This window comes from Sorghum bicolor, chromosome 2 (genome assembly GCF_000003195.3).
Source record: "Sorghum bicolor cultivar BTx623 chromosome 2, Sorghum_bicolor_NCBIv3, whole genome shotgun sequence".
NCBI lineage: Eukaryota > Viridiplantae > Streptophyta > Magnoliopsida > Poales > Poaceae > Sorghum > Sorghum bicolor.
This window is the reverse complement of record NC_012871.2, coordinates 18,896,880-18,968,968: the sequence shown is the minus strand read 5'-3', so window position 1 is coordinate 18,968,968 and position 72,089 is coordinate 18,896,880. Positions and strand designations below refer to the sequence as shown.

The 72,089-nt window shown below is 43.1% G+C and overlaps 1 protein-coding gene and 1 long non-coding RNA gene across 2 annotated transcripts; one reads left to right on the top strand and one right to left on the bottom strand.

The window, feature by feature from the left end:
• Nucleotides 21,184-48,528, top strand: LOC8061681 (nuclear pore complex protein GP210). Its single transcript, XM_021452659.1, has 36 exons — nt 21,184-21,497; nt 22,381-22,646; nt 23,539-23,708; nt 23,803-24,019; nt 24,389-24,732; nt 25,498-25,677; nt 25,789-25,927; nt 26,023-26,171; nt 26,848-26,959; nt 27,415-28,013; nt 28,124-28,247; nt 28,374-28,654; nt 29,115-29,219; nt 29,301-29,363; nt 29,458-29,649; nt 29,976-30,035; nt 30,100-30,168; nt 30,687-30,812; nt 30,883-31,002; nt 31,191-31,310; nt 31,401-31,556; nt 31,631-31,693; nt 31,758-31,885; nt 32,465-32,849; nt 44,223-44,325; nt 44,402-44,532; nt 44,677-44,748; nt 45,151-45,232; nt 45,747-45,854; nt 45,957-46,098; nt 46,601-46,684; nt 46,767-46,977; nt 47,065-47,119; nt 47,213-47,307; nt 47,402-47,462; nt 47,647-48,528. Exons 1-36 carry the CDS (start codon nt 21,319-21,321, stop codon nt 48,015-48,017), a joined length of 5,862 nt encoding a protein of 1,953 aa, XP_021308334.1. The 5' UTR covers nt 21,184-21,318; the 3' UTR covers nt 48,018-48,528.
• LOC110433166 lies at nt 53,054-55,861 on the bottom strand. Its single transcript, XR_002450571.1, has 3 exons — nt 55,659-55,861; nt 55,460-55,583; nt 53,054-54,428 (listed from the first exon to the last, which is right to left on the bottom strand). It is a non-coding gene; the product is annotated as an uncharacterized LOC110433166 (long non-coding RNA).

The window sequence follows — 72,089 nt, the reverse complement described above, 5'->3', positions numbered from 1 at the left end:
TGCATTATGCCACTTGCAATACTTCATCTTCTTTAATTCTTCAGCCGATGGAATCACATAATTGGGTGATAACTTGATTTGCCCTTCCTGAAGTAGAAAGTCAAATATCCTATCGGCTTTGGTGATATCAAATACAAATTTCTCTGGCTCTTTATGCCCAAAAGGGCAAGACATCGGCTTCTTATTTTTTACCCACTCTGCCAAGCCGATGACTGGTTCTTCATCAGAGTCTGAGCTTGCTGCCTCATCGACAAATGACACCTTTTTATTCCATGCTCTCTTGGGTTCAAAAGGTTTAATGCCTTGGTCGGAAATCTTCTGCACCAAATGGCTCAGACTCTCGAACTCTTGAGAAGCATACTTGTCTCTGATATGTGGCAACAGTCCCTGAAAAGCCAAATCAGCTAGCTGCTGATCATCTAGAACCAAACTATAGCATTTATTTTTTACCTCTTGCAGCCTCTGCACAAAACTTTCAACTAATTCATCATTGCGTTGTTTTAGCCTAACTAAATCAGTGATCTTCTTCTCATGAACTCCAGAAAAGAAGTATTTATGGAATTGTTTTTCTAGATCGGCCCAGGTGATCACTGAGTTGGGAGGTAACGAAATAAACCAAGAAAAAGCCAATCCAGACAAAGACGATGAGAACAGACGAACCCTCAATTCATCTCTGTTAGCAGCTTCTCCACACTCGATGATGAACCTATTGACATGCTCCATAGTTGATGTATCATCCTGCCCAGAAAACTTAGTGAAATCCGGTACCTTGTACCGATTTGGAAGAGGAATCAGGTCGTACGCAGGAGGATACGGCGTCCGATAAGAGTAAGTGTTGACTTTGGGTTTTATCCCAAATTGGTCTCTCATTACTTCAGCTATCTTATCGGCCCAATAAGCATCAGCATCTTGCCGATGAGGTGGCTGTGGATTTGGCACCTGCTGATATGCTTCCACGTGTCTCTGTGGTGCACGATCTCCATGGAACATCGGATTAACCATCTGACCACCAACTTGCTGACCAAGATTCATCGGCTGGTTGATCAATCCTTGATTCTGGAGCCCATGTTGGATTGGTCCTTGTTGAAACCCCACAGCCTGATGATTCTGCTGAGGAATCTGTGGAAAGACAAACTGTCTTGTCCATCCAGTGTTAGCATTCATCAGCATAGGCCCTGCCGATGACTGGAAGTTAGGCATCATCATTGAATTGACATACCCTAGCTATGTCATAAACCTTTGCTGCGTCGGCATTGGATCTGCCGATGCATTAGGCATCTGGAACGTTGGAGCTTGAGAATTCCCAGTGTAAGGTCTTGCTGTAGTAGTTGTAGTGTACTGGGGACTCTGATTCATCAGCGGATTTGGAGGCGCCGATGCCATAGGAGCCTTGCCTGTCACGTCAGCCACTTGAGACGTTCTAGGAGTTTTTACCATCATCGCTGGGGGCATACCATAACCCCACCAGTTAGGAGGGACAGATCCTGACATTGCTGATGCCAATAGATCTGTGGCAAGCTTGATTTGCCCGTCTGATGTTGATGGATTGGTCGTCATCGGTGTAGATTGCGCATTAGTAATCCCTAATGTGCTTGGAGGAGAAGTAGCTTCCGTACCCGCAACGGCTGTAGTAGCCGATGGAGCCGTAACCAATGATGACCCTGGCTGATGATAGGCCGGACCCACATAATTTCGTGGCAATTGTCCTTCCTTGAAAGTTCTAGCCACTGCATTGAAAACTGTATTGGACAGCACACCAGCTTGATTGATCAAAGCACGATTAATAGCACTTTCAACCATGTCTTGAAGTTTACCAAGATTGGATTCGAAAGTGATTTGCCGAGGCATCGGCAATGCTTCCTTCTGGATCACCTCTCCACTCCTGTTGATACTGAAAGATTTCAAGCATAACTGCTTGTAGTCCTCCATGGCTTTTGCCATAGCTTGCTTCTGCTCATCACTGAGATTGGCTTCCGTCATGGGGATAACGTTCTCCAAGTCAAAATCGGTGTTCGACATGTTGATCTTGATCTTGAATAGGTCCCACTGGGCATGCCAAAAGATATGTTGATGCAAAAGCTGATCTGCAAACACAAAGGGCTAATACCCGATTCAAACGTTAAGGCGTGCCAGCCGATTTGACCTTGTCCCGACAACAGCGATGCGCCCGGATGTCACGGCCAAGAGGTGCTCACGCGGAACTCGAGAACACGCCGAGTTTGACTTGACGAATTCCTAAGAACTCGTAGTAAAAAGAAAATATGACGAAGTCGTCGAAAAAGTAGAAGCTAGAATATGTGTAAAAACTTTGTGTTTGATTAATTGATAGATGTCTCATTAAATTGCCCTAGGGTCTACATTTATACCCTGTCCGAAGAATTACAACCAGACATGATTAGGACTCGAATTCCAATTTGAACAAAATTCGTATACAAAACGAACTCTAATAACTAAGGAAACATTAAACTATCTTTAACAGCCAATCGGTGTACCGCCATGAGTCAATCGGTGACCCCCGTGCTTTTCTTCAGAGTCATCGGTAGACTGCCTGTTATAGCCATCGGCAAACAGTGGCACTGGTCATCGGCATGAGCACACCACCACCTCCGGACTTAGTCATATCAAATTGTTTTCCCCATCGGCACCATCTCTCATCGGTAGCTCCCCTGTAGACTAGTCACCATCACCCAATCTGCCGATCTATGCCTTATTAACTCCAGATGCGTATCCAAAGATACGTGTCCAAAAACGGTGTCAACAGTGACTAATTGGTTTGTGTAACCTTGTTAGTCACATTGCTTAGTCTGTATAACTAAGTAATTTGTGCTCTCTAATTTGGCATTGGTTGCCTTGTTATTGAGCATTGCTAGTGAGCTTAGGAGCTTTGTGCTTTTGCTTACTAGTTGTGTAGGAGCTCTTCGGTTTGCAAAGTACTAGTGACATAGGTTTGTGTGACCTTGCTTCAGAATTAGTTAGGTGAGCTCTTGCTAAGGTAGCACCTTGTTTGATTGTTTAGGATCTTTTACAATGTGCTAGAGAACTTAGATAGAGGGGTGTAGTCTTGGCTAGACCGATAGTTTTAATTCCACACTTATTTCGGTTAGCCGGAGCGTTTAGAAAGGACTATTCACCCCCCTCTAGTCTGCCATCTCGACCCTTCAAGTGGTATTAGAGCTAGGTCTCTCATTTGTGGTCTTTACCGACCCGAGAGGATGGCGACTTATGGGCTAGATGTTGAGTGTCCACACATTTTTGATGGCACACACTTTGCACAGTGGAGAAATTGGATGCAATGTAATTTTAAGTTTATTTCTCCTCAAATGTGGTGGATTGTAGATGTGGGCTTTTCTTGTGCAATTGATAAAAAGGTTGCAACTCAAGAGCAAAAGAAATGCCTACATCTCGATTGCCAAGCTACTAACATCTTCTATTCATCCATGAAAGATAATATATTTGGTGAGATCTTGGACATGAAGTTCACCCATGAGATTTGGGTATTTCTCAATGAGAAATATGGGGTGATCTCCAAAGAAGATGTTGTGCCAAATGTGGAGGCACATGAGGATGTTGAGCATGACCATAACATGGTGGTTGTGGAAGATTGCTCCACCTCATGGTCAAGTGATGGTGTTGATGATGCTACCACAAGATCACTTGACAAGGACAATGATGATGCCACAAGTGATGCAACCGATGATGCTACTCCATGCACACTTGATGGTGAAGATGATGGCTATGAGAGTAATGCTTCTACAAGCTCATCCATTTTATCACATTCCTCCATGTCTCACGGTGATGGCAAGGTATCTATTGGAGGTGTGATTGTTGATCGTGATGATCCAAATTTTGAGCTTGTATGTAGACTCTCAAAAGCCCTAAGAAATGAGTTAGCAAAAACAAGTAAATTGAAAAATGAAAACTCATTTCTAAAAACTACATGTGAACAACAAAAGCATCTACTCTATGTTACTACTTGTTCACAAGAGGAGCTAAAATTGGCTCATGAGGAACTTAGTGTTGCTCATGATAACTTGGTACAAGATCATACTTTACTCTCTAGGAAGCTTTCTAATGAAGAAACTAAAACTAGTGAGAGCTCATCATTTGGGTCAAATGATCAATCATGTGATATTACTAACCCTTGTTATGTAGGCAAGAAGCATGTATCCACCTCTTGTGATGATTTACTATCTATGCCATATTCTTCACATATAGATGCTTGTTCTACTTCTATGTCTTGTGAGACTAACATTTTGAAGGAGAACAATGAGCTCAAAAATGAAGTGAAGAATTTGAGCAACAAGCTAGAGAGGTGCTACTACTCAAAAGTCACCTTTGAGCACATATTGAAGACTCAAAGAAACTATGGTGACAAGTGTGGCCTTGGCTTCAAGAAGAAGATGACAAAGGGCAAAAGAAAGCAAGAAAATAGGAAGCTTTCTCATTTCATGTGCTATCAGTGCAATGAAGTGGGACATCTTGCTAATGGTTGCCCAAATAAAGAGAAGCTCAAGAAGATGAAAGAAGAAGAGAGGCTCAAGCATGTCAAGTGCTTCAAGTGCCGCACTTGGGGCCATCTCACCTCAATGTGCCCAACCAAGCAATTGGTGAAACAACAAGAAGAGCCTCAACCAAAGCCACATGTTGAGCAAGAAAAGAAACCCCAAGCTTAAGTCAAGATCAACCATCACGGTGATAACTTGATGATGAAGAAGAAGAAAACAAGAAGGGGTGGAAGAGCAAGGCATCCAATGCAAATCCAAGATGCCAAGATGATGAGCAAGGATGATGGACACTTTGCCTCGAGGTGTCCTACCAAGCTTGAGAAGAAGGCTCAATCAACTCTCAAGAGGCAAGGCAATGAGAAGCAACACATGAGCAAGAAAGAAAAGGCTCAATCCAAAAGAAGTTGCTACTTATGCCGCGAAAGGGTGGCTCATTCATGTCCCCTATGTAATACTTCTAAGCCTATTTCAATTAATAATACTAATGTGCTTAGAAAGGATAGTGATGGTACCTCTATGGTTGCTATTGCAAAACATCCCGCCACTTATACTAAGGCATCGTCTAAGTATGTTGCTCCTAACTTGAGAGGACCCAAACTAGTTTGGGTACCATCAAAAAGTGGATGATTGTTTGTAGGTATCATCGGCATTGGAGGCTTGATTCAATTGATCCTATAATTATTCATCATATGATTGAGTCAAGTATTTAGGCTTTGTGCTTATCTTATCCCAATGCCAAGTCAAATAAGTGAAGTCCAAGTGCTATAACATACAAGTGCAAATATTCAAGTTGTGGTGATTTATTGGATTATTTGATAGCTTGCAAATACATGAGTTGAAGCTTGCAAATTAGATGATCATGAGCTAATCAAGGTATATCTTTGTTGATCACATTCATTTGGGTGCATATGAGTTGATTGAATTGGATATATATGCAATGGTTGCTTGCTATAAGATGATTGAATGGATTAAATGCTTAGTAATCAAGTTTGGATTGATTTGGGTTGGATAAGTTCATAAGATGACATTTAGTAAGTGAATTGAATGGATTTATGTCTTGTGAATGTACTCAATGAAGTTGATTTCAAGTTTGATTCAATTTGAAGAAGTATAGCTCAATTGCTTGCACTACCAAATTTGATCCCTAATGCCACGCTTTTTTGCCGCAACGACACGATTTGGTTGCAAGAAGGGGTGTTAACGCAACCATTTCAAGTTATCGTTGCGATAGATTGGTGTTTTGCCACACAATTTGTTTCGTGGTCATAATTACGGAGGTCGTTGCAAAAAGTACTTGATTTTGCAACCAATTGTAGAATGGTTGCAACAATTGGTCACTCTTGCCACGACTTGTTTTCCATTGCGAGTACTTTTATTGGCGTTGCAAAATTTAGATGATATTGCAACTAATTACTTGATGGTTGCAACAACCTCTTCATTTTGCAACGATAAAATTTCGTTGTATGGAAGTTGTTGCTAGCGTGGCAACAAAAATAAACATATTGCCACTACTATTTTTATCGTTGCAATATTAATATGATATTGCAACTACTTAGCTGATGGTTGCGATAGGCAATTGTTTTTGCAACGATTAAATTTCGTGGTATTTACTTAGTTGCAATACCCATAGTTCAGGATAAAAATATTTAAAAAATTATTGCAAAACATGCGCTATGTGTGTTTCGATCTTTAGACCTCATGGTTTAAATGCTAGGAACATACCACTAGACCACTCTTACCTTTTTGTTTCAATTGAGAGCCCGAATACTATATATTAATTAATTATTCCTGAAATTGAACTAGATCTACTAGAGTCGTGTACGTATACGTGAGACCGATGTTTTTCCTATCTATGCCGCCGCGGTTTCGTTCTAGGACGTCGCCCTTCTGTTGTTCGGTCTTGCATCGCGCTTCGTTCCGCTTCGCCGGCCCTTTGCCCTAGCGCACGCTTTGCATCAGCGGCCGGCCACCGGAGGCACGACGTCGACGGCGTCCATCTTCCCCTGCACTCGATCTAGCGTTGGCGCCTGGTGGTTCATCTTATTGAACACGTCCAGCTAGATCCCCGGCCGGGCTTGATCAAGGACGAAGACAGTCCCTACTCAATCATCAGCGGCGGCCTGGCTAGCTGCAGCAACGACGTACAAGTAAGAGTTTGATCCATGATCACTTTGTATTGTATGCATGCATTGCCAGCATATATATTTTTGGATTTTTTGTAGATGCAATGCAACGTCAACATCTATATATGCATGCAACTATGTATGTTGATACATAAATTAATTATGTTATTTATATTTTGTGTAAACACTCGGTATGTTTTCTTTGTTGGTTAATTACCTTAGGAAATTGAAGTCGTCGTTGTTACATTTGGGAGATAAAATTCATGGCACATGATGATGATTAGAGTTGGATGTTGTTGTCTCGGTCAACAGATGAGTGGGAAGCAAGGCTTGACAAATTTGTTGATAATATGTTTGAAGACATGTATGCATCAGAAAAAGCGCTTTGTCCATGTTCAAAGTGTTGTGGAGTGGCGTACAAAGCAAAATCTGAGGTTCACTTTCATTTGCTAAGTAAAGGGTTTGATGAGAATTTTGTGAAAGAGAAACGCAGTAGTATTCAATCTTGGGACAATGATATGGATGTGCATGTCGGCCCTAGTGATGATGCAGCAGCTGGTTGCAATCTTGTGTCTTCATTAATTAGGGGTTTGTCGAGTGATAAAAAAAATGAAGAGCCTAATGATAGCGCCAAAAAATTTTATGCTTTGTTAAAAGATGCACAGGAAGAGTTGGGGTCAGGATCTCCACTTACCAAGTTGTCTTTCATGGTCAGGCTGTTTCAAATTAAGTGCATGGGTGGATGGAGTAACAATTCAACAGGTCAAGCACTTGAACTTTTCTCAGATGCGTACCCCCCGGACATAGTATCCCAAATACTTTTGAGAAAGCACGGAAAATTATTCGCGATCTTGGCCTGACATATATTAAGATCCATGCTTGTGTGAATGACTGTGTTTTGTTTCGTGGGAAATTTGCTGATATGGACACATGTCCAACATGTGGTGAGAGTAGGTGGAAGAAGGACGACACAGCAGATTGTGATGATGGTGATCCTAGTGAAAGTGGAGGAGCAAAGAAGAAGAAGCGCACTGCATGCAAAATTCTAAGGTATTTTCCACTTACTCCTCGAATACAAAGATTATATATGTCTGAAGAAACATCATCATTGATGCGGTGGCACAAGGAAGAAAGGATCCGTGATGGGAAAGTGCGGCACCCAGCAGACTCATTAGCATGGCAGCACGTGAACGCAAAGTATGAGGAATTTGATTCAGATCCACGTAATATTCGGTTGGGACTTGCATCTGATGACTTCAATCCATTTGGAATGTTGAATGTTAATTACACTTGCTGGCCTGTGATTCTCATTCCTCCTTTTAATAAAGTTATTATGATTATGTTGTCTAATCTTTTGCTTCAATAATCTTATGTCTAGACAACCCCAGAAATAAAAAATAACACTACAGAAGTTGAACCAATCATACAAGAGGAAGAAGAGTCCGGTCAACATAAAGAAGAGAATGCAAATGTGTTACAACAGGTAATGACATTAGTACACAATGTTATAATAAATCTTGACATATGTACATTCTACTACAGTTGTAATAAATCAAAATCTCTCATGTTTGTAGACTCAGCCAGGAAGCTTTGTCATCAGAGACAAAGATACAGGATTAACTACCCGCTCAATTAAAAATGCTGGTATTGTTCCAAGAAATCTTTTCAGCGGAAAGGAGGCAAAAGGGGCTGCAGCAAAAGCCTATATCGCTCCACATGAGCTGGTGAATCAATCAAGATATCCAAAGAGGCCTAAGAAGACGGACTAAGGTAACAACTACACTATGATCACAACAAATTGGAAGCTAAATTTTATTCTAAACTGTGATGTGTTCATTCATACTGTGCATTGCTATTGAAATTTCTCAAAGAATTGCTAAGCTGTGTTGTACATGTAGAACATGGGTTTGTGCAGCCCGGTTGTTACATACTGTGCCATGGTGAATATAGATGATTTCGAGAAGTTTATTAAATATGATCTTGTGGAACTAGGAACTATAGAAAATACCATTTGTCATGAGTTGAAAACTGCAGCTGGTGCAAATCGGATTGGGTGAATTATTACTAGTACTAAATTCCTTTTTCTTTGATACTTGTTCATACCAAAGCTGAACAGGTTTATATTACTCGTCGTGAAATTGCATGATTCTATCACTGCAGAACCTGAACTTATCAATTTTACATGTAGCATGTAAAGTTTTGATCTTGCTCTGCACAACAGTGGGTCTTTTTTAATTTTGGACTTTGATAGCTGTAGAGTCTAAACTTATAGCTACAAAGATGTAGAGATTATTTTGGCCTTATGTATTGTTAAAAATTCCAATTTTTTGTTGTCTTCAACTCTAGTTATGATTTCTTTAATCAACTATACTGTTGACATCTTAACTATATTGTATTGTTATACATTTACTAATTTATATTGATAGCAGTCCCTTCATAGTTTTGATTCAAGATTTTTTTTTGCTTATTAATACAACCATGCTGTACCTAAATCTCTTATTCTTTTCGTTACCAGGTATAGACAAGTTATGAGTGGGTGGCTCATAAGCAAACGAAGACATAACTGAGCTGATGACATGTTGATGCTACTGTTGCTACTAGGAAAAACTCGACATGTTGGTGTTGCGTAGATGCTAGGAAGTCATGAACTGTTGCAAGTTTTACAAAGTTGTGATTTGATGAGTGATATGTACACTGTTCATGATTATAGATACCATTTCAATGCTGTTATCAACTATTGAATGATTGGTTATAATTAATATATGTGAGTGCTATTGCTTTCGATATGATATTATTGTTTTTGGAAATGTGGATTTATGGAACCAAAATTCAAATTATATTTAAGCGTTGCAATACAAACTATGACAACGAGATTTTTTGCGTGGCAGTATAATTATATGGCAAAAAAATTATTTGTGTGGCAATATAATTATATGGCAACTAATTTATTTGTGTGGCAATATAATTATATGGCAACAGATTATTTGTGTGGCAATATAATTATATAGCAACGAATTTATTTATGTGGCAATATGATCAACTCGCAACAAGCTTACTTACGTTGCGAATGACACTATTGCAATGACATTACCATCGTTGCAATACAGTACAATCTCTCACAACGACTACAGTTGCGTGGCAAATAGTTTACTTGCCACGGCATAACGGTCGTGGCAAGTAAACTAATTGCCATGATAAGACAGTCGTGGCAATAATACTTTAAGCAACAAAAATATATCGTGGCAATATATACTATTGCAACGATGTTGTTCGTGGCACATGCCTTTATTGCTACGCTACCAATCGTTGCATGTAACATCTCTTGCTACCAAGCCGGACGTGGCAAGTGCCTATGTTGCCACGACATTGAAGGTTGTAACAACGTTCTATTGCCATGGTTGGCAACGAACGAACTAAGGTTGCGACAAATACAATGGTTGCAACGCAAAAATTGAAATAGTTGCAACAACTTATTGCAACGCACTTTTTTGCAACCATTGGCAACGACCAACTTTCGGTGGTAATAACTAACTTTCGCAACCAAATGGGGCATATTGCAACGTTATTCTGTCGTTGCGCAAGGGTGAGAATTTAGTAGTGTTTGAAATCTGTCCTATATTGATAATCTGAGCTAGCAGTGATCAAGTCTAAGTTTGAGTTATCAAACCTTATTGGAATGACTTGAAATTTGGTACGCATGTTGTACACTTATAATAGAAGATTCTGTAGAAATTTTATGAGAATTGGATGAGGGATACTTTAGTTTTGGACTGGATCTTATTAGCTATAGTGCAGCAGTTTTCAGCATGTAGCAGTGGTGGAAGAATTGAAATCTGGTAGCAATCTAGAAGTCAAAAGACGCTCAAATTTTTACAGCTGCCAGATGACTTAGTGAATCACATCTCCACCAAATTTCGTGGTATTTGGATCTGTACATTGTGAGATATGGATATTTCTTTAAAGGGTACAGAATCTGCCAGAAAGGTGACAATTATTGGATTGATCTAGAGTCACTTCAATTGAAAGGTCCTCAAGTTGGAAACATGATCATAAGTGTTTGAGGCACCTAAGTTTGGTTTTGATTTGATCTAGAAGCATGACAAGTAATGAGTACAATGTCATTTGATTGTGGAATGTACTTGGTGTACACATTTAGTACTCAAACTGAAGATCAAGATCAAACTCAAGATGAAGATGAAGTTTAAGTTCTAGTGACTATTGGAAAATATTTGGTAGTCCATCACTTGAATCAATCAAACAAAGGCAATTCAAATGAGTATAAAAAATAGTTCTTTGGAGAGAGCTCACTTCTCCCTATGTGAGGGGCTTGCCGCCCGAGGAGTGGGTCAACCAAGTGTGGTGTTTGGAAAGCTAACATGGAAGTGGTGATCCAAAGAACATTTGAGATGCTTAGTTGAAGCAATCAAAAAGATTGATCAAGAGAGCAAGCAACACCCAAAAGAGAGCTAGTCATGCTATTCCAAGTGGTGTTCTTATTAGTTCTCTGATGCAAGCATTGATGAAAAAAAAGATGAAGCAAGCCAACCACAATAAAAGATAGTGCACTTGATCATAAGTAGTTCTCAAATTCATATGGGTGAAGATTTGATCTATCAAGTGTATCTATGATTGGTATTCACCAAGCTTATAATTGGACTTCACATTGCTATTAGAGAAATGAATTGGAATCTATGTGACTATCCTCTTTTCCAACATAGCAAAGGTATCATTGTAATGTGCATGATCATTTCATCCCTTACTAGTATGCGGTTAGTACATACAGTACATGCTTATAAGATCATGAATAACAAATGAAAAGTTTTAAATTCATAGTCTACCACTATTGCTTGAATGACTAATTGATCTAGTGGTATCTATATGAGTTTGTTCATGAGCAAGTGAACTGTAACACCCTAAAATTTATTTCTTTTTGAAATAAGTGAAAATGATTTAATTTTGTATTTTTATGTTCATGAAATATAGCGAGATAATATTTTTCATTAAATTAAAATTCATCATAGGACGTAGAAAATATGCTTGAGCATGCATGCCTTTGCATTTTATTTATTGTGATGAGTGTATTTGAACTCAAAATTTTAAAATGATTCAAAATGTTTTGAAATGATGTGAAAATAGCTTTGGAATAAAAAGAAACAAAAAGAAAACAAAAGAAAAGAAAAAGGGAAAACCCTCTCCCTTCTCTCTCTCGGCCCGAAGGCCTGGTTTCCCTTTCTTTTCCCCACAGCCCAGCTCTCTCTTCCGGCCCAGCACGCCACCCCTTCCCCCTCGCCTCGGCCCAGAGCGTGGCCCAGGAACGCTCGCGCGCTGGCCTTCCCCCCCTCTCTTCTTTGGCTGGCAAGCGGACCCCGCGCCTCCGGTCACCGACAGGTGGGCCCCTCTCGTCAGTCGCCCTTCTTCAACCCCGAGTCGGGCGCAATCTGAACTCTGTTTCCAGAGCCGGCCACCGTATCCCAGGAAATCTAGGATTTCCTTAAGTAACTCGCGAACCAACCCGTTTAAAGAGCTTCAAGACCTTCCCCGCATCCAAGTTTGCAATCTCCCGGCCACTGCCTTGACACAACCCTCGATTTGCCGCTATCTAGATCTCGCCGTCGGGCTCCACTCAACCGTGGTCGAGGAGTTCGCGTTTTGCAGTCGTTTGGGCGTGTTCGAACCCTTGCCGAGCTTCGATCAAGGTCTGCGAAGCCACCGAATCGTTTCCTTCGATTTCTCTTGTTTTCTCTCGCGCTCAATTGCTCGCCGAACGTGTAGGAACATCCCGACCCGCCAATCCTCGTCGCCGGGCCGTTCCGAGTTTTTCCCCGACTCCAAAAGCGCCTAGGTGAGATCCCCTTGTCTCCCTCTGTCTCCCCATACTTCTGGAGTTGTTTTTGGTGCACCGTAGCGCTCAATCGACGAACTCCGGCGAGGAGCAAGGCCCTCCGGCCATGGCGCCACCGCCGAAGACACTGTAGCTGGCCGGCGCCCTCCCTCTCCTCCTCCCAGATCTAATCTGAGCCATTCAGTCGTGATCCAACGGTTAGAAATCAAGGATACCCTTTCGGCAGGTTATTTTGCTAAAGAGTCCCCGGGAAAATTGGCATATTAACCCGCAGTCCTAGCGCCTTCCTTGAAGTACGTTTGCTCGGTTGGAATACGTATTCCTGACATTTTCAGGAAATTACAAGTTTGCCACCGATTTTACAATGCTCATAAAATGCTCATTTTAATTCCGTTTTGATCCATTCAAATTGCGTTACGTTCATAATCATGAGCTCTACATGTTAGTAAAATTGTTTTCTCAGTTTGAAACCTTTTAATTTCGTGATCCTATTTAATTAATTACTTTTCTATATAAAATCTTAGAAAATTCATAACTTCACCGTTTTAACTCCGATTTTTGTGATCTTTACGTCTATGAAATCGTAGTGATGCGTAGAATCATTTTCTAAACTTTTCATACTGTTTTTATATAATTGGTATACTGTTCTAATTATAGCTTTGTTTGCTTCGTGTATATTTTCTTCGATTGTTTGTGTGATCGATGATCGAGTTTAGTCGGTGAGCAACTCGTGGTGAACAAGAGTACTTCAGTGATCAAGATCAGAGCCTTGGACAACTAGTAAGACCAGCAGGATCAGCAAGAGCATTGGGATTAAGGCAAGTATAGCATTTGGATTTTATTTTTATGACCATGATCCTGTGACTAGATTAATGTCAAGTAATAGACGATAAAAATGACTTTTTAGCAACTTGATGATTTATCTGTACGTGATCACTCGGGACAACAGTGCAACCATGAGAGCTATAATGGCTCTGGCTTTAGCTCAGTATGAAGACCTTTTCTAGCTTGTTAGAGGTTACCCAAAAGGGCGGAGGGGCTGAACCGTTTTGGGTATAGTGCGAGCCCCTATCCTTATGTGTATAGGCTGCGCGTCATTGTGCCATTTGGAAGGGGGGTATCTATATCTGCGCGCAAAGGAAACCTTGCGGCCCTAACATGTTAGACGAACTTTTGAAAGGCTTCATAGTGATCCCTGCCGACCTTCCTTGGTAGTGGGTTAAGAGGCTGATCACCTCGGGCGAAAGGGTAAATTATGACTTATGGGTAAAGATGTGCAACCTCCGCAGAGTGTTAAAACTCGTATACTAGCCGAGCTCACGGTCAGGAGCGGCCTTGGGGACATCTACATTAAGGATGATGATTCTTGTGTGTTAAATATGCTCATTGTTTATTGTTTAATGCTCTACATTATTTATGTCACATTGATCATGAGATTGTGGGAGCTATACAATCTAGTTGCTATACTTGTGGAGTTCGACATGGACTCACTCTTGCTATTTTCCCCAAACCTCAGGAGAAGTTTAGGCTTGTGATCAACCAATCAGTTGGATCCTGTAGAGTGGAGCTAATAACCGAAGTTGGAGTTATCTTTCGTTGTTTGCTGCTTAAGGTTATCTCTAATTTATTATGTACGTTATATAATAATTATGCATTGTCTTTTGATATTACCCCTTATTTGTAGCTATATGTGAGATTTGTCTTCTAAAACTCACATATGGTGCATATCTGGTTTTGTCCTTAAAATCGGGTATTACATGAACCCAAGTACTTGATCTATTTTGGATTGTTAACAAGTGACAAGTACAACATTGGCAAGATAACCCTTAATATGAGGTGTGGAAAAGCTTGTCATTGGTTCAAACCGGACTTGGAAGCTTTAGCAAATCAACCTAGTTCAAGTCAACAATTAGAAGCTCATAGTGATTAGAGTACAAGAACAAGACAACAATGCAAGTGGATATCTAGACCTAAATGTTTCTTCAATTGGTATCCAACAAATGGTACTTATGATGATGATAGCAAATGTTCAAGATAGCAAACAAGTGGTTTCATACTAGAAGACCTTAATTGGTAGAAGAATCTCATATGGTATCGGACAAGATATTTCAAATGATATCACATTTATAAATATAGTATCTATCATACAAGAAGGTGGTTCCACAAGTAATCCTCAACTTTAAGTGATCATCAAGCAAAGAAAGTTCCCTCACCAACAAGATTGACAAAGTGAATGACCCATGCTATGACATAGAGGGAGTGCCCCACCAAATGGTATCAAGGTCAAAGATTCTATGTGGTATCTCAAGAGCAATTTAAGTAATGTCATTCCAACATATATGGTGATGTCCATAAAAATGCAATATTCAAGCCTCAACCATCTATCCCAATGCAATCCTTTGTCACAATGAGATTCACACTTTTTCAATTGGTATCAAGTGATTCAATTGGTATCACATACCTTCTATAGAAATTGATGACAAAGGGGGAGAAGTTGGAACAAAGATATGATCATGGGAGAAATTGGACAACAAAAGATGGGAAGTTGCATGGACATGGATAAAGAGGGAGCAACATTAAGGAAAAGAGTTGGATCAAAAGTCTTGAACAAGGGAAGCACACAAGTAGGGGGAGCAAGCTCATGAACATTGATTGTTTGCATTTGATATGTGCATATTCATATGCTTGCTTGCATTGCATAAGTTTTTAAATTCATTATGCATGCTTGTGTGGTGTATGCTAGTTAAAGAACTTGATTGATGATATGATAACTAGCATGCATAGGTTGGTAGCTAAACTTGTGTTCTTCAACTAAATACTAGACCCTTGCTTATAATGTTGATCTCATGGGATTTCTAGTATTTTTTTGTTGTCTAGCTGCTCATGGTGCTAAGGATGGTGTACATTGAATGCTTCAAATGATATTGAATTTGGTATCGAGCTACAAAGGTTTATTCTATACACCTTAGCACTTAGTAGGATTTTATGGTGCTTATCCAAATCTTGACATAGAGCTTAAATGTTGGATAAGTAGCATAAAATCCAAATCAAGTTAGCAATTTACACTTGTGTGAAGTTCTAGCTTGAAAAAGCTTAAATTCTATATCTTTGTAGAGTTGTCATCAATTACCAAAAAGGGGGAGATTGAAGGTCCTTGTTTGGTTTTGGTAATTGAGTGACAACTTAGGTGGACTAATAGTGTTTATGTGAGATACATAGAAGATTAGTCCACAGGTGATTATGTGATGATGGAGGAGCTCATTGCATATGAGACATGACATGAAGTAATGTGACCAAGGTGGAGAAGATCAAGATGAGGCTTAGCTTGATGGACCGGTTGCAAGAGTCAAAGGGCAAGTCAGAGGCTTTGAAGCAAGGGACCGCGTGTGACGGTGAAGCTTGAGCAAGACTTGGCGCCAATGGACTGAGGCAACGGTGAAGAGTAAGTGAGGTCAAGATCGATGAACCAATACGGTCACGTGGTGATATGAAGTGGATCATATCATTTGGTGATTGGTTGGTGCATGTGTTGCATCAACATTGGAGGAGATGGAATGGAAAGCACAAGGCAAAAGTATAACCTAGGGCATTTCCATTTCACCGGTCATAGGTGTGTAGAGAAGTTTATGACCGGATTTAGGATAGATGGCCGTACTATCAAGAGGGGCAAACTTGTGTGCACATTGGTCATCTAGTGCCACTTGAGCGATCTAACTTTGCATACGTGTTAGGATCGAGTGGCGTGGCAAGTTTGAGAGGCTAAATCCTTTGGGAAAATATTTGTGAAAATGCTAACACACTTGCACATGGTGGTGTACACTTGGTGTTGTTGGCACATTTGCAAAGGAGGTGGAGTTCCTAGGGTTTTTGAGAAAATAAAGTGCTTATTTTCTATTATGCCAGTGGGAAGTTTGGAGAAGTCATGGGAGTGTTTCTCGCTAAGAAACACTCACCGGACGCTGGTGTTGGTTGCACCGGACGCTGGAACAGAGCATCCGGTGCACTATCAGCTGCTGGCGTAGGTGTTGGTAGCACCGAACGCTGCCCCTGCGCGTCCGGTGAGGTGTCTGACTCTGGTGCGTGTGAGCCGAGCACATCGGACGCTGGCACCGGACGTGGGCCGGACACTGTTTGTGCGTCCAGTGTGAGGTGACGTCAGCAAGTGCGCTGAGGTGTTTCTTACTTAAGAGCACCGGACGCTTAGGGTGCGTCCGGTGGCTCACGTCCGGTGATCCTACAAGTTTGCAGTGCTCTCTACTCACGAGTCGGTGTGCACCGGACGCGTCCGGTGTGGACTAGTAGAGCATCCAGTGGTGCTGTGTCAGGCGCGAGAGTGTGTTAGCCGTTAACAGCAACGGTCGAGTTCTAATGACTAGTGACACGTGGCTGTTTCTGGAGCACCGGACGCACTGTTCCAGCGTTCGGTGACTCCCTGCAGTAGGTCCGATGCTCACGTCTTTTGCCCAGTGAAGGAGCAACGGCTAGTTTAGCCCATGGGGCTATAAATAGAAGTGGTGGCCGGCCTTGGCTAGTGCCGAGCACCCTTGGGACTTATTGTCCATGATTGGGGAGTGCTAGTGATGCCTCTAACTCACATATTCTTGATAGTGATCATCCGATTGTGTGAGTGAGCAATTCTAATGCATTGCATTGAGAGATTGCATCGAGTGGCACTAGGTGTTCGTGTTGCAAGCCGGTGGTGCTTGTTACTCTTGGAGGTTGCCACCTCCTAGATGGCTTGGTGGCTTGTGACTCCATCGAAGCACGCAAGGAGATTATGCGGTGCTCCGGAGAAGAGATTGTGAGGGGTACGGTGCTCACCCCGCGGGGATCGCGAAGAGCAAGATCGTACGTGTCATTGAGCTACCTCACTTGTGGGTAGGTTCTTGCGGTGTCCTAGTGGGGACGAGGTTCATGTAACACCTCTTAGCCACCGAACCACCAAGTGTTGGTCGACACAACAGGGATGTAGCTTGGTGGCAACCAAGTGAACCTCGGGAGAAAATCTTCGTGTCAACATTGTTCTTCCTGTTGGTTTGTAAGTCCCTAACACAAGCTTGTTCTTACATTCATATACTTGTACTTGTGTAGTTGCTCTTGTAATTAGTTAGCTTGTGTAGCTTGCTAGTTACCTTTTTGCTTGTGTAGTTAGAAGTAGTTCCCCTTGCATGACTAATTGGTTTGTGTAACCTTGTTAGTCACATTGTTTAGTTTGTATAGCTAAGTAATTTGTGCTCTCTAATTTGACATTGGTTGCCTTGTTATTGAGCATTGCTAATGAGCTTAGGAGCTTTGTGCTTTTGCTTACTAGTTGTGTAGGATCTCCCCGGTTTGCAAAGTACTAGTGGCATAGGTTTGTGTGACCTTGCTTCTAAAATTGGTTAGGTGAGCTCTTGCTAAGGTAGCACCTTGTTTGCTTGTTTAGGATCTTGTGCTAGAGAACTTAGATAGAGGGGTGTAGTCTTGGCTAGACCGATAGTTTTAATTCCGCACTTATTTCGGTTAGCCAGAGCGATAAGTTTTAGAAAAGACTATTCACCTCCCCTCTAGTCTGCCATCTCGACCCTTCAATTGGTATTCTCTCGGTGAATTTTTTGATACACATTGTGATTGGTTCATCCTCTACACGTCGGTATAATTATCACTCATCTCTTTACTTTCTTGCAAACTAGTTGTAACTAGTAGTACCTAGTTTTAGCTAGTTGTCACTAGTTGTAGAGAGTAGTGACATAGCCATTGCTTGTGCCTAGTGATCATAGCAACTAAAATTATTGGATAGGTGACTTGCAACTCTTGTGGAGCTAGAGCAAAATTGCTTTACACCTTTTGTTATATTAATCCTTTACTTTAGTGCTTTGTAGATTTTTTTAAAATAGGCTATTCACCCCCTAGCTATATTAGGACCTTTCACATTGCCACATTATTAGATCCAAGAAGAAAAGGTGAATATGTAGAGTTCTTTTATCGCAAGGTCTGTAGGAATTTGGATCAAGCGAACACATGTCTCACAACTGCTCTTGAGTGGATGAGGAAATATCTATTAGTGTATGAGAGGCGTGTGATGCAAGATTGTTCATACTACATGATACATTCACACATGGCTAGCAGTAGCCTTGTGGGTTCAGTGGTTCTTGGAAAAAGACAAATTGAAGAAGAGTTTGAAAACTTTAGGTGAAGTCGGAGAAAGGCTAGTGCACCAAAATCTGAAATTGACACCTACTTCGAAGAAGAATATGTGGCGGATAGCAACAATTTTGATATTTTGGTATGGTGGAAGACACATGCTGAAAAGTATCCTGTGCTTTCAACTACGACACGAGATTTTCTTGTAATTCCTCTTAGCACTGTATCCTATGAATCCACCTTTAGTCTTGGAGGTAGGATACTTGGAGAGACAAGGAGTTCACTATCCCCTGAAATGTTGGAAGCTCTTGTTTACGAAAAAGATTAGTTGTTCCTAGAAAAAGATGTGGGTATGGATAATCAGGTACAATATAGGTCTTTTTTTTTGTATTTATTTGTACCATATAGGTCTGTTCTATTTTTATTAAAAGTCTCTTGAATAGGTGGAACCAACTGAGCCGGTGGGGCCTTAACTTCAAAGGTGTTGGCACAAATCTATAGCCAAGAATGGTAAAATGTTCTCTTCTGAAATTTTATACATGCCTCTTTGTTTTCTGCATGGAGAGTTTTTGTTTCTAGAACACCTAGCTACAACCCTGTTTATTGCAACTTATGTACTATTATCTATTTATTCATGTCTCTGTAGCTTATGTCTAGCCTTGGGGCAGATCTATATAGCTGGTAATGGGTGCGGCCGCACCCACGAAAATATGAAAAAACAATGATTATAATCAAATTTTCATCATATATGCACTCCTATAATAAAATCATATGCACCCACAGGCATAACGCACCCCCTCAAATTTGTTCTAGCTCCGCCACTAGGTCTAGCCTATGTATTGCAACTTAGTTGGAGTAGCCTGACAAGAATCACTAGCCTTGTCTATTTTGTTGTTTCTTTTGTAGGGAGCAAATGACTGTATATATGGTTGTGGTGAAAATCTTGCTGAAATGGAAGAAATGGTCGGAGCATGACATGACCAAAATTTTACTTAGGACAATATTTTTACTTAGGACCAAAGATTTTGCTAGATAGTGTTGTCCTGTCACTTGTTTTATGATGTGAACATATGCTTGTGAGGACCAAAGATTTTACTTAGGACTTACTGTCATGCTCCGTGGTGAATGCTTTATTGTAAGCTGCACTTTTTATTAATTAACTTATTAGGATGCAGAGGATTGATCTTGGTGCAATATGCTTTATAGTGGATGTCTCCGTAGTGAATATTTGCTTCTTAGAATGATTGTCAGTATTTCGAAAGCCTGAAATTCTTCCGTTTGATTCAGTACCTATGATCCTCAAATCCTTGTGCTCTTCAGCTGTACTGTGATAAATGATGCACCTGAATCGTCTAGCAGTCTGAAATCTACTGAAACTTTCAGGAGTTTACCTTGACTGGATGGTGTCATGCACTCGTGAATCATGATGCTTCTTTGAGAAATTCAGTTTTGCAGAAACTTTTGGGGCTGTAGTTCTTTCGTCAGTACCAATGGAATGTTTTAGCTAACAATTGTGATGACTGTAATCTAAATAGTTTTCTTTTCCTATGTTGATTCCTTCTGTTGTTACTGTCAGTTTTGGTCTTGCTGTGTGGCTCGTCAAAATTCTGTAAATGCAGTCTCACAAAAAAAAATCTATAAATGCACACACAATAAGGTACTGAAAGCATCTAATATTATAATATTATTGACAGTTTTGTAAAGCCTTCCTAGCATAGGGATGGATACAAATGATCAAATATTTGTGTCAAATACAACTTTGCAGGTGTGGGTAGCCCGTATACGAGTTTGGGTTCAAATATCATAGCAGGCTGGGTTGGTGTGGTTGGAATAATTCAGATGGTGGGTTGAATGAGTTTTTAAGATTGAGTTCATCATGAATGGTTTGGGGTGGGTTCAGATTAGATTACAGCCCACTGCCAGAATGAAACACAGTAGTATACATGAACCATATTTAAACTTGATTATAGGCTATATGCAAGCATTAAATAATTAACATATAGTTAAACAGACAACCCACTATACACACTGTCTATATAATGTTATTATACAGACATCAAGCCGTGTGTGGGTCGTATATTCCCCCACGCGACGCCGACGGAGCCTCTTCTTCGCCTGCCGAGATGACCCCACGAGGCATACCTCGTGTGGTGCCCTTCTAATTTCACCCTACCGAGGCCTTGTTTAGTTTACCCAAAACCAAAAACTTTTAAGATTTCCCGTCACATCTAATCTTGCGGCACATGCATGAAGTATTAAATATAGATGAAAACAAAACCTAATTGCACAGTTTGCATGTAAATCGTAAGATAAATCTTTTAAACCGAGTTACTTTTTGATTGAACAATATTTGTCAAATAAAAACGAAAATACTACTGTGTCAAAATCCACCCTAGACCGACTCAGCGTGTCCTCCATTTGTCCACGCGGCCACGACGACACCTTCCTAATTACCAGGGTTTTTTTTGACTCCCTAATTAGGGGGTTGAAAGTTGAAACTTGCGAATTATTCAACTTTCCCTAATTACCACGGGTAAAAGCGAAGGCAGAAAGACACAAAAGTCCCCTTCCATCCTCCACCTCCCCCGCTCCCCGTTCGCCGCAAAGCCACCTTTCACTTTTCCTTGCTCCGCCTCTCCCTCCCTAAACCCCCCTTTCCAAGTTCCAACTAGGGTTTACTGGCCGGGCTTGTCACTGCAGATAGTTCCACAAGCTTCGCGGGGCGATGGGGTCGCCGCCGGCCTTTGCGGCGGCGGTCGCAATGGTGGCCGCGCTGCTATGCGCCTCGGCTGCCGCCAACCCCGCAGGCGGGCCTCACATGGCGGACCTGAGCGTGCTGTTGCCTCCGCGGATGACGAAGCCTGTCGAGTACCGCCTCATCGGCGGGGATGGATGCTTCTCCTGGTATGCTTCTGTAGCCGTCCTTTGCTAGCATTTTTTGCTTCGGGTGCTGCGTGATCGCTCGGCGTGGAGTGTGGATTGCCGTTCTGCGACGTGCGCTGCTGCGTTGGCTTCGTGGAGCACTGGAGCGTCTCCACGTTTGATTGTTGCTGCAGCTTGCGATTAGGGATGATTTATGCTTCGTGATTTGCTCCATGCGCTTGCTTGCTTCAGATTTCAACTTTGGCTGAGTGGCCCAGATGTGAACCCTGGTGAAGCCACAGGATAGCAGTTTGGTCATGGTTAGGGCCTTGGGGAACTGAACTTGTACTCTTTTACTTGGAGTAATTGATTTTCCATGTTCGTAGCTTGAACATGACTCTACCTCTGTTTTGTTGACCTTTGATTAAGTTAGCTCTGGAGCCTGCAGGCAACCAGTAGGTGTCTGGTCTCTTGGTCAAGGTCGTCTTTTTGTTGTAAGCATAAGTCGCAAACGTTTTTTACATTCTTGTGTGTGTGAGTGTGTGTGTTGTAAGGTTTCTTACCCCTTTTCTTCTTAATACAAAGATGCACAAATCTTCCGTGTGTTCGAGAAAGTTAGTGACTATGCTAGAGCAGAATGCGGGATGCACACCTCACATTTTCAGGGCGATAGTCATCTGTGCTTAGTTGTTCGATTCTGTAAATGCTTTATTTAGGAGCAAATGTACTTAAAGTAGTATGTATTATCATGTGGCCAGGTGAATCATTGTTACCTATGCATGGATCTATAGGCATTACAAGTTTTTTTTTCCCACAAATTAGAAACCGTGCCAGTACCATGCTTCTGTCCTACTTATGCATACGGGGAATTCCCATTTCACAATATTATTAGGAGGTTAATGCCTTCGGTTTCCTTTGTTTACAGGTCATGGGATCATCATGATCTTATTTCAGTTAAACCAGAGTACAATGATAGCAGCAGATGCTCGACTAGTGCTCGTTTGGCATCAATTGCCCCATACTCCGGCCGGAGGGAGACTTCTGTCTATGCGACTGATATTATCAGTGGAATCATGATACACTGCAAAGTATTCGTAGACAAGATCTCTCGGATCAGTATTTTCCACCATGCTGTTAAAATTGATCTAGATGAAATTGCCACATTACGTGTACATGCCTTCGATGATGAAGGTAATTCATATAAACCTTTTGTATCTTTCATTCTTACGATATGAAATTGATATAGTTCATATAAACAGTGATACTGCCTTTTCTATCTAGTAATTGGGTTCATAGTTTGTAAATCATTGGGTTACATCACCTTTTGTTCCTTCTTTACTGGGTTCTTATTTCTTAATATCCCTGAAGTTCTTGTTGGCCTAAGAGCTTCCTTTTGGAACAATTTTTGATTTAGTAAGTTTTTTTTCTCTCCCCAGTCTGACATAGCCTTTTAGACCCAAGAAAGTTGGTTTAGGCAAGAGATGAAACCATTCATGACTGTTACCTAAACAATGTTTAGTTCGTTTAAACAACTTCTAAACGGTAAATGAAGGCCAACTGTGTCATTTAGGCCCTAAACAGTGAATTAAATTCTTAGACCATTTAAACTTTTTAAACCGTTAAAAACTGTCTAGATAGTCTAAACAGAATCAGAGCTAAACATGATTAAATGAGCTAAACGGACATTTAAATTTAACTCGCCATTTACTCAATGGGAGGATTACAACTACGGAACTACCACACTTGGCACCCAACTAATTAACATCATAAGTATATGAGATGGAGTGGGATTTAGTTTCTTCCAAAAAGATCATTTGGTAGAATAATTACATTTTACATGCTTAAATATGTATACTTTCTAGCATGTTTGGCTTTTTTACATACATAAATATGTATATTTTGGTGTTACTATACAAAATCGTTTAGGCCGTTTAGCTCCATTTAAACAGTCTAAATGGCTTAAAAGCTAAACAAAGGACGATCGACTGTCTACCATTTAGCGTTTAAGATAACACTGCTTTTTTCCTGGCACTGCTATGTTCTCTTATTTTAGCATACTTAATTTGGTTCCTTTTGGGTTTAGAAAATGTGTTCTCGACATTGGTGGGATTGCAGTTTTTGTGGCACCTTACCCCGAGGTTGGTTGATAATAGTAGCAATCATCTTGTTCGTATTCCACTGAAAGAAACACATTTGAGTGACTGTGGTGGCTTTTGTGGTGATATGAATATTCGGTTTGAGCTAGAAGACAAGGTAAACTGTTTTTGTGCTTGTTTTCCAATTCCCTTGACCACTCTTCAGTTACATAAGAATGCATATTTTGAATTTTCTTGCTGTACTTGTGCAGAATCTTGGTTCAGATTTCTTTGTGGTGAAAGGTATTGAGATCGGCCAAGAGGTTGTTAAAGCCCAGATGTTTGAGCCTCAGTTTGATCATGTGATTGACACAATCACATTAACTGTTGCTGAAGCCATGTCACTAGAGCCATCATCACCAGTTCTCGTGACTGTTGGTGTTTTGGTGAAGTTTAAACTCAAGGTATTCCGGCAAAAAGTTGCTCAAGGTACCTTCTCTAACAGATCAAGTTCTGTCATCATTTGCCCATCATTTGCCATTGAATTCTCTGAACACCGAAACTTACCTAATTGTGTTCACTGATGAAATTACATTATGGTCTCCTGTTATATGCTATATCAGAGAAGAATCACGACAGATGAATAATTTACACAAAACACATTGTATTCATATCAGGGAAAAAATAAAACATTTTTTATGACATCAGAGCTAAAATATCTAGTTTTAGTTTAGATTCTGTATTATGGTATGGCACTTATTATTTTCTCATTGCTACATCTTTTCTGCCTGCATTTTGTTTAGTGCATCTCTGGTGCTGAAAGCTAACAGATCCTTTCCATTTCTACCTTTTCACTAGCGGTTAAATTACCATCACAATATCATCGTTGGCATGCAACAAACTCTTCTGTGGCACAAGTGGATTCCTTGGGTATCTTGCATGCATTGAGTCTGGGGTTTACTAAGGTGGTTGTTGAAGACACAAGAGTTTCTGGTCATGAACAAGTATCTTCTCTACATGTTGTTATTCCACGGACACTCTTCCTTTATCTGGTCCCTGTTATGGATGATTCTGCTTATCTTCATGGGATAACAAATATTCCATCCTCAAAAGTATGGTATGTTTATCCTGGAAGAAAATACATGGTCCTTGCCAAAGCATTTGCAGAGGGATTTGATGCTAGGGAAATATATATTACAGAGGTACTATTCATATGATAAATTTGATTACTTGTTCTCTTAATATATGTTACTTACTATTAACTATTTGATATGCGGATACTGCACATGTCATTAGATTGTAGGAAAATTCTTGGAAATTATTTCAAGGTTAATTTGTGGATGACTTGTAGAACTACAAGCACACGTTTCTTAAATTCCATCGATCATTGTGTGCTTCATGATGCAAGGAAAAAGAAAGTTTATCCAATTTGTAGTATTAAGCGCAAAAGCTCAAAAGAACAAAAAATACCATCCTAGGATGTAGGAGGAACAATGTGATATTGCAAATAAGAAGAAATAGATACCAAATTCAAGTCAAAAAGGCCTTCAACCTATGGTGGGGGGGCTGTACACACAGACCCCCTACCAAGTACCAACCAAACTAGGTTCAGTTCCTAAAACTCGAAGTCTCGAACAAACATGACCTAAGCATGATTATGTTTCTATTTACATGCAATGCTGTGTTCGGTGTTCCACTAATCTGTGTGCATATGTTAATAGCTTGAGCTTTTAGATTATATGGGACATCACTATTTGCTGCCTCAATACGTTTTCTCCATAATTACCACATTTCCTTGGTTCATGCAGATGACAGGCGCAGTCTTGCATGAAACTTGTGCAGTGCACGAAACATAAAATAATTACATCATTTGAGCAGTTTGTTAGAGATGTTATTTTTAGGTTCAGATATTGCCATCTTTATTGGAACCTTTTCTGTTTATTAATTATTTTTTCTTTGACTGGTAGGAAAATGAGCTCAAACTGGAGAGCAGTACCATGGAATTCTGGAACTTATTGCAGGTGCCAGACAGTTCTACAGGTTCCTATGAAGTGCAAACTTCTAGATTGTTAAGTCCTGTTTCCCAGGGACAAGGGCATTTAGTTGCTTCCTTAACTTACCTAACGGAGGCATCTGGACCAACAAAGGTACATCCAACTCATGTGTGTATTTTGTTGGTACCTTGTTTAGCAGAGACTATTAGGGTGATGTTGGCATTATGGTTTTCCGATTTACCTAATTAATGCGTGCAATATTAGGTTCTCAAGCTTGTGCAAGAAGTTAATGTTTGTAGTAAGGTGAAGGCATTTTGGGATGAAGGAATGGAGAACTCCAATGTTATTTACCTGCCCTGGGTTCCTGGAATTTATCAGGAAATTGAAATGAAGGCAATTGGAGGTTGGTTATTGTGTTATACTGATATCTGCATATTCTTTACCGACTTTTGGTTTGTAATTTGAGTAGGTTTATATTGTCTTTGCATTCATATGAAGGGTGTGGTAAGACGCTGGATGACTACAAGTTATTTTCCTCTGATGAGGATGTTGCTTCTGTGTCTGACTCTCGTATCGTGCGTGCAAAAAAGCCTGGTCAAGCTGTCATCCGAGTAGTTTCTGCGTTCGATTTCTTGAATTTTGATGAGGTTTGTCTATCTAATTTTCTTTTTAAATACTAACCCTTCCTGAAGTCTTTACCTGGTTGACATGATATAAAAATTGACACATGTTATTCCTAGAGAATAGAGATTATCTATTGAATCACTGGTTATGTTGTGCTGAGTTACTGGTGATGTGTAAGGTTTCAACTTCAAACTTCCCACTATTTAGTGCTGATTACTATAACATTAGCTTCTTACAGAATAATTACTTCCTTTTATTTTTTTCTCTTGCCCTCGGACTTCTGAACCTGATGCATATCTAGCATATGTGCACTGTTTTCTGTTACAATTGTTTGTTTGAGGCCTTTATTCTTGGGCAAAGCATATTATGACACCTTCCTTGTTACCATAGGTAGATGCAATGAAGTTACTGGATCTGTGTTTTCCACACGTGTTCTTGAAAAGAAAAAAAAACATAGTTTCATTCTGGGTTCATTCTGGGCGATGTAGTGTACTGTGCCTTCGTTCACATTTTCAATTAACTGGTTAATTGATTACTGTTCTACTTGTAGTTTCATTCTGGGTTCATTTTATTTCATGATTTATGACAGTTCTGTTTCATTCTTTTACTTTTAGTGGAAGTCTTCCTTTGCAATAATAGTATTCCATTTCCACAAATTTCAGACTCCTGGTAGCTCATTTTGTTTTATTGGCAATGTAGGTCATTGTTGAAGTTTCCATTCCTTCAATACTGTCTATCTTGCCAGTCTTTCCTGTGGAGGTGCCTGTTGGAACACGACTTCATTCTGCTGCGGTGTTAAAAACATCTGCTGGTGCGTTTGCTAAAAAGAAACATATGGCAGTTCACACAACTTGAATTTTATGTCACTCAGTCCCTCTGGTACAAAGCAGACGAAGATTAGCTTGTTCTTTACAAAATGACATTAGTAAGAGAATGGAAAGTAGCTTGTGTCTTACAAAATGATATTAGTGCAAGAATGGAAAGTATCTTGTGGCTTACAAAATGACATTAGTATAAGAATGCTAAGTTTTGGAGTACTACTCATACTAATCCCTCCTGCTGTCTTCTCTCTCTTGTTCTGTTCTCATCCTCAGCAAATAGTATAATTTGTTCAGGGCTTCACATCAGATGTCATCTTTTTCTTACAAGAAGACAGAAGCTTATGTTGAACTTATCCATTTTGTGGTAGCATCTGGATCACTAATTAATCATTTTTGCCTACAAACTGTTATGTTCTAAACAAGCTATCAATGTTTCTCTCTGCAGGACACTCATTCTCACAATGTAACAATTTTAATGCTTTTATAAGGTGGAGTCTACTATCTGACGATGAGTCTTTTCACATTCTTAACACTGCTGAGGCTTCGAGCATCGAGGACATAAAACACAATTCAGGTTATTGGGGCCAAAACGGGAATCCTTGTGCCTGGGTCTCTCTGGGTGCATCTTCTGCTGGCAGATCCACAATAGTTGCAACATTTGCAGTTGATTTGGATTCAGATATTGAGACATTTGGTGGACCTATTTCTCTGGAGGCAACTTCAAAAATTTCTGCATATTATCCTCTTGTGGTTCTTCAAGGGGGAAATGGAAACCAATTTGGTGGGTACTGGTTTGACTTATCTGGAATACATAGTAGGATTAAGAACATGGATAACAACTCTCCCAAGGAGCTATACTTAGTTCCTGGATCAACAATGGATGTTTTTCTCTTTGGAGGACCAGAACGTTGGGATCAAGTTGTTGATTTTGTTGAAACCGTTGATGTTATTGGTGAATCCAAAAATCGTATTACTAGTTCTACTGCTGTGCAGAAACTATCTAGTGGACTATACCGAGTATCTTGCCTAAGCAAAGTGAGCTATGTAAGTACTTAAAATTGATTTTTGCATTTTCATGTATGAACTGCATATTGCAATATATTCTAGTGAATTGATTCACTGAGATATATTCAATATAATCCATTTTTCCTTAGAAATTGCTGTTTTCACGTGGGAACATGGTTGGGAAAGATCATCCAGTGCCTGCAATTTCCAAATCAGAGTTCGCTGTTATTTGTGACTTCCCATCAGAAATAACATTGATAGCGAATGAAAATGGTACTTTCTTGTTCTTTTCATTAATATCCAATTTAATGATCCTTAAAAGTACAACATTTTCATGTTGAAAGTTTAGGTACCGTTCCCTTCTGGTAGCCTACTAAATTGTTATCTTTGACTGTACAGAAAACCGACTTGATATATTGGAAGATGCTAGGAAAGCTGATCGTGGTCCAGATAGATTGCAAGCATCACCCATTGTAATCTCCAACGGAAGAAATATACGTCTAGCTGCTGCGAGTATACATGTAAATGGAAGATTTTTTGCTAATTCATCTTCTCTTCGCCTGAAATGGGAAGCCACTGGATGTGAAGGGCTTGCTTACTTTGACAAAACCAAATCTGCTGAAATGCTTGATGAGTCAGCTTGGGAGAGATTTCTTGTCCTACAGAATTCTACAGGAGTGGTCAGTATAGTTGTATTCATAAATTGCCTTGTATTGAATTTAGGTTTCTTTAATTACTCCCTCCATCCAAAAAAGAATGCAATTCTCACTTCCCAATAAGTCAAACAGTTTGAAGTCTGACCATGTTAATATCATTAAATTAGTTATGAAATATATTTTCATAGTAAACCTATAAATGTTGATACTATTTTCTATAAAATTGGTCAAACTTAAATTTTTTTTGACTTGTCTCAAACCTAGAAGTTGCGTTCTTTTTGGGGTGGAGGAAGTAAATAAAAAGCATCCCTGGTATTAGCTTGCATTTACAGCAGCATTCACAATTTCTTTCCAATTGAGTTCAGGTGATTCACCACTCTCTTTATATGACCAATAATCCAATGCTGGTTGCATACCATCATAGATGTATGAATTTTGTGGATTGAATGCAAATGTCTTAACATTTTCAATTTTGAACCTCCAGTGCACTGTACGTGCTACAGTTGTTGACTTCTCTACCAAATATGCTGGCCAAACTCATGAGGAAGAATACACATTTCATAGTCTCACAGATGCTATTCAGTTGCAGGTAATTTAACTGGGCTTTTTTATGAATACTTTTCACCAATTTTGCTAAAGCTCTTTTCTCACTCAGCCTGTGTTTAAACAGATTGTTTCTTCATTAAGAGTCACCCCTGAATATGTCTTGTTAGTTTTCCATCCTGAAGCACAGGTGAACTTTTGCTCACTTCTTGTATATCCTGTTCATGATCTGAAGTAATGTAAGTCCTCTTAGCTATTTATGCTCTTATGCATTTGTGCCACAGGAAAATTTGATTGTAAGTGGTGGAACATGCTCCCTAGATGCTTCTACCAATGACACACATGTGGTGCAAATAGTTACACATCCGGGAAAAGCCTTATGTTCTCAATTGATTCTTGAGGCTAAAGGCTTAGGCGAAGCTATAGTCACAATCCAGGATGTTGGCCTTTCCCCAAGAGCAACTACTCATTCTTTGGTACATTACTTTGGCACTTATCTTCCTAATTCTCCTGATACTTTTTATACTTATTACAAGTCAATCAAGTGACTTCTGTTGCATACTATGTTTGTACTGGTCAAATGGTTGTCAGCATCCCTTGAGTCATATCTCTGTGTCTGTGCTTTGTTTAGTGTTTGTCTTGGGATAATGATAATTTTTGGTATATACCTGTCATCCTTAATTTACAGTCAACTTCCATCAGACTATCCCTCATCAATAAAGATGTGCTAATCTTCCTTCTAGGCCACTGTATATCAAACTGACAGTAGCTTCTGTGGTGCTGTTTTCTTATCTGTTTGCAGGCGAGAGTTGCAAATGTTGACTGGATTAAGATAATCGCAGAAGAGCACATCAGTCTTATGGTATGAGGATCTGCATTTTTATTATGATTTTTTTGTGTTTTTTTGCTGATTCTTTCATTTATAGGAAGGAAGTACAAAAGATCTTCAAATATTAGCTGGCACTCAAGATGGACAAATATTTGGCAATTCTCAGGTTTGTGCTTGGAGGCACTATGTGTCTGCTGCATATTTTTCTAGCATGTTGGTTAAATTTGGCACTATTCATTTTCAACACTTTTCTGGATGAAAATGTCGTAACTTTACATTTAATACCCTTTTAAACTCATTTCAGCGCTTTTTATTATTTACTACTCCCTCCGTTCCAAAATATAAGACATTTTGGCTTTTTCTAGATTTATGGTTTTTACTGTGCACTTAGATATACACTATGTCTAGATACATAGTAAAAACAGTGTATCTAGAAAAGCTAAAACGTCTTATAATTTGGAATGGAGGGAGTATTTATTATCATTTTCTATTAATTCTTCAAGTTATCATGTTGGTTCAATCCTGCAAAATAGGTTGTTATTATTTGTATCCATGATTTTTGTTCCTTTTCAAACCTTTTTGCTGTGACAATTGATTGCTTGTTTCAGTCTTGGCTCATTTGATTGGCTACACTGTTTTTTTCTTTGATTTTGCTAATATCTCATTATCTCTCCATCTTTGCAGTTCAAATATATGGACATTGAGTTGCATCTTGGCGATGAGATTCTGGAGCTTATTGGTCCAAGTGAATCAATGGGTGGACCCAAATTTTCAATTAAAGCTGCAAAAATTGGCATTACATCTCTATATGTAAGTTGACGATAGATATATGTTCAGTTGCTTGTATTGGTTGATGATTCTTACTATGTCCAATCTTCAGGTCAGTACTAAACAACACTCTGGACAGAGAGTTTTGAGTCAGGTTGTCAAGGTGGAAGTGTACAGACCATTGCAAATACATCCTGAGTATATTTACCTCACTCCAGGCGCCTCTTTTGTGGTAACCAACTAACCATTAATAACTTGCTCTCTTTCTATAAATTTATGCCAGCTACATCTGCATCCCTATAAGTTTCTAATGCTCATTTGGGCATGTACTATTAGCATGCTGTTGCTAGATCATTGGCATTTTATTTCTATTTTTGTTAAGAGATTGTGGGTCCTGAGTTTTATCTTCCTCCTGCTTAGCTTTCTGTTAAAGGTGGTCCAAAAACTGGAGTTTCCATTGAGTACTCAAGTTTGAACAGGGAAATTGTAGAAGTTCAAAATATTACTGGGAAACTATCTGCAAAATCTGTGGGGAACTCTGTAAGTTCTACCATTTTGAGACCATTTACTCCTGAACCTTGAATCTGGATCAGTTATGCATTCAATGTACTGAGCTATTGCACTATTTAGACTGTACGTGCTGCTATTTTAGCAAATGGAGGTACCTTAGTTTGTGAAGCTTTTGGAAGAGTCGAAGTGGACATCCCAGTGTCTATGACACTGAATACTCAAAGTGAACGTCTTTGTATTGGCTGTAGGATGCCAGTTTATCCATCTCTGCCTAAGGTGTGCTTAATATCTGTTTGCTATATGCTTATCTTTACTTGTTTGTCATCCCTTAAAATGACTATGCTTTCCAGGGTGATCTATTTTCCTTCTATGAAACTTGCCAAAGTTACAATTGGATGATAGCAGATGAGAAGGTCAGAATTCAGAATACTCCTACTTTCCTTGTATACAGTGTACTAATAAGTTATTCTGCCTTAGGTTGCGATATTCCAATCAGCTAAATCTTGGCAATACAGACTTGATCAAGGACTATATACGGATGGAAAAAACAGTCCATGGTTTTCCAATGGCAGCAGCAAGTCTTTTATCACTCATATGATTGGAAGGTATAGTATGGAGCACTACACTAATGGGGTGTTTGGTTGGTGGAATGATGTGGTCCATCACCATCTCACTCTTTAGTTTTTTGTTTGGTTTTTTGTTTGGTTTGTGGAATAGAATGAGTTGATCCATGACCACCCCATTCCTCACAAGCTAATAATTAGTACCAGTATGAGGAATGGGGTCATTCCACCAAATTTCAGGAATGGACTCATGATGCATCACTTCATCTAGGACAAGTTGATTCCTCAAACCAAACACACCGTAAATCTCCAGTGAACTGATTTTGTGTATATCATAGAATTGACTGCCCTAACCTTAAATCAACTGAAATAGTTTTATTTGGTGCTCGATCTTTATAGTAAAAGGAAATAATCATTGTTCTGGTAAAAATGTGTTAAGTTTGCGTTGAACCAGTTGCTGGGTTCTGGAGTGCTCTCGTAGACTTAAGCTAGAAACCAGTGGGGAAGCTTTCTTTTTCCTCCCTTCCCATTGGTTCAAACACATAATGAAACACCCTTGTGTATTTGGTAACCCAGATAGCAACAAGTTTGCCCTAATATGTTATTTCATTTTTTTGACAGGTCTGCTGGGAAAACTAAAATTTCCATTTCAGTTACTTGTGACTTCTTGCTACCTGGCACCTCTGGATCTGTTGTATCATACAATGCGTCCAAGACCATTCTTGTGGTTCCAGATCCTCCCCTTGCACTTGTACTACCTATGACTTGGTTATTCCCACCCTTTTATACTACTACGAGCCTTTTGCCTAGATCAGCACATTCACTTGGAGAACCAAACTCACTTGACCTGGAGAGCTCCATTGGGTATTCTCTGCTAAGGGGCAGTGGTAGGATAGTTGATGGAAGTAAGATTCAGACTGGTGAAAGCAATTCAGTTGATTGTATTCAAGCAAAAGATCACTCAGCTGGAAGAACAGAAATAGCAGCATGTCTACGGGTTGCCGAGGTTGGATGCTGAAACTCATGTTATTTTGTTTCGGCTACAAGTCATATAGTTATGATGTGTCCCAAATTATAAATCATTGCAAGAATCTTGGAGAGTCAAAGTTTTTTAAGTTTGACCAAATTTATATAGCAAAATAATAACATTTTTGGTACCAACCAAGTATCATTAGATTCTTTGTTAGTTATATTTTCATAGTGTACCTATTTTATGACATAAATCTTTATATTTCTCTCTATATTTTTGGTCAAACTTGAAAATGCTTTGACTCTCCAAGATTCTTGGAATGACTTATAATTTGGAACGGAGGGAGTACTTACAAAGATTTCTATTTGTGTTTCTATGTTTCTTCTGAAACTGTACATTACTGAACTCATTTAGAATATCAAGGTCACTTGGGGCACATTTAGATCTCTTGCTTGATCTCCCCTCGCTTCGATGGGCAAGAAACTGGAACATACAACGTGTTTGGTTTCTTTGCTCGCCTGCCTTGTTTCCTGTGCTGGCAAGGCTAACCTTGTTGGGCGAGGCAAGGCGAGGTGAGGAAATCCAATAAGCCAACTAAAAAGCCCCCTAGATCTAGGGAACTGGACAGATCAGTAGACAATCGGTCATGGTTTTCAAGGTGTTGCCTTGGTGTCAATGGAGTAAAAAATTCTGGGCGTCCGTGAACAGCAAGCGAGGAAGGAGCAAGAATGGAAGGGACCCATCCCCGCCTTCTTTGGCAACAGTGGCCGATGAAATTTCACTCTGGGAAGCTGCAGCATAGGTCTATCTGGAGATGGAGGTAGCTGTGGTGGTCTGATGGATCTAAGGGGCATCGTGTTAGGGCCTAAAGGGCAGGAGCTTGTGAGTGGCAAGGATCACTGGCTGGCTGTTTGGGAGAGAGATGGAATAGAGAAGCCGTGGTGCTGCTTCTGCCAGAGAGAGTGGGAGAAATAATCGATCAGTGCACAGGGAGCCATTTTATTATCTTTCCCTAAAGGAAAACTATGGGTGGATTAACTGATCTACATCAGTTGATGAAAGAGCCCAATGCAGAAAAAATGCATGTTGGATCTTTGAAACAGTTCGAATCATTTCGATGATAATCTGTTTGATCTGTCTTACTGAGAAGGTATACGGTTCTGATCCGTATAGCACTAATATAGTACGTTCTTTTTCAATTTTAGGATAGCTAACTTATGCCCCTGTTTGGATGTGGATATTCAACCTTAGAATTTGGAATTGATATTGGTTAGATCCTAATGCGGATGTTTGGATGGTTAGAATTCAGAATTGGAAATTGATCCAAGTACCAAATGGTGTTCACTACACCTGCAGCTCTTTGCCTTCATCCCTCAATACCGACCTCTACCCCTCTGTTTTGCATTGAGTTCGCATGCCCCCTCAAAAAAAAAGAAGCCTGTCCTTCCTCTCCTCGCCGCTCTCTCGACACAGTGGCTGCTGCCACGCGCTTACCACTGTCGTGTGCTGATGCAGCTGCTGCGCATCTGCATTCCACGTTGCCATGTGGCTCGTTGGCTTTGACCTTCCTCGTTCCTTGTCCGGCACGAAGGTCAGAGACCCCATCTTCCTTGGCTGTGCTGCCTAGCCCCATTCTCTTCTTCCTTGTGGATGGTGCCCCTTTCTCTTCCTCGCAACTGGCGAATCCTTCTCTTCTTCCTCACTGCTGGTGACTCCTCTTCTTCCTAACGCCCGGTGGGCCCCTTATTTCTCCTCTCCCTTGTGACCGGCTTCTTTGTTGTCGGTGCTCCCTTCTCTTCTCCCTTGTGGCCGGCGCCCCTAGTTCTTCCTCACAGATGGCCAAAGGGAGGGACGGAGATCTTTGCACACAGCAGCATTGAGTGGTTCAGGGGAGTTGTAGAGCAGATAAGGGAAGAGGTATGGTAGCCTCTCTTTGACTTTGAGGCGCGCTCCTCGTCAAGGAGGTGACCAGGAGGCTGAAGGCGGTGCAAGATTGCAAGGAGCAATGTTTTCAAGTCCGATTAATCGCGATTAATTGCAATTAATCGTCCTAATCGGTCCCAAGTGACTGATCAGGGTACTGTCGACCTGTACAAGTTCGATTTATCGTGATTAATCGTGGTCAACCAGGTTCGACCAGACGACCTGAAAACATTGGCAAGGAGGCACCACACGCCGAGCCGGGTGGCGTCGGCGGCAAGATGTTGTACACGGTGGAGTAGTGTCGTGCATTGGAGAAGGAACCCTCCGGAACGTCCAAGGAATGCCGTTGGCAAGAAAGGCAAGCCCAAGGGTGATCGCGACGGCGGCGGTCCAGCAGACATGGTAGGCGTTGCCGGTGGCGAACGGAAGGCAACCCGCGATGACACTTGCCTCAACTGCAACTAGGCTGGCCACTGGGCCAAGGATTGCCCCCATCCTTGACGCGAGCATGGTGGCGCGGCGCACGTCGCGGAAGGAGAGGAGGGCTGCTCTGTTTCTGGCGCACGGCTTCCTGGAGCTAGAAGTAGAAGGGAGCAGCGGAAAGGTGCAAGCGCTGACCTTTTGCACCAAGTTCACCAACAACGTCGACATTGACGAACTGCAAGCTCGCGCTTTCCTCAGCACCGGCTCAGGTGAGGACAAGCTTGATGGCTGGTACCTCGATAGCGGTGCCACCCACCACATGACCTGCCGTCGCGAGCTCTTCTCTGACCTCGACTGCAATGTTCGTGGCTCGGTCAAGTTCGGCGATGCCTCAACGGTGGGAATTCAGGGCGTTGGGTCGATCATGTTTGAGGGCAAGACCGGTGAGCGCCGGGTGCTGCATGACGTCTACTACATTCCGGCGCTGCGCAACTCAATCATTATCATGAGCCTCAGCTAGCTAGATGAGGGCGGATCAAGGGTGGAGATCGACAAGGTAGTCTTGAGGATTTGGGATCGGCGCAGCTGGCTTCTTGTCAAGGTCTGCCGCGGTCGGAACCGCCTCTACGTCCTCTAGCTCGAGGTGGCTCGGCCACTCTACCTCGCCCTGTATGGTGATGAAGCGTGGCGTTTGCATGAGCAATTCAGACACCTCCACTTAGAGGTGCTGCACAAGCTAGGCAAGGAGGCCATGGCGCGCGGGCTGCCGGTGATGAACCATGTTGAGCAGCTCTACGACATCTCCGTCACCACAAAGCAGAAGAGGTGTTCTTTTCCCTGCCAAGCCCTGTACCGCGCGTAGGATCAGCTCGAGTTTGTCATGGCGACCTTTGCGGACCTGTGACGTCCGTGACTCTAGGTGGGTGGCGTTTCTTCCTCCTTCCGGTGGACAACACACTCCGCTTCATGTGGGTCGTCCTCCTGCCGCGGGAGCTGCTGCAGACGCCATCAAGCAAGTGCAGGCAGCAAGAGAGAGCGGCTGCAAGCTCTAGGTGCTGCGCATCGACAACGGCGGGGAATTCACCCACCGCCGTAGAGTTTGCTGCCTACTATGTCGATGAAGGCATCCAACATAACTTCTCCGCCCCTTACTCGCCACAGCAGAACGGTGTCGTCGAGCGCAGGAACTAAATTGTGGAATGCCGGCCAAGTACCTAGAGGAGACGGTGCTGACAATAGTCCATCTACTCAATCGATCACCAGCAAGCCATTGTGTGTGCGCTGTTGAAGCAGAGGGGAATGCTGGCCAAGTGCCTGGAGGAAACGGTGATGATAGTAGTCCATCTGCTCAATCGATCACCAATGAAGAGCTTGCAGTTGCACTTTCGGCTGCCTCGCTTACGTCAAGGAGCTGAACCAAGTGGGGAAGCTCGATGACCACAACAAGCCTAATGTCTTCATCGGGTACGCGGAGGGTGCCAAGGCGTATCGTGTCCTTAATCTGGTGTCCCAGCGCATGCGAGTGGTGCGCGACGTCGTCTTTGATGAAGGATGCGGCTAGGATTGGACCAAGGGCGTGGAAGACTCGGCTTTGGCGGTGAATGACTTCATCGTCGAGTACGTGTGGATTGGAGGAGTAGGGGATCATCACCGACGCTAACTACATCACCTGCTCCGCTGTGCTTGCTGTCGCCAAATCCGTGGAAGTCCGGAGGCTCACCGGCGGCAGAGATCACTCCATCAGCGCCATAGCCGGCTACACCACCTGTGTCCCTAGCTACTGCATCAGCTGCACCGCCAACTGCGACACCAGCACATGGTGGGCAGACTGAGGTAGAGTACGCCATGCCGATGGAGGATGACGAGGATCGCTTGGACACCTACGACAATGAGCCCCTCCGCTACCGCACAATGATGAACATCATCGGCTACCAGTTCACCAGGTCAGCCGGAACGTCTCTTTGCCTCACTGCACCTGACGCATGCCGGCAAACCGATCACCTACGCTGAAGTGCAAGGCGACCCGACATGGTGGGCAGCAATGGAGCAGGAGCTCAAGTCCGTCGAGAAACTTGGGAGCTAGTCAACCTTTCCGACGGCCATTGCCCCATTACCCTAAAATGGGTATACAAGCTCAAAAAGGACGAGCAGGGCGCGGTGATTCAAGCATAAGGCGCGATTGGTGGCATGTGGCTTCATCTAGCAGGAAGGGATCGACTACGACGATGCGTTCGCTTCGGTGGCGCGCATGGAGTTGGTCCGGGTCTTCCTCGCACTAGCAGCTCAAGAAGGGTGGCGAGTCCACCACATGGACGTGAAGTCTGCCTTCCTCAATGGTGACCTCAAGGAGGAGGTGTACATGCGCTAGCCGCCAGGCTTCGTTGTCGCCGGAGAGGAAGACAAGGTACTGCCTATGCAAAGCACTCTATGGCCTGCGACAGCTTCATGCGCCAGGAATGCGAAGGTGGACACTCAAGGAGTCTTTACTATTTCTCACTGTTTTTAAGGCGTCGCCTAGGCGACGACTTGGCGTCCAGGCGGGTTTCAAGTCAGGGCGTCGGGGTCGCCCAGTCCTAGTGGCCTATGGCGTCGCGGCGAGTAGAAAGTCGTCGCCTAGTCGTCCTTCTCTCCTGGGCGGACGCCGCAGGGCGGGAATCCGCGGGAAATAGCCCGCGCGGCAGCGCGCTCGCGCGGGAAACTGGGATGCAGCGCGCGTGTAGACCTCCCGCCAGAGCTCCTGCCGAGTCCCAGTGGAGTCAGTCGAGAGAGGGAGAGGGAAAGGGAAAGGGAAAGGGAGGAGGGAGGAAGAGAAGCAGAGGGCGGCAGCGCTACCTCAAATCTGGCGCCGGCGCCAGCGCCCGCGAACTTCCCTGCACGGCTCTGCTCCACGCAAGGCCCTCCCCGTCAGCACGAGACACTCCGCGCGAGGCCCCCGTCGTCCACCGCGGCCGCGACTTCCCCGCGCGACTGCTCCTCGCGAGGCCGCCCCATCCGTCCGCGACTCTGCTCCACGGTCGGCCGCCCGACTCTGCTCCACAGTCATCCGCCTGACTCTGCTCCACGGTCTTCCTTTGCTCTCCATTCGCGCGACTGATATCGCCCCCTCCTCTTTCTCCTGCTGTGGCTCTGCTCTTCCTCTCCCTTCTTCCTCTGCTCTCCCTCCCCCTCATGCCCTTCTCCCTCCCTGTACCCCTGTTCTTTTGCTCTCTCTGCTTCTGTCTTCTATTTATTCTAATCTGGTTGCCTAGTTGCCTGCTTGTCTCTCCTACATGGGCTCCAGAATTGGCAGCACAAAGGTGTGTATAAGTCTATGTTTTTGCTGTCCTATGGAAGTTTAGTGTATGTCTATGGCGTCGCCTCGCCGAGCGCCTAACTCGCCTAGGCGTCCGGAAGGGGGTCCAACGCCGCAGCTCGCCTGGTCGCCGTAAAAACATAGCTATTTCTAGTAAAATATTTATGACATCACTGTGGAGGTAGCTAATTAATGTTGGCACAGTGACCCTGCACCGAGGTGAGCAGCACCTGCTCTCCTCCCCTCTCCCTCTCCCCTGCTCCAAGGTAGAAGAAAAACCCTGAGCTACTACTGCACACGCACACAGCACACACACAGTTTCAGACTTGAACTGAAACTGGAACTGAATGAGTGGCAATGAACTTGCTGCTGGTTCCATTGCATTGGGCTGGTTTATATACACCAATACATGTACCTTCTAAGGTACAGCTCTACCAACTACATACACCTAGGGTACAAGGCTGAAATCAGCCAACAACTACTCTAGTACCAGCCATACTGCTGGTGTACCTCTACTAGTACATAGTATGGCCTATTGCCATATACTCTACAGGACCTAGGACTTGGACAGCCATGAGCTGATCCAACTACTGCCCTTTGTCCTGGACAGGAAGAAGAGAGAAAGGGGGCAGCAGATTATGTCTTACAAATCTTCCCCTAATCTTTGCTGCCCTCATTTGACCTCAGCCATGCCAATCATGCCTCGAAGCTCCATGAACCTGAGGCGCCGACTTGGTGAGAATATCAGCGAGCTGTCGCTTGGTGTCGACGAACTCGATGACAACCTGTCCTCCCTCGACGCAGTCACGAAGGAAGTGGAACTTCACGTCGATGTGCTTGCTCCTGTCGTGGAGGACTGGGTTCTTGGCCAGCGCAATGGCTGGCTGGTTGTCCACCTTGAGTGCCGGCGGCTGCGCTTGAACTCCGGTGAGCTCTGTCAGCAGCCGTCTCATCCAGACCACCTGGCACGCCGCCGTGGCTGCCGCCACGTACTCCGCCTCACATGTGGACAAGGCCACCATCTTCTGCTTCAACGATTGCCAGGCAATTGGCGCACCGCCGAGGAAGACGAGTACGCCAGAAGTGCTCCGCCGCCCGTCAATGTCTCCTGCCATATCCGCATCGCTGAAGACCGTGAGTCCCGGCGCACCTTCCTTGGTCTCGGGCGGTGCTTCACTGAACACCCTCAGCTGAAGCCCGCCGCGCTTGGGGAAGACAAGTCCCCACTCCGCCGTGCCTTGAACATAGCGCAGCAGTCGTTTGACCGCCGCCCAATGATCCTCCCGTGGATCCTCCATGAAACGGCTCACATAACCCACCGCAAAGGCGATGTCCAGCCGTGTGTGAGTCAGCCAGCGCAAACCGCCGACGACACTCCGGTAGAGTGTGGCATCCACCTTCGCCGCGGTGCTCTGCTTCGAGAGCTTGATGCGCTCCTCCATGGGCGTGGCCACCGCCTTGCTGCCTGCCATCCCTGCCCGCTCGATCAACTTCAGTGCATAAGCCCGCTGTCCAAGCTTGATGGTGTCCTCTCCTTGCTTCACCTCGATGCCGAGGTAGTAGGACAGAGGACCCAGGTCACTCATCCGAAAGCGCGCCGCCATCTGTTCCTTGAACTTGGCGATGTCTGCTGCGCGCGCTCCGGTGACGATGAGATCGTCCACGTACACCCCGACGATGAGATGCTCCTTCCCCCGTCGGCGGGTGTACAGGGCGTGCTCCGTGGCGCACCGCTGAAACCCGAGCTCCGCCATGGTGGCGTCGAGCTTGGCGTTCCAGGCTCGTGGCGCCTGACGCAGCCCGTAGAGGGCCTTCCGCAGGCGCAGAACCTTCCGCTCCGCTCCCTTAACGATGAACCCCGGCGCTTGCTTGACGTAGACGGTCTCAGCCAGGTCCCCGTTGAGGAACGCCGACTTCACGTCGAGATGGTGAACTTGCCAGTCCTTGGCCCCGGCGAGCGCGAGCAACAGCCGCACAGACTCCATGCGCGCGACAGGGGCGAACACTTCTTCGAAATCAATCCCCTCGCGTTGCACGAATCCACGGGCCACGAGTCGCGCCTTGTGCTTCACCACTGCGCCGCGCTCGTCCCGCTTCACTTTGAAGACCCACTTGAGCCCGATCGGCCGACAGCCTGCCGGCGGATCGACCAAGTCCCAGGTCCCATTCTGCTCGATGGCCTCCATCTCTTCTAGCATCGCCTTGCGCCACGCCGCGTCGCGCTCCGCAACGGCAAACGTGGTTGGCTCCTCCGCACTCATGAGGAGCAGAGCGTCGCTGCCGAGCCCACGAGCCGCCAGGCCCGGCACCTCTGCTTCCCCGATGACGTTGTCGATCCTGCGGAACCGTACCTCCCCCCCTTCGTGGAAGGCGTCCACGAACTCAGAGACATCGGACGGCGGCGAGGCATACTCAACCGTGGCCGTCGTCGGCGTCCTCTGCGCAGGCGAGACAGGGGATTCATCCCCCATCGATCCTGGCACGCCCACGCTCCCAGCCCCGCCCGGGCTAGGAGGCTCCTCTGCTTCGACCGCAGCTGGCGGCTTAGCGCTTGCCGCCCCGTTGGGCGCTTCCCCAGTCACCGGCTGCCTTGCTGTCTCGCCGTGGCCATGGATCACCAGGTGCTCCACGGTGGAGTCCCGGATCCCTCCGTCGCCTCGTCCACCTCCGGCCTCGGCCTCCTCCCACCTCCAGGCTGCAGCTTCGTCGAAGACGACGTCCCTGGATACCAGCACTTTACCCCGAATCGGGTCATAGAGCCGGTAAGCCTTCGTCCCCGACTCATAGCCGAGAAACACCGCCTTGACGCTCCTGTCTTCGAGTTTAGCCAGCCCAGGCTTCACCTTCTTGACGTGCCCGATGCAGCCGAACGTCTTCAGGTACGAGACATTAGGCTTGCGCCCATGCCATGCCTCGTACGGTGTCACTCCCTTCAGTGCCTTCGTTGGTGACCGGTTCAGGATGAACACGGCCGTGGTGACTGCCTCCCCCCAGAACTCCGGCGGCATGCTCTTGGCCTTCATCATCGATCGGGCCATGCCCACAATCGTTTGATTTCGCCGCTCCACCACACTGTTCTGTTGTGGCGAGTATGGCGCAGTAAGATGGCGCTCAACTCCCTCGCCTGCGCAGTACTCGGCGAACTGCACCGCCGTGAATTCGCCGCCGCGATCGGTACGCAACACCCGAAGCTTCCTCCCAGACTCCGCCTCTGCGCCTTCCTTGACGGCCTTGATGGCGTCCGCTGCCTCGTCCTTGCTTGACAGCAGCCGGAGCCACATGTACCTGCTGCTGTCGTCCACGAGCAGCAGGAAGTAGCGCCGGCCTCCGTGCGTCGCCGGCGTAATGGGCCCGCAAAGGTCCCCGTGGACCAGCTCGAGCCGTTCCGCCGCGCGATACTTGGCCGCCTTAGGGAACGCCATCCTCCTCTGCTTCCCGGCGAGGCAGCTATCACATAGCTCCCCGGCGTGCTTGATGCTTGGCGTGCCGGTCACCATCTTCCCGAGCCGCCCCAGTGCGTCGAAGTTGAGGTGGCCGAGCCGGCCGTGCCACAACCAGGGCTCCTCCGCGCACGCCGCCGCCAGACACAATGGCTGCTCAACCTTCAGATCAAGGAGATAGAGACGATTACGCGTTCTCTGTACCTTCGCCAGGAGTCGGCCATCCTGGTCCTTGATCCTGAGCACGCCGTTGCGGATGATGACCTCCGCTCCGTGCTCGTCCATCTGCCCAAGGCTGATGATGCTCGAACGCAGCTCCGGGATGAAGTACACGTCCGTGAGCGCGCGGTGTTCGCCGTCCTTGCACCGGAACAGCACCGTGCCGCGCCCACGAATCTGAACCCGCGAGCCGTCGCCGAACTTGACACTCCCTGTGTGTCCTTCGTCCAGCTCGGAGAAGGCCGCCCGAAGACCAGTCATGTGGTTGCTGGCGCCGGAGTCCAGGTACCACCGCTGCTCCGTCTCTTCCCCGGCGACTCCCAGATGAGCCTGCCCCTGCACGCGGGGCTCCTCGAGCTGATGGATGACCGGCGGTGCACTCCTCTGCTCCACCACCTCCAGCTCTGCCTCACCGCACGCCCCTGCGCAGTATACACCCATCAGGAGTGCGTGATCACCGTCACTGTCGTCCTGAGCCAGGTGCGCCTCATCCTTATTCTCCTTGCGCTCTGGGCACTCCCGCGCCCAGTGCCCAACCTTGCCGCACTTGCGACAGGCGTTTGGGTCGGAGAACTTCTTCTTGCCCTTCCTCTTGTCCGCCGGCCCCTTGTTCTGCTGCTTGCCGCCGCCGCGATCGCCGCCACCACGGCTGGAGCCTTCCCCGGACCGCCTCTTCTCCTTCATGCGTGCTGACCACTCCTCCTCGGTCAGCAGGAGCTTGGGCTTCTCCTTCTCCGGCGCCGGCGTGGTGCGGCTCTCTGCTACCCGCAGCCGCCCGGCCACGTCCTCCAGAGACAGCGTGGAGATGTCCAGCATGGTCTCGATGGACATGGCGAGCTGCGAGTATCTTGCCGGCACGGTGCACAGCAACTTGGTGACGAGGTCCTCGTCGTCCACCTTCTTGCCGTAGGTGGCCAGTTGCGTGGCCAGGGACTGGAGGCGAAGAGTGAAGTCCTCCACCGACTCCCCGGGCTTGAACTTGATGTCGTTCAGCTCCCTGCGCAGCTGCTGAATCCTTGCCCTCTTAGCTCGATCCGAGCCAATGCGCAGGGACTCCAGCATCTCCCAGGCCTGCTTCGCAGTGTCCTTTGCGCCCAGCGCCTCATGGTACTCCGCCGGCGTCGAGGCCATGAGCGCCTCCATGACTCCCACCTGGGCGTCCTCGGTGCGGTCATCCTCCTCAATCGCCCGCCACCACTTGCGCGCGCGAAGCTTCCACTTCATCTGCGTCGCCCACTCACCGTAGTTGGTCCGGGTGAGCATGGGCCAGGAGCCGCTGCCACCGAACTCTTTCACCACGCGCACCTCAACCTGCGGTGGCGCCGGCTGGAGCTGTCGCTCACCACCTTCCCCGCCACCATTCCGGCCCGCACTCTCCGCCATTGCTGGTCAGGGGACCTAGCTACGGCTTGTACGGCTCTGATACCAATTGTTGGCACAGTGACCCTGCACCGAGGTGAGCAGCACCTGCTCTCCTCCCCTCTCCCTCTCCCCTGCTCCAAGGTAGAAGAAAAACCCTGAGCTACTACTGCACACGCACACAGCACACACACAGTTTCAGACTTGAACTGAAACTGGAACTGAATGAGTGGCAATGAACTTGCTGCTGGTTCCATTGCATTGGGCTGGTTTATATACACCAATACATGTACCTTCTAAGGTACAGCTCTACCAACTACATACACCTAGGGTACAAGGCTGAAATCAGCCAACAACTACTCTAGTACCAGCCATACTGCTGGTGTACCTCTACTAGTACATAGTATGGCCTATTGCCATATACTCTACAGGACCTAGGACTTGGACAGCCATGAGCTGATCCAACTACTGCCCTTTGTCCTGGACAGGAAGAAGAGAGAAAGGGGGCAGCAGATTATGTCTTACAATTAATATGCCCAGAAGTGCAAAACAGAAGTGCTTATAAAAAGCCACATGAATGTAATGCCAAAGAAGCTTAAAAACCTTCTAAAAAAGTGACACTGTTTGTCAGACTGCAATGCGTTTTTATTTTTGGGGTTGCTAGTATCCTCTCTCTGCGATTATGTGAATTAACGAGAAGAAAATGATGTTATGCCTGATGTTTCTTTTGATACTATGATCATTATTGTTCAGGTTGCACAAGTGCGGGTAGCTGCTGCAGAATCATCAATCCAGATTGCCTATCTATCCATAAATGATAGAGTTGAACTGGATATAAAATATGCTGATGAATTAGGTAGATCAATAGCCTCTTTATCAATATCAAACACTTCAATTCTTAAAGCTGATGTTTTTTTGCCCCCTTTCATCAGGTTATATCTTCAACGAAGCTCATGGAGTAGTCCCTGTAAAGATTGAGACAAATTATCCTGATGTTGTGTCCATTCTCATGCCAAGAGATTTTAATGGTACATATGGCACAAGTGAACGTTTTATTCTTCAGGTATGTCGTGGCACAATGTGCTTCTGCTCAGTTCAGGAATACTGTTACAATACTAGATTTAAAGCTTGGGGATGTTTAACTCTGATTCTTTTTATGCAAACTGAATTCTTTTATCATTGTGTATTTTTTTTAACTTGATTGAAGGCGAGAAGTCATGGAACTGCTCTTATAAGGCTCCACGCAAACAATGTCCCCAATAAAGTGGATTTCATAATGGTAAAGTTTTCTTGTTATAAACCTGTGCCGGTTCATGCTGTATTTGAGTCTACTAATTTGCTGCTGCTCAAACTCGAATTCAAAATGTGCTTTATACTTGCTAGCTATAAAATTTTGTAGGCTCTTTTTGTTTGTAGTTGCCAAAGCTGCTAGCGGGATTCATTTATGAATTGTTTAGGGTGTACTCCTTTATATAATGATGGTCAGTTCTGCTGGTTCGAGGAAAAAATGTGTAGTGTACCAAATTAGCTACATTATGCACTTTCTGGATGTGGCAGTGCCATTAAACTGGAGAACTGCAGAGAAATAGTGATGATGCAGAGAAATAGTGATGATGCTTTTCTCACTTTTTTTAGTCAAGTGCATGCACCCTTTCTCAACTCTACATGTTTTACTCTGTAGGTATCTGTAGGAGCACAAATGTATCCTAGGGATGTGATCCTTCATTCTGGCCAGCACCTGAACTTCACTATTATCGGAGACAGTATGTTCAATGAAATTATTTTCTTATTAATACTATCTTACAGTTTCCTGATAGTTGTAGTTGATCCCTCATTTATCCTTTATCCTACCCTTTTTATTGTATTTGCTCATTCAATGGTACATTCTAATTAACAGTATGATGATATGCTATTTCTGTGAAGACAAAAACTTACGAGTACAACTATATATACACCTGTATAAAATTTGGGAAATGCTTCAAGTACAACCACTTGAGTACAACTCAGAATCCAATGGTTGGGATCACTTGGATGGAAAGATCATATGTGCATTGCTTGGTTGTACTTGAGTAGTTGAGTTGTACTCAAGTGGTTGTACTTGCATTTCCCAAACTTTATACGGTGAAGGGTTATATTAGGTGATATATATAGGTCAGAAGTAGGTTGTTTTCAGCTAATGTCTTAGCTTGCGTAGTATCAAGTATTTAGTTGATTAATAGAGTAAGCAATCTTTGTTACCATATATATTCTTAGGTCATAAACATGCTACTGTTATAGGTATGGACATGCGTGGATTTGGTCACTGGTTAAGTAGCAATGAAAAGATTGTGCACATCAACCAGATAACTGGTGAAGCACAAGCACGTAGTGAAGGTGTAGCAGAAGGTAGTCTCCATATGCCCAAGTATAACTGTATAATACATTATCAACTAGACTCTGTTCTTTTTTTTCATGACAACTTCTCGCAAATCTACTCTTTCTAAACAGTAATCTTCAAAGGTTCAAATCTTAAGCTGCAAACAACTGTCACCGTGCTCAAGGTGAACAAGATAGTTGTTGATGCTCCTGCGGAGACACTGACTAATGCTGCTGGCCTGCCTGATGGATACAAGTTCTCTGTGAGATTTAGGTTTGTAATGTGCATATGTTAACCTTTCTTCCACATTTTTGTAATTAAATTATAATCAAAGCTGAAACTACTCTAATATTATCAATGTAATTTCCTTGGCACTTTGTGTCAATTCATGAACAGACATAGATTTGATGTATACTAGTTTGTAATATGCAAAACTGTAACATACTGATTTGAACTGCACAGATGGTGCATGGTATGAGCACTATGGAAAATACCACCTAAGCCAACTGCATTTAGTATTTCCATATTCTTAACTCTTAAGTTATCTGCTGCAATTTGTGATCTTAAAGGAGAGGCTTGCAACACTTGTATGCATAGGAATGCAGTCACTATGGAAATTGGATAAGTACCCATTTAAATTCTAATTGAGTTTATCACATGTATCTGCAACTATCTCCAATCTCAAAGGAATGTAACAACTCATATCACCTTTTTTTTTTTTGACGAGAAACAACTCATATCACTTGTGCTAACCTGTTCTCCTTTATTTCTATAGTGATTCATTTGAGCACAGCACTGGATCATCTGTGAGCCCAATTAATGTCCCCTTTGAATGCAAGGTTGACCCTTCTTTTGTTGGGTATGTTTCCTTCACATCATTGCATACACAACTTCCTAATCCTGAATAATTAAGTTGAAATCTCGTTTTTTGCTTCCTTTAGGTTTGTTGAGCCATGGATTGACCATGCCACAAAGAAATCGTACTGCCTGTTTCATCCATATTCACCTGCACAGCTGTTGCCGGTGAAGTTGAACCCGAATGAAGGATTTTTACACATTTTGGTTCGTGCAAATCTAAAGGAAGACCCAAAGGTGACAGGATCTGCACATGCCCTTTTCGTCAAAGGGTTTTACATTAAAGAATCTGGGAAAGTAGGTGCCTTCTCCCTCTCCCTTGTTTGTTGCTCATTGCATGAAGCCTTTTATTCACACTAACTACAAGGTGCCTATCTCATGCAGTTAAATTTGACTCCAAGTTGCAATCATAGTGTCATTACTATTGATGGAAATACTGGTATGAGAAAAGATTATTGTTTGTGTGAACTTGGACCCTTGTATTAGGCTTGTGCTTCAACTGATAGTCAAGCTATTGTTTATGCTGTTCTAGATATTGAGTTGTTCTGGAATGCTAAAGATTTACTCAGAGTCAGTCGTATCGACACAAGTGAGAACAATGGTGTTCTTAGTCGAATTGTTTACCGGGTGAGCCACAACTGACAAGCAGCATTTTCTTTTCTTTTCTTTTTGCATTAATATTTAGCGCTGGCAACCTGGGACTTTGCTCATTCTTTTGTAGGTTGAAGCGCTAAAAAGGCAATCATTCTCTGACAAGGTTACTATCATTCTTCCTGCCACTGGTATGCTATTTAATCTGCTTTGTTTAATACTTGTAGTAAGCTGATCACCTACAATTAAGATAACCTGGTTGCCTCATCAAAATCCAAATCATCCATCATTTGCAGTATATAATTCATAATTGAACGCCCCAGAGATAATTGCAATACTGTCGAAGTTACTATTTGTGTATTTACCTTTATGCAGGTCAGACTGAAGAAGTTGAAGTCAGCTACGATACAGGAGAGAAGGCTGAGCCACCATCATCATGGGGCCTAACCACATCTGCTGTTATGCTCACATGCACCATAGTGACAATAGTTACTGTTGCACTTTTCATGAAGTTGCTGCAGAGACCTACCAGACAGGCACCATCAAGGAACATGGCAGCATCCACACCAGTACGAGCACCAGCAGCCAATCCTGCAGCCATGGCTGATCCTGCGTCCCCGGCTAATGGTCAGTTATCTCCTCGTACGCCGCAGCCTTTCATGGAGTACGTGAGGAGGACCATCGATGACACACCGTACTATAAGCGCAATGCCAGGAGGCGATTCAACCCTCAGAACACTTACTGAGCTTGTGTGGCAGTCTGTAGCGTGGACTGGTTGGTTGTAACGTTTCTGATTTAGTTCTCCAGCTGGATTGAGGTTCTGGTTCAACTCTCAGCTGTAGTTCTTGCCTGCGTATACCCATGCTGTGAGAATGCTGTCAATTTTGAGGTTCTGGCAGCACCTGCGATTGGCAATGATACCGTGCACCATTTTGGCAATAGATATAGGACATCTATTTTGGTAGAAGCCTGTTGTTTGCCATTTAGCAAATAGTTATAGGACATTTATTTTGTTAGAAGCCTGTTGTTAATTCTGATGGACATGTAATTTTAGGTCTGTACATGGGAGTATGTAACATCCAAGCCCTTGGTATAGACATCTTGCTTTCTATGGCATGAACATGATAAAATCAAAGTACACACTCACATGTGAAAATATGACTTTGATGGTGGCCAAATTAATGAGGGAAGTTGCTTAGAAATTTCATACTGTCCTCCCCTCCATAAAAGGAGAAAGGTAGGGGAGCTTAAGGACATTTCTCTGTGTACAGATATTCCTTTATGTGCTCCACAAACAAGTTTAATCCCTTTCTCATTCTGTTTTCTGTTCCTGTGTGCAATGGCCTGATTGCTTAACAGCCTATGGCCTTTTTTTGGTACATTTTATCTGGAAAGCGCTTCCCAGATAAGCTATACAAATAGAGTAAAAGCCGCAGTCAAAATAAGCTGCTCTCATCTAGGTTCTTTTTAGTACAAATGAGAGCTGTGGGAATAAGCGTGGCTGAAATAAGCTGCAAAAAAGCATGTTTGGCTGTTGGTTTCAACTTATTTTGGCCATAAGCAGATTATAAGTTGTACCAAACAGGTCGTAATCAGACTTTGATGAGTCAATTTAGAGTTAGACATTTTTGAGGCCAACACAAATATTTATAAGGCACATGTAGCCTTTTTTTTTGTTTGACCGAAAACAAGTTGCTGCAATCAGGGAAAAAGGTTCCCAGGTTACAAGTCTTAATGCCTCACACAGAGGATAAGTGTCTACATTACTTGCATTAGAGCAAGATAAATTTGACACATTACATTGAGCAAGCTCCAAAGGCTTGGGAGGCAAGCAAGTGTGCAGTAGTGTTGAAGCTCCTATGGATCTCGAGTCTTTGTAGCTTGAGTTGACCATTGCATTAAGGAATCTCTGGGTGAACAGCATGATATACCACTATGGAGAAGAACCAAGATCAGCGCCATCGTAGAAGCTTGCAAGAAGTTGACTGTCAGTGAGAAAGGAAATTTCTATCATATGGAGAGGATGAGATCATTGCAGCTAGTGCCATCCCAGCAGCTTCAGTCATGAGGGCACAACTTGTTTGATTGACATGAGCCTTGATGAAGAACTTGTTCTGATTGGTAGGGTCTAGGATGAAAATTCCTAGCCCAGCGTCCTAGGTGTGGAGCTCAGAGCTCAGGCTGCCAAGTGAGAGTGAAGCATCAGTGTAGCACCTTACACCTGACAGCAGGTTTGCGAGGCTACAGACGTTTAGGTCGGTGCAGTTTTGAGCATTTGAAGATGCTTGTGCACCTGTGAGAGGAGCATTTGAAGGCTGTGCAAGACACTTTGGCCAACCCTCGCCTCTGCTTTGTAACACCTCAGTGTTACCACTTAAACGACTTACCAAACCATGTCATGAGCATCATGTTTATGTGTTAATACATGTGATAAAGCTTGTACATAACTTCTTGTAACATAAGGTGGTTAATGAAAACGTTAAATTAAAAGCTATTCAATGTTGTATGTTATATCAAGTTAGGTTGAAAACCAAATTTTCATGAACAAAAATGCTATAGAACATATATGTGACACCTTAATAAAGTTTGAAGTGCAAACTTTGTGGACGACAATACAACTCTTGTCATAAAAAAAATAATGTTGTTAGCTAATGTTTCCAATAGCTCAAAAATGGAACTTGAAATTCAATTCAGCTCAAAGAATTGGAAAAATTTCGAATTCAAAACAGTTTGGCAAAGCTATGTTCATGAATTAATTCTGTGATATCTAGTTGAATACTGATGCCATGTTTTAGTTCCTTTAGACAGTCCAGTGTGCCGTCTTGAGTGTAGTGAAGGTGATTTGGTTCCAGTTTTCTTAGATTAGTTTTTTATGCGCTTTAAGAATTCTGCGCGTAACTTGTCTCAGTCGAGATGGCTTGTGTGCGCGGTCACCGTGCCTCTCTACGCGCCGTGGCCGCATTCGGCTTTGCGCGCGTGGGCCGCCCGCTGGGGTCTAGGCCGCCCTCGACTGGTCGTGGCTGGCCTGTGGCCTGCCTGCCTCTGGCTGCTATCGCACGGAGCCGCTGCAGCTCACCTCGTCACGTCGCGCTACCGGCTGCCGCCCTGCCATGCGGTCACACTGCTACTGCTGTTGCCTCGCACTGTGTTGCGGCCATCGCGTCATCACATACACACAACCCGTTTGCTTGTCTTTTCAGAGACACATTTTTTACCAGCCAATCATGTTTCTCTCTCATGATAAATCAACGAACAGTATTTTTAGCCATGACTTTTCACACCAGCGAACAATTATGACCTGCCCTGCCTATGGCACTGCTACTGCCACATGACGCACATGGCCTTATCCTTCGTCGTCGCCTTGCCATTTATTGGCGCTATGTGCGCACGTTCTTCTTGGCCATGAGGACTGTAGTGCCCGCATGCGAGTCTCCACAGTGCTCTGCCACATCCCACCATAATATGGACAAGCTGAGCCCGACTTGCCCTTACCTCTTTCCCCTCTCTACCACCATGATTGACGGACCCACACCTTTAATTCGGCATGGTGGAGTCACCACCATCCGATTCACCACATCCCTAGCTTCGTCTTGGAGTCTGCCAGCTGGCCGACCCCACCTCGCCTTGAATTGCACCCGACCAAGCTCCAATTTTGGAGTCTCACCCCTGCCTTGCCGTTAAGGTAGAGCTTAGTCGTGGCCGAGGGCAACTTCTCCATCTGAACACTCCACGCTAATCCACATGCACCACTAGACTCACCTCAACCTCCTCTCCACTAAAGATGGCAATGGGTAATTACCCACTGGGTATATGCTACCCATACCCTTACCCATGAGAAAATATTTTACCCGTTAATTTACCCATACCCATGTACGGGTAAGAGTTTTTTTTCCATATCCTTACCCACGCGGGTAACGGGTAACCCATGGGTTATCCTTACCCATGATTCCAAGAATACTTGTAAAAAATAAATACATATTTAAATATTTCAGGCTTCCAATTTCAACCAAAGCATCACAAGTCATTAATAAAATCGTCAAATATACGAGCTCTATGAATACCTGATCAAGTAATCTAATAGATAAATCCACCATTACTAGATAACAAGTGGCAAAATTCACAAGTTCCCATGTTGTGTGGCCGCTACAAGGAGATAGGGGAAAGGGGAGGGAGCGGATGAGTGAGGTACTAAGGTGAGGGCCTATGGTTTGACAACATTATATATGATTTTTATTGGACTTGGGTTGTGTATGGTGATTTTGGCCCATGATTCTAACTTATTGAATCGGGTTAAAATTACCCATGGGTTAACGGGTATGGGCAATAGAGTCCCATACCCTTACCCGCTTTACCCGCTGGGTAAAGCTTTTTTCCATTATCTTACCCATGGGTGAAAAAATTAGCCATACCTTTACGCTAATAAGGTAATTACCCATCAGGTTTTGGGTAAAAATTGCCATCTTTACTCTCCACCCTGCGCACCTTCGCTGAAGCTCCACTGCCTTGCTAGTTGAAAGCCCTACTTTGATTTTGGATAATTAATGAAACCTAGAGACTAATCATTATGCTAAGTGTGTAGACATGAAATGATAAGTCCCATGCCAAGTGATGAAGCTAGAGGATCATGGTGATGGTGATGATGACCACAAGGTGATCAAGTGCTCAACTTGGACTAGAAGAAAGAGACAAACAAAAATCCTTTGGAGATCAAGGCAAGGTAAAAGATAGGTTTTTTTGGTTTTGGTGATCAAGACATCATAGAGGGTGTGATCACACATAGGATAGATAGTCGTAGTATAAAGAGGAGAATTATTTAGCTAAGTGGTTTATCGAGTGCCACTAGGTGACATTGTTCACGTGCATGCATTTAGAACCTAGTGAGCTAACTTAACTCATTTGAAGAAAATAATTGTGAAAATGCTAACACACATGCACACGATGATATACACATGGTGACTGGCGAGCGTTCTCAGGGTTTAGCACTATACGTAGGGAGCTGCGCGTCCGGTCACCTTCTAGGTTCATCGGACGCAGGTGACCGAACACTGGGTGAACATTATTCACCATCCCATCCGGGTGACGTAGCGTGGACGTGCAAGCTGAGGAAGCACCGGATATAGGGCCGAGTCTGGTCACCAGTCATTACTGACGGTCCTTAACTACCATAAAGCAACCCGTCAACCAATCATAATAAGGATTAATACAACATAATATCAATGTAGTATAGGGGAGTATTTAACCAAATTCTACAGTTTTGTAGAATCTGTGCTCTATAGGGGTGTATCAGGAAATACAGAGGAGATATGAAAAATATCGAGCTAAAAAGAATATTTTTTAGTGAAACCAAATGGAGAAGAATCTAGAAGACACGAGAAGACACATCGGTGAAGGCAGGACCCACCTAGAACTGGGCCAGGTCGGCCGACCCAGCCCCAAGGGTGGCTGCCCTAGGTGGGACCCACCTGCCAGCGAGCTTCTACCATGATCCTCCACCACCTCCAAGGATTGATCTCCTCTATCCATTCAAGTCGGTTTGATCCAACCGGCCTATAAAAATAGAGCCCCTCCCCCTAGAGAAGAGCATTGAGGACCAAGTTGTAACAGAAACGTCTAAACTATAAGAGATTAAGTCTAATAGTGACCACTTCCGCAATCAAACTATCAGACTTAAGCCCATATAATCCCGGTAGTCCGTGAAATCCTGAAGGATCTCAAACTTTTCCACTCACACAACCATGATCATAATAAGTTTAGCGGTCGCCGTTCATGCATTACATAACGTTCACAAATAAGTCATTTACATTGGAGTTCAAATAAAGTTATTACAAACCATATTTTTTAAGTAGTAGCGGAAGCAAATAGTTTCTGAAACACACATGCTTAGTTTGATTACAGTGCCAGAGTCTGATCAATCCCACAACAGTAAAAGATAAGTCAGAGTGACCACGCCCTTGGTCTATGCATCTCCCATAGCTGTATAGAGACAATTAATGCAGTACCCATAATACATATGTCCATCTGCAAATTAAACAACATGGGAACATAACCCTGAGTACGAGAATGTACTCAGCTAGACTTACCCGTCATAAACCAGAAATAGTTGACTCCAAGGATCATGTAAGGCTTTATAGTGGGCTAGCTTGACAACACTTTTTGCATAAAAGAGCTTAAGCTACAAAGTGAGTAACCTTTCTTTTATTTAGATCAAGTTAGTAATCATTAACCTATCATCTAGTTTCGCACCTGTGCTATAACAATCACTTTATCCAATACAGATGTAGTACCAATTTAATGTAGCATTTCCAGCTTCATCAACATACCATAACCATCTAGTGTTCCATAACATTACTACGATGACGAAGCTCAAGTCAAGTGCTCACTATCCAGAAGCGATGGCGATTCGAATCGATTTCTAACCAGCTGGTGATTTATTCCCCACACAAACCACACTTACCAGCCAAAGTGAGCTATAGGTCACCAGATGCACTATTTAGGACCAAATCGCGGGTTCAGTAGGCACCACCATACCCAGGGACCGGCTGACTACCAAGGAAGGTCAGTAGGGTTCACTATGAAGCCTTTCAAAAGTTCGTCTAACAAGTTAGGGCCACAAGGTCTCCAATTGGCGAGCAGATGTAGAGCCCCCCTTCTGAATGGCACAATGACACGCAGCCTATACACATAAGGACAGAGGCCGCACTATACCCGAGTCGGCAAGCCCCTCTAGTGCCCTTATGGGTAACTACTAACAAGCTAGAAAAGATCTTCATACTGAGCTAAAGCCAAAGCAATATAGCCCTCATGGTTGTACTGTTAATCCAGGGTGATCACGTACAAACAAGATCTCATATAGTAGCCGTCTTTTAACGTTAATTGCATAGTCATTAATCATCTTACAAGATCATGGATTAAGTCAAGCACTAGCAAGAACTACCCAAATGCATATCTAATAGGTATCAAGGAATTCAAGATAACAATCATCTATGATTTCGATAAGGTTATCAAGGTGGACACATGCATATGATATATGTATTAAAAGTGTATACGTAACAAGGATAATCCCAAGTTATACTTGCCTTAAGCACTTCCTCAATCCTCACACCATGTGCTTTTAGTCATCATCTTCTGATCTTCAGCGTCCACAAATGGTTCTCGTCTACTCGTAGCAAACACCAAGCATAGGCAAACATTCAAGCACACAAAGAGAGGACAACTAAAAACATTTTACACCAATCAAAGCAAAAAGGCTTGAAAATAACATACCAAAAGACAACTATTGCTATGGTCATGAGAAACGTCGGAACCAAAACTATCATTAAAAAGAAATGACTACCGGAAGTTTTGGATATAAAAGAAACAAAACAATACAAGCTCTATTTATTGTATTTTAATAAAACCATAGAATAAATTATTAATCCAGATTAAACAAATCATATTTAAATATAAAACCGAGTTGAAACTATTCATATTTTATTTTCTAAATGTTTTCACACAATTTATTCAACAAGTCAAGCTTTATCTTTGCAAAAGAAATAAACATATAAACAATTGTGTAAGGAGCACGTTTGGTCTAACTAAATTATTATAATTATAAATATATGTATTAACATTAATCAAATTAGAGTTTATTTATGAAAGATCGATATTTAACTTATATTACTTTTAATTATAACCTTGGGTGCATATATATTAATCAATTTAATATTCAACTATATATATAGAAAAATATGTGACAACTAAATAAAAGCACTAATATTTCAAGGTTGAACTAAGCATCTTATAATTCAAAAGGCATCAAAGTTGATATTAATTAGATTAACATTAATTTATGGAAAGACCGAAATATGAACCTATGTTGCTTTTAATTAGAAACTCAATTGCATAAGCATAAATTAAATTAATATTTAACTTATAAAATTTAAAGATATGAGATTGTTAAACATCGTCGCTAATACGTAGTTTCGATCGACACGATCGCACGCAACTAGAACCAAATTATAACCCTAGTTTATTTTTAATTAGAAAGCTATCAAGTAAATATTAATCAATTTACATTTAACTTAATAGATTCACTCCTCACTTCTGTATAGATCACACCAATTCAAAACTAAGTAACTTGAACAGGGAAAACAAACTTAAACGGATAAATGACATCTATTCTATGGCCGGCAGCAAACTGGTAATTACCTCGTCTTGTTCGTAGGTGCAGATCGTTTTCTTCCTCTGTGGACGTGAGCTCCAGCCAGGGATAAGAAAAGGCAGGGGCCGAGCAGTTGGCCAACTCACCCTTGAAGGGCATGCCTGCTGCAATCTATAGGGACTTCGATCAGATAACTAGGAGTGCGGGTCATGACTTGTGGAGTGTTGACAGAACAGATCAAGACACCTGTATGTACAGAGAACCTGCAATCTGTAGGGACTGCCACAGAAGTGATGGAGGAGGGAACCTGGGAGGGGGCATCGGGGACACCTGTGCTGAATGGTGTCATCTATGTTGAGAGGGAAGAAGAGGTCCATGCGTTGGAGGTGGAAGAAGGTGCTGATATAGCTCAGGTGGAAGAGTTGGAGAAGGGTTCTGGGGAGGGTGTTGAGGTGGAAGGTAAGGGACACTGTGTGGTGGTGGCCCAGGACAGTCAAGCTAAAACAAAAGTGTTGGGTGCGGCGATGATTCCAGAGGTCGTGCTGTCCCCTGCTAGGGTGAGTCCGCGACTGGCTGGTGTTGCGGCTGAACACACTTTAGTGCAGACTGAGCGCTTGATGCTGTCTAGGAATTTGGAGTGCAGCAAAGGTAACGAATCCATGATCCCCTCTTGTTTTTCTTCCGTTGCTTTGGCTGTGGATAACTTGCAGAAGTTAGGCTTAGAGGTGAGCAGCAGTTGTTGTAGGTCTTTTGAACTGAATGTGCAGAGTTTAGTGGAAAAAGATTTTAGCTACAGTGGGCGTGGGTATGATCTGGAGATAAATGAGGCGGAGTTGTCTGATGTTGACTCAGTTGAATATGAGGGGTTTGAGAAGAAAGCACTAGAATTTTTATGTGGGGACCTAATGGAGGAAATCTTTGACGATGATAGTTATCACCTAAGTAGTGATCTTAAAATCGTTCAAAGGAAGTCTGCGCTAAGTCGTCTAGAAGGAAGGCTTCGGAAAATTGAAATTAAAGCTTAACAAGATCAATGTAAAATGAGAGGTGTTTTTTTTTGGAATAGCAGAGGTCTTCGCGACTTGGCTAAAACCAAATTTCTGAGTAATACTTCAAGGGAGCAGGAACTAGATTACATTGCTCTCCTAGAAACTAGCAAAAAGGATTTTTCACAAGCTAAGCTTGATAGGTATTGTGGGGGGACGAAATTTGTGTGGCACTGGACTGAACCGTTTGGAAGGCCAGGCGGTATCCTACTAGGTGTAAATTTAGATGTTTGCGATGTTGGTAGTATTGAGGAGGGGGACTTCTTCATCAAGTTTCACCTCAGGAACAGAGTTGATGACTTCCATTGGTGCTTAGTAGTAGTATATGGGGCAGCTCAACCTGAGTTTAAAGAAAAATTCCTAACTGAATTAGTACAGGCATGCAGGAAAGTAAAATCCAAGTGAGAAAAACAATTATAAATTCGATGGTCGATGGCCCTTTTTATTTAACGCCATCATAGATGGGCTAAATTTAAGGGAAATCGAGATGTCAGGAAGAAAATTCACTTGGGCCAATTCCAAAAGTGTCCCAACCTATGAGAGATTAGATAGGGTACTAGCTAGTACGGAGTGGGAGCAAAAAATTCCCCAAGTCACTGTTGATGCACTGGATAGGGAAATCTCTGATCATACTCTCCTTTTGCTTTGCACAGTTGAGAAGGTGCAAAGAAGGAGCCAACCTGAGTTCAAATTCGAACTTAGTTGGTTCCTTCAAAAAAATTTTTGAGACTGTCACAAGAATTTGGAACAGTGTAAATTATGGATCAATCCCAATGAAGAGATGGCAGAATAAGATAAGATTAAGGCAATTCTTGAGAGGTTCGGCAAGAAATGTGAATGGAAATTGTAGAAAAGAAAAGTAGGAGTTGTTCCGGCTAGCTGGGGAACTGGATATAAAAGCATAATCCCAGATTTTGAGCCAGCAGGTGCTAGACCTGAAGCAAAGTATGAAAGAAAGAATTGCACAATTGCTTCGGGAAGAAGAAATAAAGTGGTTCCAAAGAGCAAAGTCTAAGGATTTGCTAGAGGGGGACAACAATACTAAATATTTCCATTTGTTGGCCAATGTAAAGAGAAGAAAAACAAGGGTTTTTCCAACTTGAACAAGAAGGGGAAGTAATCGAAGGACAGGAAAATTTAAAAGTTTTCATAACAAAATATTATAAGGATTTGTTTGGGTCATCACAGAGAAGTATCTTCTCTCTTGATGAATCACAAATAAATGATATACATCAGATTAATGAGGAGTGAAAGGATCAAGATGCCCAAGAGGGGGTGAATTGGGCTTCTCTAAAAATTTAAGCAACCTATAAGCCTCAATTCAACCCTTGTGCCTAAGAGTGTTCTAGAGAGCTATCGGATAAGAGTTTTGCAACCTAGTTCCAATCCTATTCTAGCATGGCAATTCTAAGAATGTAAAGTACTAGTAAGTGCTAGAATGTAAAGGATGCGACGAAGAGGAATGTGGTGATGTTTTGCCGATGTATCAGAGAGTCGCCACTCTCCACTAGTCCTTGTTGGAGCACCGATGCAAGGGTCTTGCTCCCCCTTGGTCCGTGCAAGGACCAAGTGCTCTCTACGGGCTGATTCTTCAACACTCCGTCGTGGTGAATCGCCCACAACCACTCACAAGCTTGACACGAGCCACCCACAAGACCTTCGGGTGATCTTCGTGCCTCCAATCACCACCAAACCATCTAGGTGATGGCGATCACCAAGAGTAACAAGCAAAGAACTCTCACTTGACCCAAACAAGGCACTAGAGAGTGGTGGATGCACACTTGAACTCTTGGAACTCACTAGACAAGGATTCACTCAAGAAATCACTCAATTCTCAATCCTCTCTAGGCTCTTGCTTCTCTCTTGCATCACAAGGTGTTTTTCAGCTGAACAAATGAGCAAGAGACCTCTCTTGGACAAGGTGGAGGAGTATAAATAATCCCCATCAAGTCCAAGGGTCGGCCACTCGATTTCAACAGAAAACGAGTGCACCAGACGCTCTTTATGTTGCACCAGACGCACTTCGCAGAGAGTCCGGTGCAACCTTAATGGCTAGTTGTACTTGAAAAACTTCCTCACACCGGACGCTTCTACAATCGTCCAGTGTCTCACTCAAGTCTCGTCTGGTGAGAAACATGTTTTGCAACCCTCTCTGGGTAAGGGACCGGACGCACCCCGTAGAGTCCGATGCGTGCGTTCGGTGCGCGCGTTTGGGCCAGGAAAGCCATGAGTGTATGAGGCTCGGAGGCTCAGCCGGATCCGACACCCCTCGACGAAAGGGGGACGAGACAATCAAGCCAGATCACAAAGGCTTGCCGGGAAAAAAGAGATTAATAAAGCCCTCGAAGGAGTCTACCGATTCCTGTGAGGCCTCAGGGGCTACCCCTGCGGGGGATGCTCGCGCGTCCCCCATGGAAACTCAATGACCAGTAAACCCCTACTCGACCACCAGTGCTCGAGTAGGGGCTCATGATACTTCTAACGTCGTTACCAAAAGTAGATTAACTAATCTTGATAACGATGCCAAAAATGGTAACCACCTCTCATGCCACTTAAGCCAAGTTGTCATCCCCAACATGGCAGAGAGATGCGGTATTGAAATATGCAAATGCTTCTCTAACAACTATATGAATGTGTATCTGCAAGCGCATAGATAATACCGATGGAGCATTTTAACCAGAAAGTATTCTAGGTATCGTTATTTATATTTTTACCACTAGGAAGGGAATGCTAAAGAATAAATGAGGAATATGAGTATCATTGCATGTGTAATGATAAGCTTCCATCTATCTCTCTGAATACAGGGTAAGTTTCACATAAAATATAGATAATGAATGAATGGTGACAAAAGATAAATACACTGATCAGCATAAACAACCACATAAAATAATGATAAGCACCTCAACAGATATTCTAGCAAGTCATTAGCATAGAATTAGGAAAAACTACAAGAATATTTCCTAAGTCATTCTAACTATACAGTCTTAGCATATTATGATTAGTGCAACTATACATGGCAATCATGGCTAGATAAAAGGTTCATTCATGTGTAGTGAGTATTACTAAGGAAGATGAAGAACAGAGTAATCGTTTCCCCTTAATAGTACTGCTCTGCCTGCCCTATAAACGGGAGGAGGACTACAGAGGATTCAACAAGACTGTCACTCCCGCGGTCTACCTCATGTTGTGGAATATAAGGTACAATCACAGATAAATACGATATAGGCACCACGCCTACACAATATCTATCATTTACCCATGGTACCAATGGACAAGCCATTATTGGATAAACTTTATACGATCCTAAACATGGATAAAACTCAGATCTAACTAAGCCAAGTATATAAGCATAATAAACTAAGAACAATATAATTGAGAATATAAGAAAATAGAATAAAGTCATAATCAATATAATGAAATAGACCAAAGTCATATTAATAATAATGAAGAACAATGATGAACAATGAAGAACTAGTGCGAGAATTACAAAGAATCCTCTTCATAGATCCAGAAACCAATCGAAGATTGACTCCTTCTAGTTCTAATCCTCTGTAGCTATGCTAAACTAGAAATCTAGTTGATGTGGTGGTTCTAGGGCTTGATCAGGGGCTTCTCCTCTTGAGATGAATCTGAATAATGAATTGTTGGCTCTCTCCAGGGGGCAGGGGCCTTGCTTATATAGCCTCCTCAAATGAACGTCGGTCGTCGTATCAAACCGACCTTAATTGTGTGGTTTAGATTGATCCTCAAGGTCGATGGAGCAAGATCCATGAGGGGGAGCCTGATTGGCTAGGGGGCTAGGGCGGCCGCCCCACCCCCTAGGGCGGGTGCCCTAGGGTTGGCGCCCCTCGGCTTCTCGCCTCTTCTAGAGTCTTCTAGATTGTAGAAAGTTGCGTGGTTAGTTATTATCTCTATGTAATCATGACATGTGGGCCTTTTCTCCATAGTTTTTGATAACCCCCTGCAGAAATAGACTTTCACCAAAACTCGTGGAATTCTATCAGTATAAACCCTAATTCTAGCTATTAGTTGCATATAGATCATTTTCCATGATTAGTTGATGGTTAAAATTGATACTTAAGGACCGTCAACAACTCTCCAAGCTTACATTTTGCTCGTCCTTGAGCAAACATAAACTCTTTGGTGGATCAGGAGTTGCTGCAATGCTTTCTCACCTTAAAGATACACATGCTTTCAAATAAGATCTCACCTCTAAGTTAGAGCAAACAATTAAGATTTAAAACTTACTCATTTTACCTTTCACCATGGGGCTTGTAACCGTTAGCTGTGTCTTGACTAGTTGAAGGATAGAACGGTCAAGTCAAGCGCCATGTTTCTTGCTCTTTGATCAACTATAATTCCAGAGTTCTTGCAGATTTTCAAATAAAACTCAGAGATTCCGTGTATGACTCTCTCAATTCTCTCTTTTGTGGTATTTTTGGATCCTCACCAAGGCGTTGATGGTGTATGCCTTTCTCTCAAGATATGTGGTTTTTATGGTATGAGGCATAGTAACAATGCCTTCTCTCTTACCCTACTTCTAATAAGGCTTTTGATATCTGGAGCTCATAGGTGGGAGATAGAGTATACATATTTACAAGACATTTATTGCATAGTCAAACTGCGGATCCAAAGGAACAAGTCATAAAGTCAAATCAAGATGTGGATATGTGGCGAATGAATGGTGATGATGGTGGTAGTGATGAAACAGTGATGAAAGTTTTCTTTTGCTCTTATGAAGGATACATAACTTTCTTGCACTTGTAGCTTTTCGAAGGAACTGAGATGCTCAATTATTTTTTTTCACTCAGGTGGGTCTCTTGTACCTCTAATTGTACTGTCGAACACTTGTCCATTTTTACCTCTCGTCTCACACTTTTTTTCTTTTCTGAGGTTGCCAGGCACTTGCCCCTTTTTATTTCCTCGTCTTTCTCTCTTTTTTTCTGAGCACTCATCCTTCTTGAGCAACAAAGCATGTGGTAGTAACAAATAAGATTGGAGCATTTATTTCACAGGGAATTACTGGAATATATATTTTTTCGAGTGAATCTGGAGATGGAAATGAGTGGATGTGCAAGTGATTCTTGATTCAAATAGCATGACTAGCTCCTGAGGGTCTACACAACTTGACCACACTCAATGCTCGTAAATAGTAAAATGTAAATGTGTGGTTTCTTGATCTAGTAAACATGTATGCAAGGCTGTGGTAGGATTTTAAACTGTCGTCATACAGGAACTCATCATGCAGCATTTTTAAAGTTTTTCAAAGAATAAAGTCTCCAAAATTCTAGTATCTCTAGGAACAGATAAACAGCAGCTCAAATCTTTCCATATCATATCGGTCAACAACTTAGACTTTAGATTAGGTACTCTTCCCACAAGTTCAGATTTAGAGTAAATTTCAAATCATAAAATTTATGCCTAAACTTGAAAGAAAGTTCGATTTTGAAAACTAGGTACTTGAAAGGAATACGGCAGAGCAACTATTCATCGTATCTATGTTAAGAGTTTATCATTGAGGTTCATTTTAGCATATCTACTTTGTTTTATTCTCTCCTAGTAGCAAACTTCTAAACTAAGCAAAGATATATATAAGCAAAAAAATATTTATTGGGTTTCTAAGATTATGCATCTTTTTCAGCAGAGTATAGGTATAAAGACCGATAAAAATACTTAGCTGAGTACATGGGGGTGCTCTCCCCCAAGCTGGATTTTGACGTAATTTCTTTTGATGTAACTGGCAGGTAGTAGAGGTGTACTCGTCTATTGGAGTGACTGTCGAGACAGCACTCGGACAGCGGGTAGGATGTCCTCTGATTGATGTTCTCCTTTGATCCTTGAATTTTGTAGAGCTCAAATAGACAACAAAGCTTGTGGAACTGATTAAGTGTTAGTCATAAATTCTAGCCTTGATCAAGTCGAGCTTCCTTTAATGAGTGTTATCTTTCTAGCAGGATCATAAACTCAATATTTTTATATTTTTATTTTATAAAACAAAAACATATTTATTTTATTTTTATGCCACCACAGCGAATATACTTATGAGTTTTATGCCACGAGCGTATTCACATGGGGCTTAGCATTTTTAAACAATTTTTTTTGTTTTCTCTTAAAGACAGCGTAAACAAGATTATACTATTTAGGGAAAGTAAATAATTAAGAGGAAAGGGATAACTACCAAGTGTTACCTCTTGGCACGGTGTTCGATGGTTTAAGTCCTCTGAACAGGACTCCTTATGTCCTTAGTTGTCCTAGGGCTCGTCGGATGGTGTAGCTGGTGCCTCCGGTTGTGCCTCCTCTTCTGCTATGATCTCTTTCTCCTCCCATACTTGTGTTGTGGGGTATTTATCTTTGTATCTTGACACTTCTCCTTCATAGTCCACTCATCCGTCCTCGGTGTTCTATTTCTTCTGGTTGTGGTAGCGACTTCTTCTTCTTGTTCTGTTCAGCTTAGATCCATCAACAATATAGTTATTATTAAAGTGACGACATACCTTCTCAGAGGGGAAGTGTTGGTGCACTTTTCCTATCCCAATGTAGATGATTGCTTTAGTAGTACTAAGGAACGGTCTTCCAAGGATGTTATGTGGATCATAATCATCTTCTCCCATGTCAATGACTAAGAAGTTTGTCAGGATGAAGTGGTCATCGATCTGGATGGGGACATCTTTTGCTATACCTTTGACAATTCGGTATGTCTGATCTGCCATCTGGAGTTGGATGTATTTTGGATATAGAGGCATTGTTCCGTACAGAAACTCATAGTTCAATTTGGCCATAATGTTGACACTCGATCCGGTGTCGCAGACTGCCTTCTGAAAGGAGCATCTGTTGATTGTACATTCAATTGTTGGGACACCAGGGTCTTCCTTCTTGATCAAATGAGGGGATTCGAGCTGGTGATCTTGATCATTGTGAATTGCAATGACCATCTTGGCTGATTCTGTCCATACTTGCTTCTTATTCTTGTTTTGCTTGTTCCTCCTATTCATCCTCTTTCTTGGCTCGTATTGGGGTTGTTCTAGAAACTGTGAGGTTTTATTCTTGAAAGAAAATGTCTCCTTCTTCCTCTTGATGAAGAAACTGATCTTGGCAGCGCTAGCGTAGATGATAGCTCTAGCAGTGTTTAGAAATGGTCTCCCTAGGATGATGGGTGACCTCTCATCAACACCGGTCTCTATTACTACGAAGTCTGCTGGGACATATAAGGTACCAATTCGGACACACATATTCATTAGGATTCCTTGTGGGTAGCACAATGTCAGATCTGCAAGCTACAAACACATAGTTGTATCTGATAAAGGATAAGTAAAGAATTTTTCATAGATTACTCTGGGCATGATGTTGACGCTTGTGCCAAAGTAGCAAAGTGCTTCAGGGAAGTCCGTGCTACCAATGGAGATTGGGACAACTGGGCATCTAGGATCTCCTTTCTTGATTGACAGAGATTCATCATACCACCCTCCTGCGGGGTTGCTCCAATAGGCACCTGCATCAAATATGTCTACAAGATTTGCAGATTCTAATCCTTTCAGTTGTGATGGTATACCGGGGTTAGTGGTAGGAACAACAGTAGCTATTTGATTTATCTGTGATTCTATCATTTTATTAAAGCTAATCTGGTTCTTAATGGTAGTTGAAAAATTATCCATCCTATTGTTTATAGTTTCTAGAATTTTATCATTGGATGCTAATTTCTTAGACGGGTTATCCATCAACTTACCTTGATTAGACACTAACTCTCTCAAAGGTGGTAAATTAGAATTGTTGTAAGAATTGTTACCTTGATAATTACTTGTATAGTTACCTAAGTAGTTAGGCCTTTGTTGTTGGTTCCAACCTTGATTTTGCTATGGACTGTAGTAGTTGTTGTTGATGTAGTTCACATCCTAAACCCTAAACAAAGCTTGTGGAAAACATACCTCTTACTCAGATCCTAATTTCAATACGGATTGATGAAAAAGTACAATTTTAAAGAAGAATAAATATGATGTAGCTTTCATTCTCAAATAATTTGGGGAAAACATACCTCTTACTCAGATCCTAATTTCAATATCGTGCTTTCCACAAAACAATTGGACCTCCTCAAGAAGAGGTTCCCAAGCATTATTTTGCAACTCACCAAGCAACACTTTTATGGTGGAAACAGAATCCGCCGCATTTAAGATATCAGTGTTCTTCTTTTGGAGTGTCTGACACAACACATCAGTGATCTTCATAATCATTTCCATTAGGAGTAGAATAAACACAAAATCAAATGTGACAATGATTCGTAAGGCACCACTGGCATCTCCCTGAGAATTCTTCAAAACTGAACCATCATTAGCAATTTTGTGTAGGACTGAAATTATGGCACCAAACATCTTCTGTAAGCTTAGGATAGATCTGTAGTGGGAACTCCATGTCGTGTCCCCTAGCCTTTGTCCTTGTGTCGAGCTCTCCCAATTCAATTTCACGGGAAATTTTGCGTGATTTGCTAGCAATTCATCATTGCGTTTAGGAGAAGCACTAACAACATGAAATTTGCATGCTGAAAAATTGTGTACCTCATGTACCTCCCTTGATGTTGCTACAAGGGCCAACTAAAGCTGATGACCATGCAATGAATATAATATGCATACGGGCACTCATTGAGAATTAGACCTTTCAATTCATTCCACTCCCCTCACATGTTACTGGCCCCATTGTATCCTTGACCTCTTATATCGTGTATGCTTAGGCCATTAGCTAAGAGGACAACACAAATTGACTCTTTAAGTGTCAAAGCAGTAGTATCACTAACATGAATTAGATCAAGGAAGCACTCCTTTATAAGTCCTTCCTTGTGGACATCAGGTGAAGTGTACTACCTCTGTCCTAGAAAGGTTGTAACCATGGTATGCGTGTTTCATGTTTGACCAAGTTTCTAATAAATAGCATTCAAATCTATGACTCTAAATCAATTTATTACAAAAATATATTTTGTAATTAATCCAATGGTATTTATTTGATATTACAAATATTTATACGTTTTTATCTATAATTGGTCCAACTTGGTATGCTAAAACATGATATTGTTCTAGAATTGCATTCTTTTGGGGACCAAGGTAGTATTTTGCATTTTAGGGAGCATTTTCTAACACAACCCTGTTAACCTCCTTGTTATACGAAGCCAAAAGCTTGAGCATTTCAAGAAAATTACCCCTGTTTAAGGAACCTAGAGATTCATCATGGGCTCTAAATGGACAACCTTGAAATGTCAACCACCAAAGTACAGAAAGAAAACAAGTTAAATTTTAATACTGCAGAAACTCTAGTTGCAATAAAAAAAGACATGAGAAATTGTTCTTGTTAGTTCTTACCTAATGCAAGTCACAAGCCTTCGTCTTCCTCTTGCAACCATTATCTTTTTTTCCTTAACAACCACATTGTCAATTTGAGCCATTGTTTATTAAAACACCGAACTGAATAATTGTGGGCTGAGCTAGCATCCCCCATGTGTTTTGGAAAAGAACATTCAATCCCACAATTAACTCTCTTCCAGTACTGAAACACCTGCGGCTTCGATTGGTTCAGCAGTAGCAGGCTAGCAGCAACACTACTCTGATTATTAGGATTCTGCACATAATCATTATGAGTGCCCCCTTCCAAGTTAGGAGCTTCCACTTCCACATTACTTTGAATGCCTTGGCTTGCAACTGCTTCAATACAATTAGCACTTGAACCAATCGGCTTAAAAAAGCTATTAGTGGTCGTGGTCTTTCTCTTCTTCATATTGTCCGAAATTGGAAAGGAAAATTTAGAATCACTAGTGAGTAAATTAGATAAGAGATATCACTAGATGATTTATTGTTACCTGCTGCTGCTGCCTGCTGGTGGACGAGAGGTAATTTGGATGGTAGCTGGCAATGTCAATTTGGACAGCGACAATAGTGTCCGGCGAACTAGCGATTAATAAAGGAGACAACAGGAAGACGAACAGTTTGGGCGAGAAATAGAGGAAGCCAGAGCGACAACGTGACTACATGAGTGCTTGACGCTTCGCATTATCGTATACTCCAAACAATAATGAAGGTTCTAGATAGGCCTAAATGGGCTGCTTCTTATTGGGCCTCAAATAGACAAATACACCAACATTTGGATTTTGGAATATATGGGAGGGGCTGAATAGCTAATACGTACACGCATACTCACTATATACTACAGAATTCGTAACGTGTTAGGGGGTGCCAAGCCCCCCGTGCCCCTCCCTCTGCCACTGCAACATAGTATGTGTTACGGTTAATCCAGATGATCTCATCAAATTCTTCTATCTAATAGCTCGAAGGTGGAAACAAAGTTCCCATGAAGACCGGTTCCCCAAGAGGCCTTTCCCCCATGGCTCTGTAGGTATCTGTGATGACCGGTTCCTCAACGGGCATGCCCCTACGACTCATTTGTGGACTCGATTACTTGAGGGGAGAGTTTCCCCTTCCCCCTCGACCTGTATAAATACCGATCAATGGAATAAAGAAAGACACACCTGAGTTTATTACTTCCTCTCTGTTCTCGTACTTTACATTCTACTCGCAACACGTTCTCAGCACCTCGCTCTTCCCTTCCCCAGAGAGGAATAGCTCAATTGGTGCGAACATCGTCGAGGGATCGACCTTCACCCCAAGGTAAAATGTCGCTACCTCATTGTAATTTTGCCTCTACGGTTTCCCTCATCCTCTAGATCATCTGGATGGTGATCAACCGTGCCCGTACCTTGGGCATCCACTTCGGCAATAACCGCCTCGAGGCGGAACTCCTGTAGGACATCTGGAAAATCCTCGGAGAGCCTTGCGACTACCGCCTTCGGGGCGAACGCCGCGACCTCGACTAGAATCCTGGGCATTACCCTGTAGGACGTCGTTTCGAAGGTCATAAACGTGCAAATGTCGCTCCTCCATCACGACGTTCGGTGGTGCCGTCCGTGGCTTCGCCCACGGCACCACAGCCGAGGGCACCGACACCGTCTACGTCTCCAGTGCCAGTCCTTGCATTGTCGGCTCTACCCTGGCCAAGGTGCCCACTCCACGATGACGACGTCGACCCATGCCCACCACCGCCACCATCCATGGTGGCCAGCCAGCAACCACTGAGCATAGAGTCGTTGTCGCTGATCCGGTACATGACACTGATGCTGTCTCTCGAGTGGGCTGCACACATTCCGCCTCCACGCTGTCCGTCTCCACCAACCATCACGGCACGGATGTCGGCACTGACACGGTTGCCGATGTACATTGTCGAACCAGCGCTCACTGTTCCACCACCACCAACTCCTCCCACGCGTCTGCGCTGCACGTGGATCAGCATCCCACGCGGGCCTTTGGCTCGGGGACGCGTTCCTCCAGCTTGAGCTCGTCCATTGGGGAAGAGGGGAGGGGGAGGAGGCGCTGCTCCATAGCGCTGCTCCATGGGCGACCGCGGGTGGACTCGGCATGGCCTCAATGAGGCCCAACCACACCAACGACGTGGCATGGCTCCCTGCATGTGGCTCTACGACCACGTGAGCAGCGCCCGCCCACCTTGCGCGTGGACTCCACCCCATGGCCGGTGGCTCAGCCTCAAAGCGGCACCTTGCAAGCCACGCCCCGCTACTGGCCCGCTCCCGTGTAGCCTTGTGTCGTAGCCGTGTGGCCAGCCCGGCCGATGCGGCCCCACTCGGTCCCTTTGCACAGCATGGCGGCCCCCGTGCAGCCACTCGTCACAGCCTCATGGCCCTAGCACGGCGCTGCGCCTCCGGTGAGGCAGGCCGAATGCGGCCTCCTCCCAACGACGCAGTGGCACCTGCCCACACACGTGTGGCTGCAGCCCCGTACGGCGGGCCCCCACAGTGGCGTTGCTCTCTCGTGTCACTACCGGAGTGTCCACCTACTCCCCTGTCCACCGTGCTCGACATGGCCCCATAGGGCGCGCGTAGGCCAAGGCGGACCCACACGAACTCATGCGCGTGGAATATGGGGTGCACGTCCCCTGGCTTGGCGGCGGCGGTAGTTGGGAGCCACCCCTGGTGGCTAGCGGCGGCTGGGCTAGGGGCTAGGGTAGCCCCTGGCTTATATATGGCCCAATCTCTCCCTCTCCCAATTGGGCCACACTGGCGGCCCAGGCCTAGGTTAGGGCCTGCGAGCTTTTAGCCTGGGCCAGTTATCATTGGCTTTTTCTTTTTGAATTAGCTATTTATTTTATTTACATAGAATTTGTTTTTTCATTCCCTAAATTATATCATCTACTTAGTCTAATTTTCTTGTAATTTTAGACACTGATGTAAATTATATTGTAAATATTTTACATTTTGCAATCATATTATGAATAACAAATTTCGTGCATGTCGAACGCATCTTGTTTTTATAATTCTCTATCAAATGTACATATGTAAATATTTTTATGGTCAATTTTTTCTCTCTATTTGGAACATTTTTTCACTAGATGTCACCTTGCTTTACTATTATTTTGGTGACCACAAGGTAGTACTCATACTACTGTGGGATTTATTCCTCAATGTGCTCTCCCAAAATTAATAATAAATATATAAGGACTACGTCCCAACGTGAAAAATATAAAACAGTCTACACCCTCATGGTGACTACCTATGTTCTACAAAATGAGAAATCAAAATACCATATAACATATGCAAGTCCACCTTCTTTCACATAAACAAGTTTACCTTGTTATTTACATACGCAATTTTACATTGTAATACATACACAATTTCACATTGCTTTTACATATGCAATTTCACATTGTTTTTACATACGCAATTACATTCTTGTTAAATTTTACAACCCCACAATTAATTAAATTATGCAATAAACATGTAGGCAATGACCACCAAAGAGTCTGATGCCCAAGTTTTTTCTAAGAATAAATTTGCCAAGCTGGCTCTTGATGGACACAACATTCCTACATGGGCGATGGATCTCAAAGTGAGTCTATCATTAAACAAAATGTATAAGGCAATTGACACTTGTTGACACTTGTTAACATATAAAATGTATTAGCATTTATTTCTCCAACAGAAATGAATATCCACTAGAATAGGGTTATCACTGAGAATTTCCACGAGTTTTGTATATTCTGTGTTTTCTAGGGATTATTTTAGAAAATGCTGAAAAGAGAGATTTAAGTGTCAAATAACCACAAAACTTATCCGCGACGGAAGGAGGACGCCAGAGGGATCAAGAAGACTCCAGAAGACTCTCAGAGCAAGGGGACCAGCAGACAACACCAGGTGGGGCCGGCTGGCCCCACCCTGGCGCCGCCCGGCCGCCTAGGGTTAGGGTTGGTGCCTCCCTTTTGGAAGCTTCTTCCACCGCCTCTGAGGAGCCATCTCGACCGCTTGTTAAGTCGGTTTGATCCAACGGCGCGCGTTCACCCCACCAGGCTATAAATAGGAGGCAAGACCCCCCTTGGAGGAGGCCAGATCAAGAGATGAAGAGCCAGAGCATAAGATAGAGATCCACTAGATCTAGGCTAGCAATCAAAATAGAGATTAGAGAGAGATAGAGTAGAGGAGTAGAGATTCTGGAGGAGTCCCGGCCTGTCGGTGCTTCTTCGTGGCTGTATTCTTCGGGATTCGGCTCCCTCGCCCGGAACAGCGTTCTGAGATACTATTTGTATTTACCCTTCTAATTTAAGTAAGCAACTTGTTTGTATTCGTTCTTTGGTTTGCAACTTATATTATATTGAGTACTACGATTTGGGTAGCTCCTAGGTCAGAGTAGTGATTTCTAGCGTAGACGTGGTGTCTGGGCTATGGTTGCTTGTGAATGTCCCCTGATCAGCCGGACAGTGGTAGTTCACATAGGTGACTTTATAGCTGCGTTGATTCGTCTGTAGTCCACTTCTCGTAGATAGGCTTATAGGTGCCTGGTAGGGGGTTACTCTGATTCTCCCCCTATTCGGGTTACTTGCCTGATAAGACGATACTATACAAAGTTTACTGGTTATTGGAACAAGAGTACATTAGTATTTCCTCATCCAATAGTTTCTAGATTGTTTGTGCCCCCTTAGATTAAGAAATTATAGGCTAAGTCATAAATCACCTAATGTTCCTTTGGGTTCGATATTAAAACTGTGTTAATCTTGGTGAAGTGTTGATTAGTATATATCTGTGCGCTTGCGGATAATCTGATTATAATCATTATTAGGATGCAGTTAATTTATACCAACAAGCATTTCTGGCACCGTTGCTGGGGAACGGTTTGCTGATTTTTGACATAGTCTATCTTAGTCTATAGTTATCCTTTCATATATATATATATACACTACATAATGGTAATTGAATCTCAACTTTTATATCAATATGGAGCACCATCGGGATCGTACCTCTAGCCAAAGGAATCTTCTAAACCTATCACATCATCTAGCTATGAGCTACGCCCGGGACTAGGCCTTGTCTAGTTCCAAAATTTTTTGCAAAATATGAATAGTATCACTTTCGTTTGTATTTGACAAATATTATCCAATCATATACTAACTAGACTCAAAAGATTCGTCTCGTCAATTCTGACCAAACTGTGCAATTAGTTTTTATTTTTGTCTATATTTAGTACTTCATGCAGGCGTCTAAAGATTTGATGTGACAGGAATTTGAAAAATTTTGCAAAATTTTTTGGGAACTAAACAAGGCCCTAATCAAATTAGTTCAAGAACACATTTTTTTGGTAATTCTAGCGAAAACCCCTACTCCCACTTAGCTAATTTTGAACAAACATGTTCATGTCTAAAAATTAAGGGCATGGCCGATGAAACTCTAAGATGGAAACATTTTCCGTTTTCATTAACGGGTCGAGCTAAGAAATGGTATAATCGCCATGTTGGGAATAGTCAAGGAGACTGGGATATTTTATGAAAAGAGTTTTGCATTAAATTTTTCCAGTAGAAAAGGTCGCTAAACTTCGGTTTGAAATTATAGGATTCAAACAATTAGACAAGGAATCACTAGGCAAGGCTTGGGATCGTTTTGATAGTTTTGTAAACTCTGGACCTAATCTTGCTTTACCAGAACCCATGCTTGTACAACATTTCTTTTTAGGCCTTAACAATAAAAATCAAGAATATCTTAATCTAGCCTCGGGAGGAGCATTTATGCATATTACTGTTGATCATGCTAAAACTATTCTTACTAATATTTTAAATGATCTCCCTGAAGAAAAAGAAGAGTTGCTAGAAGAAGAATCTCAGTTAGCTGAAAATAAACCTTTACCTGATTCATCTCAACCTATAGTTGAATTAGCTAATGAGATGGAGACAACTCCAAATTCTGAGTGGATGTTTGAAATTGAGGACGATTTCTTTGATGATTTTGGTAATACTACACTCTATCATAAGATTATTCAACCCCAACAATCTAGGGATTTTAAACTTAATTTCTCACATCCTGATGATTTAAAATTTCTTAGGGAAGTTATAAGAGAATTAATCTTTATTCTGGGTGATGATTGGTTAATATAATTTGAGAAATCCCCTGAAGTAATTTGCTTTAATTCACCCTTGATTATTATAAAGTTGCAAGGTTCACATCCTTTTGAAGCTTTATATAATCCGGTTGTAGGAGTCAACATTATGTCATATACCTTTGCTAAAGAAATCTTTAAAGACATACCATTAATTCCTACAAATAAAT

Coding starts and splice junctions, on each gene's coding strand:
- LOC8061681 (XM_021452659.1), top strand. CDS start 21,319: ATGGGGTCGCCGCCGGCCTTTGCGGCGGCGGTCGCAATGGTGGCCGCG. Junction 29,650..29,975: donor GAGCAACTACTCATTCTTTG/GTACATTACTTT, acceptor ATCTGTTTGCAG/GCGAGAGTTGCAAATGTTGA. Junction 31,003..31,190: donor CTCCAGGCGCCTCTTTTGTG/GTAACCAACTAA, acceptor CCTCCTGCTTAG/CTTTCTGTTAAAGGTGGTCC.